Genomic DNA, 70,987 nt, shown 5'->3' with positions numbered 1-70,987 from the left:
TTGTTTCCAAACAGGTTCCTAAGATGCTTTTCCCAAACAGGGCAGGTGCTTCTTACAGGAGTGTCGTGCCAGCTCTGCTGCAGCCCTCAGAGGCTAGGAAGGGATGGGGACTCAATGCGGATCACCTGTGTCCTTGCACTCTTCCTGGGGGACAGGAAGATGGGTGAAGTGTAGCTCTCTTATTTTTGCCTCTGTAGAGAATGAACAAGGTAAGTTTTCTCTGCTCTCCAGTACGTGTGGGCAGGCTGAGCCTTTGGATTTTGAATTCTGGTGTCTCTTGTTATAGGGGGTAAACAAGTACTTTATATGCTGTTGGACAGAATATGCACTTGTGCAAATAAATGAAAACTACCCACGTGAGAAAAGCGAAGACTATTTATGCAGATCTGGTGAGAGCGAGGGAGTCAACCATCATCGTTCGTGTTTTGACAGAGACTCAAAGGCAAGCGGAGGAGTGGGAAAGCTTGATAGTGGAAGAGGAAAGGTTTCAGGGGTGCCCTGATTGGAGGTGCTTGACGTGAGGAAGCTGTGGGGAGGCTCACTAGAAGCCGGGTGTCATATGAGATTGGCTAGGGGTGTGTATTTGGCTTTCTCTGGCTGGTCCTAAGTTAGAAGTGCTCAGGAGATGGGGACAAATATTAAGGCAACTGTCAGTTACTAACCAAGTCCCGGCCATTTGGGGCCAATTGTTACAGGGATTATCGTTTGGCTTCCCCGGTTGCCCGGCAGGCTAGAGCAATACTCTGATTTCCTGGGCTGGTTACTATAGAAAATGGGTGGGCTTCCTGGCCTGGTTGCTGCAGATCGCGGGTCAGAATTCTGTTTGTGTATATGGTCTGGCCATTGTCTGTCTGTCTATTCAGCCTCTCAGCCCTTCCCCCTCCAGCAGATCTGAGCCCATTAAGCCGATATGCCTGGGTTGACCCGGGCGAGCGAGGAATGGAATAGCAAGGGTGGAGTTTGGTGAGATTTGGTTGAAGAAAAACAAGTCGTGATTCAATGGAAAACTATGCATCATCTATAGTACAGCCTTTGGGGTTGGGTTATCAGAGTCTAGCCCTGTTCATTACCTGGAGCTATTCTGTCACTCTTTGTAAGTTGTAAGAAACTGAGAGGCATGGAAATTGGGTCCTGTCCTGTAGAGATGTGACTGGTTTCCCCCCACCCTCTTGGAGAAAAACAGTTTTGTCTCCATTTGTAATTCATCCCAACATTGCTTTTTCCACACAAATTGTGCTGTTTTGGCTTTTCCTTTGATCCCGTTATAACATCTGCATGTATCCCTCATGCCTTTTAAATACATGTTTATTTGTATATTTGTATGAGAGTCATGGTTTTACCTTTTTCTCCAAAGTATCTTTTAATGCTGTGTGTATGTGTGTGTGTGTGTGTGTGTGTGTGTGTGGATGGATGGCCACAGGTGTCCCTGGGTACCAGGTGTGAAGCAGCGTGACCTTGAGAGTGATGAAGTGCTTTGGGGCTGGGCTCGTCTGTCCGGAGAGGGTTTTTCGTGTGGCCCCTGGGCAGAGGGAAGATATTGGTGGTGAGGTCCTTCCTGTGGATTCTTGTATGACCCTGGACTTGACTGAGATTGAATTTCTCACCAGCTCTGACTAAGGTATGTGTGTCTGTGTTTGGAAAGGGGCAGGCTCAGGGCCACATTTAATTTGGTTTGGAAAAATTAAGAAGTTTGATGTTTCCTGCATCTAAGATGGATGGGGCCAGTGTCTTGGCTGCTGGATCTTGGAGGTTGGTCTGGGCTTGCTAAGAACTTTTGTGTAGCCATGTGTCTGCATAACAGACTCACTGCAACTCCGGTGGGTTTGGAGACGTGGTGTGCAGATGACTGGTACGGAGGTTCCTTAGAAAACAAAAATAGAGCTACCATATGACCCTGCAATCCCACTCCTGGGCATATAGCCAGAGGAAAACATGGTCCAAAAGGATACATGCACCCCAGTGTTCACTGCAGCTCTATTTACAATAGCCAGGACATGGGAGCAACCTAAGTGCCCATCAACAGAGGAGTGGATAAAGAAGATGTGGTGCACATATACAGTGGAATATTACTCAGCCATAAAAAGAATGAAATAACGCCATTTGCAGCAACGTGGGTGGACCTAGAGATTGTCATGCTAAATGAAGTAAGTCATACAAAGATAAATATCATATGGTAGCGCTTATATGCAAAATCTAAAAAAATGATACAAATGAACTTATTTACAAAACAGAAACAGACTCATAGACTTAGAGAATGAATTTATGGTTACCGGGATGGGGGAAGGGTTGGGGGGAGGGATATAGATTAGGAGTTTGGGATTGACATGTACACACGGCTATATTTAAAATGGATAACCAGCAAGGACCTACTGTATAGCCCAGGGAACTCTGCTCAGTATTCTGTAACAACCTAAATGGGAAAAGAATTTGAAAAAAGAATAGATACACGTATATGTATAACTGAATTCCTTTGCTGTACACCTGAAACTAACACAACATTGTTACTCACTTATACTCCAATATAAAATAAAAAGTTCTAAAAGATAAACAGTGAAAAATCAAAAAAACAAAAGAAAGGGAGGGGCCTGGAAGGGGAGTATGACGATAGCATTTCATACTCTGAATGACTAAAAGCAGCAGCCATGACCATCACAACACAGAAACTTTCCCCAATAAGACAGAATCGAGCTCTGCATACCTGAAACACTTCCTGGAGAAAGAGCGCACGGCACTGTCATGAGTGAGCATTTGGTCATCCTTCCTGCCCAAGCCTGGGCCTGACTCCCGAGGCCTGGGCCAAGGCGGTGGGGGCGGGGAGTGGCCAGCTGGGCTTACAATGATGACAATGGTGAGCTACCAGGAAGTGAGGGCGTTTTGGGGGGAAAACGTGCCGCCTTGGGGAGGAGGCCTGGAACCTTGGCTCGACGGCTCAGCTGAGATGCTGGGGCTATGGCAGCTCTCAGAGGCCGAGAAATCATGTTGCTGAGGAAATGCCTGGGGCTCCCGGGGCTCATGCTCCAGTGTCTTTGGCTGGGTGACCTATCTGTGGGCACCTTTCAGGGACCTGGTTGTTCTAGCTCCTTTTAAAAACCTTCCTGGTGGGGGTTGAAGTTTGGGATTTGAGATCACTGGGTACTGGTAGAGGTTTTTGGTCTTGGAAATGGAGAGACTGAATACACAAATGGACAACAGCCAGAATATATATAAAAGCAGACCTCTGACCTGCAGCAGCTTGCCCAGGAAGCCAGCCTGTTGTCTGTAGGTTAGGCTTGTCAAAAGTCAGAGTACTGCTCTAGCGGCCAGCCCAGGAAGCCAAACTCTAACCCCTGCAACGATTGGTCCCAAATGGCCAGGACTTGATTCATAACTGACAACTGTTCTAGTTTTTTTTGTTTTTTTTAAGTTAAAAAAAAATTTTTTTTAATTTATTTTTGGCTGCGTTGGGTCTTCGTTGCTGCGCGCGGGCTTTCTCTAGTTGCGGCGAGCGGGGGCTACTCTTCGTTGTGGTGCACGGGCTTCTCATTGCGGTGGCTTCTCTTGTTGCAGAGCACGGGCTCTAGGCGCGCGGGCTTCAGTAGTTGTGGCTCGTGGGCTCTAGAGTGTTGGCTCAGTAGTTGTGGCTCACGTTGTGGCTCAGTTGCCCCGCGGCATGTGGGATCTTCCCGGACCAGAGCTCGAACCCGTGTCCTCAGCATTGGCAGGTGGATTCTTTTTTTTTTTTTTTTTTTAAAGAAGATGTTGGGGGTAGGAGTTTATTAATTAATTAATTTATTTTTGCTGTGTTGGATCTTCGTTTCTGTGCGAGGGCTTTCTCTAGTTGTGGCAAGCGGGGGCCACTCTTCATCGCGGGGCGCTGGCCTCTCACTGTCGTGGCCTCTCTTGTTGCGGAGCACAGGCTCCAGACGCGCAGGCTCAGTAGTTGTGGCTCACGGGCCTAGTTGCTCTGCGGCATATGGGATCTTCCCAGACCAGGGCTCAAACCCGTGTCCCCTGCATTAGCAGGCAGGTTCTTAACCACTGCACCACCAGGGAAGTCCCAAGTGCCCTAGTTTTTGTCCCTACTTCCAACTTAGGACCAACCAGAGAAAGCCAAACACGTATCCCTGACCAATCACATAGGATGCCCGGCTTCTCGTGAGCTGGCAACAGCCTCCAATCAGAGCACCCCTGGAGCCTTCCCTTTTTTCCATTATAGAGCTTTCCCACCCCTCCACCTGCCTTTGTGTCTCTGCCGAAACCAAGTGACAGTGGGTAACTCCCTCGCTATTGCCAGTTCTGAGTAAAGAGCTGTGACTGGTTCTCATCTGAGTGGTCTTTGTTTATGGAAACAAAAGCTTGGATCTGACCCATGGTGAAACCTATCACAAAGTGGGCAGGGCCAGCTCAGAAGGCTCCTGACTCAGAGCCCCTCCCGGTTCCTGGAGTTGGAGCGAGATTGGGGTGGGGGGTGACACAAGGCTTGGGCAACAGTTTCAGTGGGTCCTTACTGGGCCCCGAGGGCAGGGAGACAGGAGGAGGTTTCACAAGAGTGGAGGTCCTGACTGCTGCTTTAGGCTCCTGGGAACTTCAGAGATCTGGGAGCCCCTGAAGGCCCGCTGCTGAGTCAAGGGGTCCCCAGAACCCAGCACAGGCCTTCGTGGCTGCCTGCAGTGGGGTGGCCCCCGGTATGTGCAGAAGGTCCGGGACTGTAGGAGGAGAGCCAGGCCCACGAGCAGGTTTGAAGACCAGCCAGGTGTGGACGGGGTTACAGGTGTTAAGTTTTTTGTTTTGTTTTTTTTTCTGCGGTACGCGGGCCTCTCACTGCTGTGGCCTCTCCCGTTGCAGAGCACAGGCTCCGGACGCGCAGGCTCAGCGGCCATGGCTCACGGGCCCAGCCGCTCTGTGGCATGTGGGATCCTCCCGGACCGGGGCACGAACCCGCGTCCCCTGCATCGGCAGGCGGACTCTCAACCACTGCGCCACCAGGGAAGCCCTCAGGTGTTAAGTTTTAACTTAAAAAATTATTTGACATAATTTTACATTTAGAGAAAAGTTGCAAAAATAGTAAAAAGAATTCCCACAACATTCACCTAGTTTGCCAAATGTTAACATTTTAGTGTTTATTTTGTTCTTCTCCACTGCCTCCCCTACCCTGTGTGTGTGTGTGTGTGTGTGTGTGTGTGTGTGTGTGTGTGTGTTTATTTTTTCCTGAACCATTTAAGAGTAAGTTGTAGGCGTATCTTTTTATTCCTAAATACCTTAGGGTGTATTTCCTGAAAGCAAGGAATGCTTTTATATAACTGCAGCACAGTGATCAAAATCAGGTCCTTTGCCCGGTATCCTTATCCAATTACAGACCTTGTACCAATTCTCCTGTTTGTCCCAATGATGCCCATTAGAGCCGAAGGTCATTCGTAGCATCTGGGTGTCCTCTCTCTTCAGCCTCCTTCCTCGGGACCAGGTCACTCTCTTTTTTGTGTTTCACAATGTTGACCCTTTAGAAGAGCGTGGGTGAGGCACTCTGTGGAAGGTCCCTGCTCTCTGTCCGGTGTTTGCTTGTGGTTGGATTCAGGTTTGCACCTTTGCTGGGAACCCTGGGGTCAGGCCGACCTCCTCTCATGCCTTAGGTAACTGACTTTGAAACCACGTGCACGTCTGGGACTCCATGTGTGGTTCTGAGATGCAGCTGTGCCCCAGGGGCTACAAGAATTCCAGTCAGGAGACCCCAGGTGAAAGATCATCTGGCCTTCTGGTAAAAAGCCCTTACCCCAGAGAAGGCTTCCTGCCATCTCTGTGGCAATCAACAACCAACAGAATGTCAGGATGGATTTTCCTGGCTGATAACAGTGACCTATTGACGTGTGTGATGTGATCGAGTCCCGCGCCCTCCTTGCTGAGATGAAAGGCCCATGTTGTAGAGAACATTCTCCACTCCTGCGTGAACAGGACGTCAGGACTCTCCACAGGGACGATGCCCCACTCATCCTGAATCCAGCCCAGGTCACAGGTGGGTTCCAGCCGCCTGATGCCGGCTTGGCTTTGGCTTGACTGGATGTTCTATGCCAGGTGTAGTCTGGAGCACAGTGGCACTTTCTTGAGCCTACCTGATAGGATGTACGAACATCTTTGGTCCTTGCTGGCTAATAAACGAGATTAGTTCAACAACGCCTGTGTATGTATGAGGCAAAAGTTGGTCTTAGACTTGCTTTCATTGTAACCTGGTGGCCAGCTGTGGTGGGAGCTGCCGGTGTCACTGGCGACCTGGGAGTCGTCCCTGGCTGACGTCACCTTCTAGGAAGTTCCTTCAGTCCTGCCACAGAACGGCCTTCGTATACATCAGCTCCTTTCCCATGTCTCCTTTCACGGGAACCGGGGTGTGCAGTGGAGCGGATGGCAGGTCGTCAGGGTCAGGGATCTGTGGGGAGGGACTGCTTCCTCAGGGCCCCGTCCCCCAAGGCCGGGCCAGGCACCAGGGTCACTCTGGCAGGTGTGGGAGGTTATCTGTGGCAGGGCCAGTGGGGCTCGTCGCACCAGCTCTGACTTAACCCCGTCCCTCACCCTGCACCCCGTCTTCCGCCGAGGCCACTGCCTTCCAAGCACCCGGCCCCGTCTCCTGGCCTCTGGCCTCTTTTCCCCACAGATGCCAGGAAGCAGGGCCTGCAGGTCCCGGCCTGACATGGGAGAGGGTTCTGGAAGGAACCGGGTCAGAGGCCTGGCAAGGCTGACTCGACACTGAGCCAGGCGCCCAGGGCTCCCTAAATTCCCTCCGATGGCAGGAGGTAGGTCCCAGCCCCTGGGGTGGGGCTGTGCACGTCTGTGAGGCCAGGAGCCCTGGCAGCCAAGGCTGGGAGCGGGCAGGCCATTCCTCGACCCCCAGACACACACAGCGTTGTTTCCGGGGGGATTTCACCTCCCACCAGCTGTCTCTCTGGGTGCCTTGAGCCGCTGCACTTCAGGCTGGTTTCTCGTGCCCAGGGCGTTAGTGAGCTGGCCTCAGTTTTGCTGCAATTACCAGCATTTACTGGTGCTCGGCACTTTGCTGCATGCTGGTTTAGTCCTACAACAACCCTGGATTGACACTGTTATTGTCCTGATGTGCAGAGGGGGAAACAGGTCCAGAGAGATTAGGAATTGTGCCCAGGCCACTAATGAGCAGAGAATCGTGGTCACCTTTGTCTCAGCTCCTTGAACTCATAGTAAATGTGCGTTAGACTCGGTGGGATTAGTGACTGCTGCTGCTCCGGGGTTCCCCATCCTTGAGCATCCTCACCTTTATCTCTAAGGGCTGTTGAAGATCAGGGTGCAGACTCTACCCCCGGGGCAGGGCGGGGGCTGAGCTTCTGTCTGGCACCCACCACTCTGCTGTGCCGAGCCTGGGACCCGGCGTCGACCCTGGAGGGCGACCGGGCGACCAGGCATGAGGGAGTGGGTTTGGAGAGAGCCTCTCACCTACCTGTCCTTGGAAGGCATTTTGCCTTTGGCCTCATTCCACCTTGGCAAGAGTAACAAAGCAATTCGCTTCTTGATGGAATGTGATAGGCTCAACCATCAGTGTGAAATACGGGTTAGCAAAAGAAGATGGTAAACAAACACGTCCCATTTCTTCAGGGACATGACATTCTGGAGTGAAGCGTTCTGTTGCTACATGCTGGGAACTTAGAGGATGGTTTCAGTCTTGTTGGAGATGTCTGCCATCTTTCTTGGTGTATTTTAATCTTCTGAGGATGTGGGTGGCCATCGGACCCGCGTTGCCGATCCCCTCCCGGTGGAGTGCTCAGCTACCTCCTCCAGCCCCAGGCACGAGGGCTATGCCGTGTCCCTCCTGGCGCTGAACCGGCAGCTGCCCTTCCAGCCTCCCTGGACGGTGGGGATGGGATCATGGGCTCCGGAACCACAGGGCCCAAGGTGGAGGCTCAGCTCCAGCGTGAGCTGCTACTCTCGGGTGGTTCAGAGCAACAGCATTGAGTGGCGTCACAATTCCGGTGGCTGGAAGTCGCAGGTCAAGGTGTCCACAGGCTCAGGCTCCCTCTGGTGACTCCAGGGGAGCATCTGTCTTTGCCTCTTCTGGCTCCTGGTGTCACCGGCCATCCTTGGCATCCCTCAGCTTGTAGGTGTGTCATTGCACTCACACAGCTGTCTCCTACTTGTGTGTCTTCACATTGTCATCCCTCTTGTGTGTCCATCTCTGTGTCCAAATTTCTCCTTTTTATACGGACGCCAATCATATTGGATTAGGGCCCACCCTAAGGACCTCGTTTTAACTTGGTTGCCTTGGTAAAGATGCAGTTTTCGGCTCAGGTCACATTCTGAGGTGTTGGCGGAGGGAGTTGGGACTCCAACGTGTCTTTTTGGAAAAAGAGAATTCGACCCCTAACCTGCGCTCTTTTGACAAGCTACTTGACGTCTGCATACCTCAGTTTCTTTATCTGCAGAACAGGGCGGCTAATACATCATCACACTTACCTCATAGGACTGTTGGGATGACTAAGTAAGTGAATATGTAAATAAAGTGCTTGGAATAGAGTCAGGCGCTTAGTAGGTGCTCTGGGAGAGAGAGTGGGTCTTATCATGACCCCTCTTCACACTCGCAGAGATGCAGGTGGTGTAGACGCTTACCAAGGGTGTGGTAAGTTGGATTAGGAACCGAAGTCGGTCTGGACCCAGAGATGGCTCCGGGGGAGGCCGGCGGGGAGACCAGCGTCACCCTGTGTGGCTGATTGCACCCGGAGAGCACAGAGCCTGGTCTGGAAAATGACTTTCTCCTGCTGCTTTTTCAAAGAATTGTTGTCTAAGCTGGCGAGGCTTGGATACTCATCGGGGAGCAGGGGAGGGCTTCAGCCCTTAGTCTTTAACCGCGTGAAATCCGACCACCAGGGCTTTCTCATCTACAAAGGGAGGGGGTGCCCTGGGGGGCCCCGAGCGTCTTCCCACTCCAACAACCTGTGGGTCCATGGATACCCAAGAACAAGGGCAAAACCCACGGTGTTCTGACCAGACAAGCCCCAATGCATAGTTTGCTTGGTTCTACTAGAATTTGGCCCAAGATGGCCCCAAAGCTTGGGCAGCTCCTCGGGCCTTGTTAGAATGGTCCAGCTGCCTCCTGTCTTTCAGGGTCTGGAGGAGACAGAACTTGTGACTGTGGAGCCCCTGGGGTTCTAAGATTCCCAGAGGATGAAAAGCGGATTGATTGAACCCTACAGAACCCGGCGGATTCCTCTCCCCCCTCACCCGGGGCTGTCATAAAGTCTGGAGGTGGAATTCCTCTGCACCCCTTCCTGGGCTGACTCCTCTGGGTGTAGGCCCAGGAGGGCAGGTCAGGGGGGCATGTCTGCCCGTGTGTGACTCTAACATTGTCTTCTTAGTCACTGGGACAGTGGTCAGGACAACTGTGGGTCACCATCCTCTTGAGCCATTGGTGGGGTGAGGGGCGCTTCCTTGGAGCATTTGGGAAGGGGGTCTTGCTTCTCCATTCAGACGCTGGAAAGAAAGGCATGAACCCGTGATTCAGGTAGGAGACCATTTACTGCCCTATTTGATTCTCAGTCATTGTTTTGAGAAAGACATGAGCTTGAAGTTGTGGGAGAAGGCATGTATTTAAAGCCGTTGCAAGTCTGTCAAGTACACTCCGGAAATGGATCCAGGCTAACAGAGTTCCGAATAGAGAAATAATTATGATTTGTTATCAATGCATCATCACTTTATGGTACGTGACTAGTTTTCCTAAGTTAGTAACATGTATTTGCGGTAATTTTGTTTGTTTTTTACTTAGCAAGCCTTTTGGATACAGATGGGATCAGAACAAACTTCACCCTAGTCCTGTTTCAATTACCAGCACTATTGACGCCCCTACTTTTACTGCCTTAATGTAGCCGGATCAAGCCTGAGACATCGCAAGGTGAGGTGCCGCAGACTCTGTGGGCGGGGACTGAATCCAGCAAGAATTGACCTTTGACTCTACCTCGTGGAGGGAATTCTCCTGTGCGGAGGACCTTAGCATCGGTCATTGGTTCCTCAGCATCTCGCTTGTTGTAAATTGACACTCCTTTGTTTACTTCTTCATTTTTGTCATTTTCCTCCACTAGAATGTGAGTTCTTGGGGCAGGTTTTCAAAAATACATTAGAGACATGAATATGAATGAATGGGGTGCCGACCCAGACCTTGGTCTTTTCTGAGCTTGGTTGCTGTGAACTGAAGTCAGCTTCCCCTGGTTGACCTGAGTAGATGCTGGCCATTAGATCTGGAAGCTCAGTTGTCTGCGAGGCCCCTTTGATGAAGCCTGGCAACCCCAGGCCTCACCTGTGTCTTCCTTAGGGCCTGTCCTCTGTGAGTGAGCCTTGGAATTTTCTTACTTGTTTGTGTTTTCTCCCTGCGGCAGCCAAAGACAGGGCCCTGGAGGAGGTGAGCGGCCCGAGGCCTCAGGCAGTGGCTCTCAGTGCTGGCAGGCGGCCCAGAGACCACAGGGGAACTTGGGAGTATCGCCTGACCCAGCCCCATGGCTCCCACCTGCACTCCCCAGGTCTCATTGGTGAGAGAGTGGCCTGGCGTGGGTATTTGTCAGACGCCTCTCATGGGCACTCAGAGGTGGAGCCACTGGAATAGCCCTTCCCACATTTTGTCCACATCAGAGTCATCTGGGGGTGGGGGGCTCATCAGACCCGAGTTGTTTGCTTCCTCCTCTAGTTTCTGACTCAGTGCTCTGAGGTAGGAACTTAGAATCTCCGTTTCTTCTTTTGGGGGGGAGATGTGCTGCGCGGCTTGCAGGATCTTAGTTCCCCGACCAGGGATCGAACCCGTGCCCCCTGCGCTGGAAGCTTGGAGTCCTAACCACTGGACCGCCAGGGAAGTCCCAGAATCTGCATTTCTAACGAGCTGCCAGGAAGCGCTGCTTTTGTCCGGGCCACACTTTGAGAACTGCTGCCCCAGGGCTCCGTCACAGCCACCCTGATTCTCGCTGACCCAGGGCTTTCTGCTTCCTGCCCCTGCTGCCCCGCCTCCCCCCTTTCTCCAGCTGGGGGGCTCTTGCTTTGCCTTCTTTACTGGTCTGCCCTTTGCTGAGCTCTGGGTTCGCCCCGAAAGGATGTAGAAAAAATTGTTTTTATCCACTTTTGTCAAGCCAAAGGAGATGGGAATGCTTCTAAAGGCGTTCTAAGTGGGGGGGAAATGGACTCCCCAAATGGGGCAATGTACGCATGGAAGTGGACGCAGTTGAGGGAGGCTGGGGTGTGGGCTCCGGGCTGGTTGGTTTGTGTTTGAGAGGCACACTTACGGGTGAGTTGTTTGGTATCTCTAGGAACGGGCTAGTCTTTGGAGGGGTCAGCGAGGCCCCAGATGTCAAAGCTAGAACACAGACGTGCTTAATAAAAGACTTGGTTAATCCAGGGCGGTTTGCGGAGTAAAGGGGAGGTCTTGGCTCTGAACTTCAGATCCGTTTTAAAGTGTCTTTCCTAAGAGCACTGTCCAGTCCATAAACTATGGATTGGTGTGTCACTGCCCCTTGTCCTCCGGATTCAGCCGGTCTCTCCCATGCCACGTTAGGGGTGACCGTCCCCTTCCTTTTCCTCTCTGGTGGGGGGGTCCCTTGCTCACGGTTCATGAACTGAGGCCAGCTACAGCCGTGTGAGGTCACTGATCCCACACAGGCTCCCTGGGGCAAGTGTAATAGCTCCGGGAGTGCTGGGTGAGGTGGGGTGACCGGGAACCGCACGGAATGGCACCTCCTGTGAAAGCTGGAGTGCCAGACCCTAAAGGGACATTGAGGAACCCGCATCCTCTTTGTGATTCGCTTCACCCGAGGTCCTCAGCCCAGCAGCCAAATCCTGTGGAGCCTGCCCTTGACCTCCTGACCTGGGGGCCTGGAGTGTTTTGAAGATGACAAATCAGAGTTGGCTCAGCCTGAAGTCTGCATGCCTGTCGGGAGGGTTGGCAGGTGCCCGTGCCCAGGTGCGGTTTTTTACATTACATGACACACGGATGAGAAGGCCGTGGGTGCATCTGGGGCCTGGCGGAGTGATTCAGGAACCATCACTGCTTCCCAGAAGCATGGCGCTTGGGTGTCAGCTGAGCAAATGTTCTGTGTGTCACTGAGATTATTAGAAAGCAGAGAACCATCCCATGACTTAGTGGAAGCTGGGGGCAGGGGCTCTATAGAAGCTGGAGGGGTATCAGGGCCGGAGGAGGTGGGAGGTGTGGGGAGGGCGGCCAGATCTGGAAACTTCGCTTCCCGTCTGGATAGACGGGAAGCCGCGGGCACTGTTGGCAGGCATGTCTTCCTGGCCACCCTCGGTGATGGGACACGCGGCTGGTTCTCTGCAGCAGAGTGATATCAGCATGAATAATCCTTGCGTTGCTTCTCATAGAAATCAAATCTCTAGGACAAGGAAACGTTGCTGTTTCTCGTTCTAAAGGAATGGAATGTCTCTACACCCCTTCCACCCATGGATAGCATGGTCCCACCTCCACGCGTGGCCTGGCAGTGCCCTGGGAGGTCGGCTTCTAGGTTTGTTCTTCTGGATGGGCCATGTTCCCAGCGCCAGCCCCATGTCCCCAGCCCAGAGGTGGAGGGTAAGGCAGAGGGAAGCAGGGGCACAGAGAGGGACAGTGGACCTCGAATCAGAGCAGCCTTCTGGAGTCTCTGGAGCCCACGGCAGAGGGAGGGCTTGGTTTGTGGATGCAGGATGCAACGGTGCGTGTGTGTGTGTGGGGGGAATGGGGAGCTCTGCGGCCTTTGGTGGGGAGGCAGTCGGGGCTGGGTGCCCTGGGGACAGGGTGTAGGCATGACACGGGCCCAGCGTCCAGCTGGCCTCTGTCCATGCCCTGGGCCCCGTGGGCAGGATGGGGGGAGAGTGGGCAGTGGCCGTTAGAGTTCTCATCCCTTCGGGTGTCTCTCACTGGAACCAAGGTTAGGAGGAGGAAAGCCAAGGAGGAGCTGGAAATAACTGAATACTAAACAAAATCTCTCCTGCAGCTCTCGAATGCTCTGTGCATGCTCTCTACGCCACGCCGTCTAGACAGCCTTGACCTTTAGGTGTGACGGGCACTGCGCTCTTCCAATCCACACTTATGCAGACCCATTCCCTACACTCTGTAGCATCGTTAGGCACAGACTCTGAGGACGGGAAAGGAATCTTCGAGCTTGTCAAGGCTGAATATAATAGTCCCCTAAGCGCACCAAACTCCTCCCTGGAACCTGTGGTTTTGGTACCTTATACGGCAAAAGGGGTTTTACAGGCGTGATTAAGTTGTGGATTTTCAGGTGGGAAGACTATCCTGGATTATTCGGGTGGGCCCCACATAGAGTCACGAGAGTCTTCCTAGGAGGGAGGCAAGAAGGTCAAAGAAAAAAGGCCACGTGCTGATGGAAGCCCGGGGGAAAAAAGGGCAATGTGCTGGGAGCCGCAGTCAAGGAATTGAGGACAAACTCTAGGACATGGAAAAGGTAAGAGAAGGATTGTCCCCTGGAGCCTTCAGAAGGACCTCAGCACTGCCAACACCTTGACTGTAGCCCCTTGAGACCATGTCAGACCTCTGACCTCCAGAACTGTAAGAGGATCAGGTGGTATTGTTTTAAGCCATTGTTGGTGGTAATTTGTTACAGCAGCAAAAGGAAACTAATACAGAACTCATTGACCTCAGCCCTCTCTTTTTACAGCTGAGGAGACTGAAGCCCATTTGTGGTAGATATTTTCCTTTTATGTTTGCTAATTTGTAAGTCGTTTATGAGAAGGGAATGATTTTTCTCCTGCCTCCGTGAATAAGACCAAGTTTTTTTCTGTATTGTCCTGTTGACGAGAGCAGGCCTTAGAATTTTCAGTTTTATGGGGTCTGATTGCTGTATTGATTCTATAGGTTCGATGACCATATTTTCTTGAATCAAAATGAAAGAACTCTGATCTGATAAGTATGAGTGGGCTTATGGGGATAATAAGACAGAGGCTATTCCATAAAACCAGGGACAAATAGCCCGCGCTGTAATACATGGCGTAGTGGCCAACCCATGCCGTCCTGGCCGCCAGCTCCCGTCTCACCTCCCACACCCTCTGCCTCCACAGCACAAGGAAGGAAAGGGGGTGGAAATCTTGACAGGGTTTTCAGAGGACGCTGCTGCTGATTTCTGAACCAGAACAGACTTTGAAAAGTCCTCCTGAGTCTAAAAAATGAAGACTCATTGCTTCAACACTTGCAATAGACATCCTGGGCGACCTTCACCTCAAACCTCAGAGGATTTCGAGATACTACGGAACATTCTGTGCTTTGTTTATTTCCCATCAGTTGGTGGAGAAATTGAACCAATGCACTGGTGACAGTGGGAACAGGTCAGTGTAGGCCCTGGAGGGGAAGGAGGGTGCAGAAAATGTAGCCCTGGAGATACTGCAGGATCGGTTCCAGGCCACCACAATAATGCGAATATTGCAATAAAGTGAGCCACATGGATTTTTTGGTTTCCCCACGTATATAAAAGTAATGTTTACACTCTACTGTAACCTGTTAAGCATGCAATAGCATTATGTGTAAAAAAGTACATACCTTAGTTAAAAAATACTTGATTGCTAAAAAATGCTAACCATCACCTGAGCCTTCAGTGTGTCATAACCTTTTTGCAATCATGTCAAAGATCACAGATCATCATCACAAATACAGTAATAATGAAAATGTTTGAATTATTTGGAGAATTACCAAAATGTGAAACAGACACGAAGTGAGCAAACGCTAATGGAAAAATGATGCCAATAGGCTTGCAAAGAGTTCGGTTGCCACAAACCTTCAATGTGTAATAAATGCAGTATCTGCAAATTGCAATAAAGCAAAGCCCAGTAAACCGAGGTCAGCCTGCCCTGCTGCAGGCCGGGGGACTTGTGCTTGGGTGGCTGTGAGTCTAAGGCGTTAGTTATTGAAAGGACGATTCAAAGATTCGAACAATTCTTGTGGCTTGAGGATCAATGTTTCCCACAGAAAAAGCTGAGGTTATGTAAATTCCTCTTTATGGATCACAAGATCAGCAGTTACCCTTCAGCAGGGCCAAAGGCACATTGCACGATTGCACTTCCTTTCTTTGGCTAGTCTATTAATGTGGGCTGTCCTATGCTATTTAGTGACTAGGATCTCAACCAAGGCAGGTCAGCTGGATTAATGTGTTTGGTGGACTACAGAGACGGTGTGGAGAGGACTCAGTTATTGACATGCCCTTCATCCTGGAATGACGATGGTATTTGGTGAGATTTACCTGCTCGGGTGAATTCACACCCTTGAAACTTCCTTGGCTTGACCCCAAATGTATAGCTCACTCTTCAGTTTTACCATGTCAAAATTATGGAACAGAAACAAATATTCCCCCTTCAACTGGTCCTTGGAAAAAGAATAAACACAGTTACAAGGTAAGATTTACTCTTTGCCCAATAAACTCCTTTTGGGGGTATTACCAGCTTCCATAAGAACCCCATCATGAAGTTATACACACACTCAGTTAATCCAGTGAACTCACCTGTGGTCCCCCTATGTGCCTGGACCTCAGTTTCATCTCCTTGAAACTGGAGAATGGATTTGACCATCTCTAAGTTTCCATCTTGCTTCAGCATTGTTTTTCTCAGATATTATTTATCCATCTGAGTTGTGACCCTTGAAAGTTACCTTCCTTGTTAGCAAAAGGATAAAACTCATGCCGGCGGGCCCTTCTGACTGTGAGCCATTTGCTCTGGGTATGAAATTCCTAAGATTTCTCTAAAAGAGTTTCTGTATCTGCCTTTTCACCTGTAAGAGCCTCAGTATCTGAATAAATCAGACAGCAGATGTCATTAAGGTTAGTAACAGGGATTTTTAAGGACATTTGGAAAAGTCCTTCCTTTCCAACAGCAGGGGTCCAGGCTCACCCCCTGGGGCTCCGTCCTCTCTAGCTCCACGGGGAGCTCCCTGAGGGGGAGAGGCACATTCAGTATCACCTTTGGGGCTGCTGGGTGGTTAGGAGACACTGGTTTTGTACAGACATGAATTTCCATCTCTAAACTATTCAGTTAGCCAAATCCCACACACTATAATAAATACTTAAGAGAATCACCCCCTTCCTTTGCTAACAACTAAACATCACGTAAGACTGGCAGTGGGGGTCTCCTAACCCTAGAAGGACTTCATGGGGTGGGGGGAAACGGCACATACCTCGCTGGTTAAAGCCCCAGAGTCCTCCTTTTCTCTTTAATGGGGCCGTGGTTGGGCAAAATACACATCACTTTAAAACCACCTCACAGCTGGAAGTATATAACTTTTAGCGAGTCACAAAAAATAGGGAAACTTACACAGAGTTTCTTTGGTCACTTCCCCATCTGAGTGATCACGCACCCAGTGCTACAGCTGAGACGGCGCTCCCAGTGAGGAGGGAAAAGGTGTGTTCACAGCCACCCGGTTGGAGGAGTGACACAAGCCCGATTGGGAAATCCCTGGACGTATAAATTCCTGCCAGACCGCTGAGCTCCCACTGAAGGTGAAAGGCCTGGCAGCCATCCCAGGAGACAGCACCAGGCAAACGATGCAGAGCTGCAGGTAAGAGGGGGCAAGGGCAGGGAGGGCGATTGACCTGGGAGTCAGGACACCTGGGCTCCATCACTTCTGGAGGGCACCTCAGGAGGCTTTCCTGATGTCTCCAGATCCCCGGTGCCTCCTCCATGTGACTTTCCTCATCTCTGTGACCTTCTTCACCTGTGTGAAAGTGACCTTGACCTTTTGGGGCTTCAGTTTCTCTATCTGTCAAAAAAGGGGCTGGATTGGAGGATTTCTAGGGACCTTCTCTGATTGGAAGTGACCGGCAAAAGTGCTGTGGAATCAGTAAGAGGAAAGGAGTTGCTGAGAGGGTTTGTGTCCAGCTCAGGGGAGGCTGTGCCTCTGAGACTTACACTGAGTTTAGAAGCTTTCCTCTTTGGAAGGATCGTGGGATGCTTTCTAAAGTATGAGAAACTTTTCCAGTGCCTGAGCTCTCCGTGTTGGCTGATGACCAACCCTCACGGCCGTCTTGGAGGAGTAGCAGGTAGAGTGTGGCTAAGTGTGAGTCCCAGAGGCTAAAGCGTCCGGGTTCCAGTCCAGCTGTGCCTGTTACTGGCTGTGTGACGTCACGCACCTGTTCTTATAGTAACTGTCTTTTAAAAATCCTGTTCTCCAGTGAAAAAGTATCACTGAATAGAGATGGTCCACCAGTAGTCAACAGCCAGGAAGTGTTAAGCTTATCTTTATCCCTTGCTTCATTCCTGTGAAGTAATAAGAAAACTGGGTGCGATTCTTTAAAAAAATCATTTTTACCCTCGATTATAATTAAGTAACCCACGCAGTTTATTTTCACCCTCCCGGCGCCCCGGTCTCCCCATCTGTAAACCGTGATGCTGGCGGTGAGGCTCACAGGTGGAGGGAAGGGCGTATGAATCCGAATCACACGGAGCTTTAGCACAATGCTGGGCTCACGGGGTTGCTACCTAAATGGTCCAGCGGTTAAGACTCTGCGCTTCCAACGCAGGGGGTGTGGGTTCGATCCCTGGTCGGGGAACTAAGATCCCACACGCCGCACGGCACGACCGAGAAAAAAAAAGCTTGCTCTCTGTATTAGATGCCCTCCCTCTCGATTCCCACTCCCCTTTGGAGGCCTTGCCTCTTCCTGGCGCCCAGCTCCCTCGGGAGCCCCTGGTCCCATTCTGCCCTAATGCCGTGTGATGCTATTCGGGGCTTGTCATCCTTCTGAATTTCCTCTCCTGTAAACTGAGGCAGTTGAGTGACTTGACCTTCTGAGTCCCTCCGGCAGCTCGATGTCAGCGGTGGGATGCTGGGGCATCCCTCCCGGCAGCCCATCCTGCACCTCTACCCCCACCCCGCTCACCCTTCCCTGAGCTCCCCCTCCCCAAGAGAGTGGGGGTCCCTCTTCACCAGCTCAAAAAGGGGGACTCCTCCTACATGCACGGTAGAAGGGGCACTTCCCCTCAAACCTCATTACAGTTTGCCCATGTTTTAATTGTATGTTCCACTTTCTAGCCTGTTTGGTTATCGTAACAGGCAAGAAAGGGAGCTTGGCCGGGGTCGTGGGGCTGTGAGGATGGTCCCCGCACCATTTGTTGCCAGCTGGCCCGGGACGCCGCCCCACCTTTCCACACCTGCCACAGCCCTTCCCCTCAATATCCCCACTCCTACCGCACCCTCAAAGCCCAATTGTTTGACAATCGACACCTGAGTGATCAGGACGCACAGACCCTAGGATAGCAGTCTAGTGACAACACAGCTGAAGCAGTGCAAGTGTATAGTTTCGGGTGGTCTTTTTATGTCACCATCACCTGCTCTCTATACGGGGACACTTGATCATGACTGTCTCCAATCAGTGGGTCTCAGACTTCAGCCTGCTTCAGCATCACCTGAAGGATTTATTAAAATGGATTGCTGACCCCACTCGGAATTTTGGATTCAGTAGATGTAGGGCAAGAGGGGCTGAAGACTTGCCCTTCGAATGAGTTCCCAGGTGATGCTGAGGCTACTGGTCTGGGAGAAACACTCCCTTAGGAGATGAGAGGAGGTTTCATGTCCAGAAGCAAATCAGCAGGAATAAGTGAGTACCTCAGAGTCTGAAACTAGACCTCAGCTTCCCACCAATTTTGTTCTCTACCCATGAAGGACTGCTGCTTAAAGAAGGAAGGGAGAAGGCAGCAAAAAGATGAAAGGGACGTGGAAGCGTCTGTGATCAGCAGATAAGCCAGACCCGGTGGGGTCACAGGAAAAATAGTGATGGGGGTGATGTTGGTCTTCCAGAATCTTAGAGTCCCTGCTCCAGTGTTCTTAACCTGGTTGAGCATTAAAATCACCTGGAAAGCTTTAAAACAAATCTCCGTACCTGGGACCAATTACGTCAGGAACTTGGGGGTGTGGGGCCCAGGCAGCAGGAGTTTTGAAAGCTTCCCAGGCAATTCTGATGTGCAGCTAAGGCTGGGATCCACTGCTCTATTCTACTCTTATACTCCTCCCCGTTCCACTTATATAAACTACTTAGGGACTTCTTTCTCCCTGCAGAGCCTGTGTTCTAAACCTGTCATGTATCTGATGATTCTCATTAGATAAATGGGCATTTGACTTAACCAGTAGCATGAGAATCTGTATGAAACTCCATCTGAGCGTTTCTGGAGCGTACGTTAGTTAAGAACCTCTGTTGCATTTTGAGCACAAATAATTCCCTGAACACACGAGGTAAGTTGTTGTGGCACTTGATTGTGGGCCAAAGGAGGCCAGTTTAAAACCAGGATGTCATCTTGCTATGTGACTTGGACATAGAAGTTTGTTTCTGGACGTTAGTTTCATTCATCTGATGAAATGGATGGATTAGAGAGCAGGGGTTCTTTGCTATTTTAAAGAATTTCTGGGAAGTATTCCACTCAAATTTTATTTATTTATTTATTTATTTTTTATATTTATTTTTGGCTGTGTTGGGTCTTCGTTTCTGTGCGAGGGCTTTCTCTAGTTGCGGGGCGCGGGCCTCTCACTATCATGGCCTCTTTTGTTTCGGAGCACAGGCTCCAGACGCACAGGCTCAGTAGTTGTGGCTCACGGGCCCAGCCGCTCCGCGGCATGTGGGATCTTCCCGGACCGGGGCACGAACCCGTGTCCCCTGCATTGGCAGGCGGACTTTCAACCACTGTGCCACCAGGGAAACCCTCAAATTTTTCATGAAATGTCAAGAGGAAATTTAAGCATGCTTGGACTTAATTGGGGATTGCTAACCTGAGAGTATTCAGGGGCCAGGCAGTAAGTCAAATCCGTGAGGCTGAGTGACAGGGCCTATGACCCACTGGAATGAGTTTGTCCCTCGGAAAAGACATTCAGTGAAAAATAACACCACCACCCAAGCTGAAAAAATGCATATCCACAAGTTGAACAGGGCTGTGACCCCCGGTTTGTGATTCCCAGATTAGCTTTGACTATTTGTGACAATCTGATCCCATCACCCCTAAGTGAAAGGGATGAGGGCCAAGCCCTGGCCCCATCACTTCTATTTGTATTTCCTTGGAGGAGTTATTTAACTTCTGTGAGCCTCAGTGTCTTTATCTCTAAAACAAAAATAATAATATCTAGTTTGTAAAGTATTGGGAAAAGTAAAAGAAATCATACATGTCAAGACTTTGCCCAGTGCCTGGCACATGGTGGATGTTCAATAAGTGTTAGTTATCCTCACCATCACCACCACCATCCTCACCATCACCACCACCATCCTCACCATCACCACCATCACCACCATCACCACCATCATCAGATTATGAGGTTCTGACCTCAAAATTTCAGGAACCACCCTGAGAGGGCTGGGGTGATCTGGGTACAGGGATTTAATAGCGCCCCCGCTTTTAGTCCCCGTGGGTATCTGCCTACTTTATTTAAGAATGAGCCAGTCCTTACGATCAATGCTTCTCAAATCACCTGCGGGTCTTGTTAAAAAGCAGATGGTTCTCATTCCCTAGTTCTGGGGTGGGGCCTGAGATTTTGCATTTCTCACAAGTGATGTCCATGGTTCTGGTCCAGGGACCACACTTTGAGTAGGAAGGCTTTAGAATATTCGAGATGAGGTTTTCTTATTGGGGAGCAAGGAAGTCAATGTATGGCTTTGGATGTGTCCTAAATTTTCTAGAGCTAGTATTTATCAGCATGTTTTCTTAACTGTCTGTGGTTGGCAGAATTCTAAGGTGCCCCCCACTGAGCATGCCTTGTGCAGCTCCCTCCCCTTGAATGAGGGTGGGTAATATAAACAGGATGGGATGGCATTCCCATGATTAGGTTACCTTATACAGCAAAGGCGAGGGAAGTTTGCAGATGTATTTTAGGTCCCCGGTCAGTTGATGTGAAGTTAATCAAAAGGAAGACCATCCTGGGTGTTCCCGGCACAACCAGCTGGGCTCTTTAAAAGAGGGTCCAGGGGTCAGAGTCAGGAGGTCAGAGAGATGTGAAGTAGGTGGTCCATTGGCCCTGAGGAAACAAACTGTCCCGTTTTATGGAGGGGGCCCCAGGGCAGGAAACAGTGGTGGCCTCTAGTTGCTGAGAGTGGCCTTGGCTGACAGCCAGCAAGAAAGTGGGCACCTCAGTTGTATAACCCCTAAGAGATGAATTCTACCATAGCCCCAGGGACGTGGGACAGGACCCCAAGCTTTGATGTCCACCCGTGGGACCCGGAGCAGAGTCCATCCAAGCAGAGGCCGACCCTGGGCCCACAGTGATGTGAGCTAATAACGGGGCTTGGTTTCAAGTCACTGAGTTTGTGGTCCTTTGCTCCAGGGCAGTAGAAAACGAACACAGTGTCCTTATTCTTCTCTTTGATTGCTGTGCATATACCCTCCGGGTTACACTGCAACGATAACCTACAACATCTCAGTAGCTTGTTCCATCACCTTGCTCACGTCACGTCACTGTCTCGGGGCAGCTGTGTCAGACCGTGACGGCCCCTCACAGCTACCTGAGGCCATTTTCAAAAGAGAATTTTGTAGACTACCTGTCTGCCTCAGATTGTTTTGACACAAGTGCTGGTGTGGAAAATCTGTGTTTCTCCTGTTTAACAGAAGGAAAAACAGACGTTCAGGAACAAGGGAGTGGCTTCATGGATGGAAGTAAACCTCAGTCTCCTATCAGGGTGGCCACCATCCATCAACAGAGGCACCATCCTTGAACAAGGGTGGCAGAAGAGAGGGCTGGAGGGTGGGGTATCGGAAATGAAACACCTGGAGGTGACCTATGTCCTTTCCGTGTCCTTCCCACGATAACCAGTCATGTGGCTGTGCCTAATTCAAGGGTGCAGAGAAGTGAAATCCTTTGTGCACCCCAAAGTATCACAGGTCCAGATGTTGGGAACCTGAGTCTATCATATGCTGGGGAGGAAGCAGGATTTCAGATCGGCCAGCTTCAGGATGCTCTCCTGGAACCAGGGATGAAGCTGGCTGCCCCGGCATCATCCTGGGAGAAGCCAGAGGGAACACGTGTGAGAGGGAAGTGCTCCCCCCCAGCTCCAGAGAAGAGCAAAGCGTTTCTTAATGGGACTTTCTGGGTCTGTGGAAAACCCAGTCAGTCTGGGATGTCTTCAGGCTAATGACTGGGGTTTCTTGTGCCCAGGGATTTCCCCACACCCTATGACTCAAAATCGCTTGGGCTTCCTATCGTGGTTGGCTTTCTTGGTTTTTTATCTGCTCTTGTGGCCATGCTGGGCCCAGGGCTGGGGAAAATTGTGCCTTCTCTGACCCTCAGAGGACAAGACGTTCTAGGTGGACATATTTTCCAGGGAGTGAAAGATGATCTTTCAAAGCATTAAAAGAAAATCTCATCTGTTCTGACAACTTAATTTTGGGAGGAAATATTTCTAAAATATATGTATCGTGGTGCAAATTTGTAGTCACTGCAACTCGAAGTCACAAAAATGTGCGTTTAATAACTTTTCTAATAAGAATCTCGTTTGGCTCCTGAGGCCTCTTTCCAGGAGGAAAGGGGGATTTAAGCTGCCGGTCCATGTTGTTCCAGTCTAGGCTGGTCCAGCTCTGCCTCTCTTGGATTTATTTGGTCTCTTTTGGGTAGATGCTCAGTCTCTTAGAGTTTCTGACTTTGCCACCTACTTCTAGCAAGGAGTCTGAGAACTGGGGAAGCCATGTCCCCAGGGCATGGTGGGGAGGGCGGCTGGTCCACACTTGCTGGCCTGGGGGGGGTCTTCACTGGTTTCCATGGAGGTGTTCCTGGACCTGGCTGGTCACGCAGTGTCCTGCTACATCGGCTGCTGAGGTTCCTGGCTGGGAAAGCCGGGGTCTGGTCTTTCAGGGGAGGCAGAGCCAGTGCAATGGCTGATGTGGCCCCACTGTGCCCCTTGCTGGCTCCATGGTCCTCTGCATCCCTTGGCCATGGCCTCACTTCTCCCCTGGCTTAGACTGGCCACCTGTGCAGGTGGTAGCCCAAATATTTACCAACCCGCACGGCAGGAGTACCAACCAGTCAGAACAGGTGCTACCCTATGTTGCTAGGCCATGAGGATCTCAGGGGAGCCCCTGGAAAGGTAGAGGGTGGAGAGTTCAGGGCTTAAGTGGGTGGTTATTTGCCAACTGGTAAAGACATGTTTCCACAGTTGGCCACACTGCTCCTTAGGGACTGGATGTCCTGCATCCTCTAGGTCACCTGTCCAACATGGCAGCCCCATATCAGCTCAGATCTCAGTTTAGCCCCCCATTCTCCACTGGAAGCACAGGGGAGATCTGAATCTCCTCCCAGTCAGCAAAGAACTGAGGCCAGCAGGGAGCTAAACCTAGCATCCCTCTACCTAAATAGGCCATGCCATTATCTCCATCCTTCCCCAGAGCCCCCATCTTGGTAATGGCTCCTTACTTTACCCTGGTGGGATTCCTCTAGGGACCCAATTTGAAAGCGGAGAAAAAGCCCCTCAGCTTTCAGCTTCCCCCTCTCTTCTACCCTCTGTCTCTTTGCACTCAGGTTTTCAGCCCAGAAGTGGGGGCAGAACGCGTTTTCCCTACTTAGACATCCCCTATGTCACATCCACTTCCTTCTCTCCTTTCCAAGGAGGCCTTTGCTCTTCCCCTTTCTTGGGGCCATAGAGGCAACGAGCAGGGAAATACACTGGAAGGTAATTAGCATGTTAGCCTCATCACATACGTTATGCACTGTCGCATCCTCGAGAAAGAAGGTCCTGTACAAAATTTCAACTGTTCTTCATGATTCGGGGAAATCATTACGGACATCAACTGTTTTGTGCTGGAACACCTGGATACCCCAGGAGGACACAGAGAGGTGGAGGGGCCCGTTTTTGTCTGCTCTTAAAGGCCTCTGATTGCTGTGCTCTTTGGTTCTTGCATCTGTCTCAGTAGTTTTTCTTCTCTGTTATTGGGTAATTGGCTGCCACGTCTTTGTGGGTGTGTTTTCCCACATCAGCTCTCTCCCTCTTTCTGATTTGCTACCTCTTCTCTGCTTCTGATAGAACATTCTGGTCACCTATCACTGCATAACAAACTGTCCCGGAATTGAGTGGCTTACGACAAACATTTTATTGTAACTCACATACTCCACAGGTCATGAATTTGAGAGGGGCTTAGCTAGGCGGTTCCTTTGATCCATGTGTTTCACTTGAGATCAATCAGTGGTACTCAGCCGGTGAGTGGACTTGTCTGGGGAGCCTAAGATGCTTCACTCATATGGCTGGGGCTGGGCTGGGACAGTCGGCCTGACCCCCTACATGTAGCCTCCCTCCCAGCAGGTCTCAGGGCAGTTGGACAATTCACACGGTGACTGGCGTCCCCCAGAGCCAGCATCCCAAGGAAGCCAGGTGGAAGCTGCATGGCCTTTTCTGACTTAGCTTCAGTGTTCACTCAGCACCATTCTGTTGGTTAGACTTAAGTCACAGTTGGCCCACATTCAAGGGACCCCTTGACAAGTTGGACTCCACCTTTTTAAAAAAATATTTATTTATTTAGGCTGCGTCAGGTCTTAGTTGTGGCACGTGGGATCTTTCATTGCGGTGCACAGGCTCTTCCTTGCAGCGCACGGGCTTCTCTCTAGTTGTGGCACGCGGGTTCAGTACTTGCAGTGCGTGGGCTCTCTAGCTGTGGCACGTGGGCGCCAGAGCACGCGGGCTTAGTTGCCCCACGGTATGCGGGATCCAGTTCCCCGACCGGGGATTGAACCCGTGTCCCCTGCATTGGAAGGCAGATTCTTAACTACTGCACCACCAGGGAAGGCCCTGGACTCCACTTTTGATGGCAGAGTGGCCTGGTCACATAACAGAAAGCAATAGGGAGATGATGTTGTGGCCATCTTTACAAAATACGATCTGCCCCTCTGAGAAGCAATGGCCACATTCATACGAGTAAAGAGACAGGTTCTGAAAGAGAGCTTCACATCTCTTCTGTGAGTCAAATAGACATGACTTGGTGCCAGGATCCTATTGACTATCTTTCAGCCGTTCAGGATTTTTTTGTCCTGGTTTCTTTTATCTGTGTTATATTTTAGATGGTCATGTTTTCTGGATAACTGATAATTTCAATATCTGTGACATTTATTACTCTCAGATTACAAGGGTTGAAAGCAACATTCATTTCAAAGGGTGTGCACCTGCTCATAACCAGTCTCCTGTCCTATGCCAGCGCAGGGCGTCCAGATACTAGTTAACATTCCCCGGTGAGCAGCCCCACAGAGCTGAAACTCCAGTACCCAGGACAACTCAGGAGTCTTGAGTCCTAGTTTGGCCAGTTGCTAGCTATGGGACCTTAAGCTAGTGAGTTGATCCAATTCAGTGGTTTTCTGTCTGAGCCCCTGACTTGGTGCTTTAGAAATTAAAGGTGTGCCCAGGAATGAAGCCTAAACTCAAGTTCAGACTGACCTTGACCCTAGGATTTTACACCTGGGAGGGACCTGGGAGCTTCTGGAAGCCCAAACCTTTATTTTGGAGATGAAGAAACTGTGACCCAGGTTGGGTAAGTGGCTCAGTGGCTTGCCTACGATCACATAGCAATAGCTAATGGTCAAGTGAGGACAGGAATCCAGCTTCAATCTCCCGTTCTGTGTGTGCTTAAAAACTCTTGTGCTAAGATGTCTGAATGAAAACATTAGCATTCCATAATAGGCCTCGAATGTGTGTGTGTTTATGACTGTGTCTGCAATTTAAGCACGCTTCTATAATATGGGCGTATGCACACGGGCTCATTGATTCCTTTAGGTGAAGTTGCGCACTTCTGTAGAACAGCACCTGGTGAGCTATTAGCTGTGCTATTGACTAGGACACCAGAACATTCTCTGGCTGTGTGATGGACCTTTAGCTGTAGTGAGGCAGAATGCAGACTGTGGAAGCTCTGACTTCTCACTCAGGTCTGCCAGATGTGTGGTCCTGAGCAAATTACTTACCTCCCCAAGATTCTGGGTCTACTTCTGGAAGATACTGAAGGGAGTGCCCTGTTGTCGAGGGCTTTCTCTGCGTCAGCACTGTGCTGACCTCTTTATATAGCAGATGCCCTCCTGTGATGCACGTCACACTGCAGCCACTTTACAGACTAGCAGACCGAGCCTCACGGAGGCACTGAACCATCCCCCTAGCCCAGAAGGAAGGGAGGAGTGACACTCGCTCTGCCAGACTCTAAGGGCCGTGTTGTTCCCACAGCGCTCTCCTGTGTAGACTCCCTAACCCTCAGGACTCTTGGAAGATGCAGAAGGACTTCTTCTGAGCTGCCCCCGGGGGGAATCTGGCCAGTGAGTGGAACTTAGGGGGAGGAGAAGCTGCATCCTAAAATGACAGAAGTTTCTGATCATGAGTGGTTTCCAAGACTAAAAGCGTCCATCTTACAAGGGGCAAGCGTGGCCATCTATGGAGGATGTTGGTTTGGGTGGGCTGCTAAACTTAATGGCTCCTGGAGTCCCCTCTAGGTCCAGGTACTGATGCTCCTACAGAGCTGAGGACCAGTACCAAGAATGTGGACTGTGTAAACTCAAGCTTACATCCTACTTGATGATTCCATTAGCTCTGTGACCTTGGGTAACCTACTGAATGTGTCTGAGTTGGTTTCCGTTGCTTCATGTTTATAATGGGGTTGACACACTCTACCAGACCCACGGCCTTTGCCCTCTGGAGTTGTTCAGAGCAATGAATCCCTTTCACACAAACATCAGGCTGGGAGAATTTGAAGCTTGGTGAATTCGTACCGTGGCTGCCGAGGGTCTCATGCATCGAGCTTCCCTGTCTGTCCTGTTGAGGAAGGACGGCGACTGTTCTGAGCTAGAGGAGTGGTCTTGTTGGGGGTTGGCCTGCGGGAGGGGCTGATGCAGGAGGAAGGTGACAGAAGGGTCTTTGCTTGATGGTCCAGCCCGCCGGGGGCTCTGAATGACTTGGGCTCACTGGGAATGCAAGGTGTGACTGGAGGATCTGACGGAGAGGGAGCGTGAGCTGGGCTGGTTTGCTGAATCTCTTGGTTAATGGTTCCTGGGGCAGAAGTTGGTCAAGTTCAAAAGGTTTGACAGCGAAAGGGTGATTTTATTTATTTTTTATTTTATTTAAAAAAATTTAAAAAATTATTATTGAGATATAGTTGGTTTACAATGTTGTTTTAGTTTCAGGTGTACAGCAAAGTGAATCAGTTATACATATACATATATCCCCTCTTTTTTAGATTTTGCTCCCTGAGAGGTCATTACAGAGTACTGAGCAGAGCTCCCTGTGCTCTACAGCAGGTCCTTATTAGTTATCTATTTTATATATAGTGGTGTGTATATGTCAATCCCAATCTCCCAATTTACCCCTCCCGTCTCCTTACCCCCTGGTAACCATAAGTTTGTTTTCTACATCTGTGACTCTATTTCTGTTTTGTAGATAAGTTCATTGGGAAAGGGTGATTTTTTTTTTTAAATCTTTATTTGAGTATAATTGCTTTACAGTGGTGTGTTAGTTTCTGCTGTATAACAAAGTGAATCAGCTGTACGTATACATATATCCCCATATCCCCTCCCTCTTGCGTCTCCCTCCCACCCTCCCTATCCCACCCCTCTAGGTGGGCACAAAGCACCGAGCTGATCTCCCTGTGCTATGCGGCTGCTTCCCACTAGCTATCTAGTTTACATTTGGTAGTGTATATATGTCCATGCCACTCTCTCACTTCGTCCCAGCTTACCCTTCCCCCTCCCCGTGTCCTCAAGTCCATTCTCTACATCTGCGTCTTTATTCCTGTCCTGCCCCTAGGTTCTTCAGAACATTTTTTTTTCTTTTTTAGATTCCATATATATGTGTTAGCATGTGGTATTTGTTTTTCTCTTTCTGACTTACTTCACTCTGTATGACAGTCTCTAGGTCCATCCACCTCACTACAAATAACTCAGTTTTGTTCCTTTTTATGGCTGAGTAATATTCCATTGTGTATATGTGCCACATCTTCTTTATCCATTCATCTGTTGATGGACATTTAGGTTGCTTCCATGTCCTGGCTATTGTAAATAGAGCTGCAATGAACATTGTGGTTCATGACTCTTTTTGAATTATGGTTTTCTCAGGGTATATGCCCAGTAGTGGGATTGCTGGGTCACAAGATAATTCTATTTTTAGTTTTTTAAGGAACCTCCATACTGTTCTCCATAGTGGCTGTATCAATTTACATTCCCACCAACAGTTCAAAAGGGTTCCCTTTTCTCCACACCCTCTCCAGCATTTGTTGTTTGTAGATTTGGAAAGGGTGATTTTAAAGAGAAAGATACTTGTTGGCAGAAAGTAAAATAGAAAGAGAGTGCGTAGCCCTTGGTGGACCCAAGTCTGAACCTTACCAGGTTCTCCCTGGTCAGACATTCAGCCCAAGTGGCCCAGTGCCTGGTTCTACTAAAGATGGGTCTTCCTGTGCCATGGGTTCCAGTAAGCGACTCTGTTCCCACCCCACCCCCAAGCCCCCTGCCCCATCAGGGTCAAGGACATGCAGGTGCTGTCTTTATGACACAGCCATACAGACCAGAAACAGTCCCACCGTGCTGCTCCTAATTCCCTTAATTCTGGGGGGAAAGCGCTAGCTTCTCTCTTTTCTATAGAACAAATAGTTTGTGGACTTCTCTCAAGGCTTCTGCTTTTGCTTTGAGCCAGTACATTTTTCAACAAAATCTGCCTTTAACCTGGTCATGTGTTTCCCTGTATCTGAAGCTAGAGGATCTTCGCTACCCCTCAAATGCCTAACATCCTGTGCTTCCCAGAGACTTAGTTCCAAATACTTTTTATTTTGCTTCAGCTTTGAATTAAAAAAAAATCCAAGCTTAATTTTGATGTAAATATTTATTTCCCCATAGGTTTCAGAAGGTTTTATACCACATGCCTGAAACAACATGTTCAGTTTTTTAGGAATCTGTTTTGCAAACTGAATGTGACTCTCAGCAGTAGGTATAAGCCTGGAGAGTTATTTGTCTTTCTTAATAGTCAAGATCTGTCACCTCGTTTGTGTGTTTTGGATGACTGTACTGCCTGACTCAGAGCTGGACAGTTGCCTGAAAACTTCTGGGAACAAGGTGAAGATAGAAATAAAGAAAAGTTTCATCTTCTGGGTGAATGAAGAGAGAGACTCAAATATACTAGAGAATCAAATTTTTACTCCTTTTAAATGCCTGAAGATTTATCTCTGGAGCTATCGTTTACTTACTTATTTACTCTCAAGAAACTTTCAGGTGTTCAGGGGAAAATGTGTGTATGTGTATGTGTGTGTGTGTGTGTGTGTGTGTGTGTGTGTGTGTGTGTGGCCCAGGTGGGGCTGGGATCCAGGCAGGGGGTTGGGAGGCGCAAGCCCCACTTCTTGAACCTATGGGGAAATTACTATTTACATCAAACTTAAGCTTGGAAATTTTTTTAAATTCAAAGCTGAAGCAAAGTAAAAAGCATTTGGAACTAAGTTTCTGGGAAGCACAGGGATGGGGGATAACGAGGGGGTCCGGGGCCCAGAGAGAGAGAGAGAAACAGACAGACAGAAAGAAAGAAACAGAGAGAGAAAATGAGAATAAAGCAAAATGTTAAAAATTGGTGAACCGAGGTAAGACACATACTCGTGTTATTATACTATTCCTGCAACCTTTTAGTCTGTTGGAATTGTTCAGAATTAAACTAAAAGGTGAAGTAAACACCTACACACACTTAGGCTCCATGTGCCACCCTTAAGCAGGAGGCATACCCAGGGTCACAGGCAGGTACTGTCACCTGGGCCTTAGCGAGGGCCCAGGGGGATGCTGCTCAGGTGCCCTCCCCCTCCCCCTCCCCCCTCCCCCTGCCACTGGCGCCCCTGGCTCAGCCTGGGCCATCAGCGGTTTCCACCTTACTGCATTATTTTTCTTTTCTTCAATTCTTCACACATTTTTTGGGTCATTTTCTTATGCCTGGCCCTGCTTCGCCTCCTATTCTTCTGTGCGTTTACACTGAGTACTGGGAAACAGGGTTATATGACAAAGGAAAGAATAAAGCCAGAATTGTAACTCAAAATACTTGGAACGAGCTACCTTTAAAACTTCTTTCTTCCAGTAAGAAGGTCACCTCAGATTCAAGCAGAAATGTCAAATCGCCTGTCATTTAAAGACACGTTTAAAGAAAATAGGGCAGGAAAATAGCATTTTGCTTGCAAACTTCTGCAAAACGCACTTTTCCCTCTGGGCCTGCAAAGACCGACCGTCTCCCTCACTATGGCAGTTCTGGGTCCGGCCCGCTGCTGAGGTTTCAGTTGTTGAAAACGATCGCTGCTATGTGCTTGTGGGTCAGTCCTCTGAAGCCACTTCCTGGACAGGTCGCAGCAAAGCAGCCATTGTGCAAAGTTCCCAGAGAAGAACGGAGAAAACTGCCTTGGCCGGGGATCCGGGGGGTGGGGGTGTTGGGAAGCCCAGGCGGGGCTTGGGGGTCCAGGCGGGGGTGTTGGGAAGCCCAGGTGGGACTTGAGGGTCCAGGCGGGGCTGGGGGTCCAGGTGGGACTTGGGGGTCCAGGCCAGGGGGTTGGGAAGCCCAGGTGGGGCTTGTGGGTCCAGACCGGGGTGTTGGGAAGCCCAAGCGGGGCTGGGGGTCCAGGTGAGACTTGTGGGCGGGGGTCCAGGACGCAGCTCTGAGCCCCTGCCTTCTGATGGTTCCCCATTGATAGGGAGGGGTGTTTCTAGAGTGCAAGGGTTACTTCCTCTGTCTGCCAACCCTGCTCTGGCCAGTTAAGAGCCATCTGGTTTTACCAGGAGACATTCAGAACTGCATCTGTGCCAGGAACAGGGAAAATGTCAGACTCCTTCAAGGATATGGGGAGGAGGTACAGGTAAGGATGTTTTTTCTGGATTCACTCATCACTCCCAAGTGCCTGGTAGACTTTCAGTCGTACACGTTCCCTGGTAACTTCTGGAACTGGGCACTGTGTAGTCCACAAAGGCTGTGAATAAGACCCAGCCTCTGTCCTCAAGGCCGTCCCCACCCGTGGGAGCCAGACAAGTTACAGGTGTGCTGGATGGCCTGATTGCTCCCACTTCATTCCCCTCCTGGTGTAACTTTGCAGCTCCTCCCACTACAGGTGGGGGTATTTCCTGGTCCCACAGATGGCACTTTGGCCACATGTCTTGCTTTGGCCAACGGAATGTGGGCCAGAAAGAGTGAGCTAGTTCTGAGCAAGCACGGCCTCGAGTGCTTTCGCCCACATCGTTTGAGTTTCGCCATCACATGAGAAGATCATCTCCCAGGAAGTCACTGTTCCAAGGAGGGTGAGACATCCATGGCGCTGACTTGGGTCCCACCTGCAGCTTGGAGCCGAGACTAACCCAGCGTAATCTAGGTCAGCCAAGCTCCATCTGACACACAGACCTGTGAGCAACAACAAACGGCTGGTGTCGTATAGCATTCGGTTCGGGGCTGGCTTGTTAGCAGTATTGTTGTGACAGCAGCTGGCGATACAACAGGCGACTGCGATGAAGCGTGAGAGGGACCACGGGGAGATGCAGAGGGACCACATCTGATACTCCAGCCTTGGGGAGGTTGGTAGGGAGGAACGCTTCGTGAGCTTGTATAAATTATTCACTTTTTGGCCCTCATTTTGCTTTTTCCTCGGGGATGCTCTAGATCAGAGGGTCTGCTGAATCCCTCAGCGCACGTCAGAATTGTATGTAAAATAAGTTAATCCATAAAGACTCTAGGAAGAGTTCTCTGACCAGTAAAATATAGGGAACTTTCGACTTCTGGCGATTCGTTCACTCATCCCTTCACTCAACGAATAGGAGTTAGGGAAACAGCGGTGAATAAAATAAAGTAGGGTCCTGAGCACGTGGAGCTTACATGCTGGAGAGAAGAGACATGGTTAATGATAAACGCCATAGACAGCAACAGAGCAGGAAAGGAAATAGAGCACTGGGGCAGAAGGTGGTGCAACTTTACAGGAAGGTCAGGGAAGACCTCACCAAGGGTGATGCCTGAGCCCAGACCCTAGCAGTGGCCTTAGGTGACGAAAGAGCCTATCAGGCCAAGGGGTAGGAAGTGCTAAGGCACGCTTCAGGAGAGAGAAACATGTAAGAGACAGGCCCCTATTCCAGTGAAAGTTGCTGTAGAGGAATAAATTCAAAAATTTGAGTTTTCTTGTTAAAAAATCTGGGCAAAAGGGTTTTGGTCACCAGGGGAAACCTCCAGAACCCATCCCAGGGACCATCCTCAAGGGGTTCTCTGTTTGGGCGTCAGTGGTTCTTGGTGACCCCTCCTCTGTGTCCTCCTCTAGGCTGTGGGGTGCTGGGCCTGCGGTCTCCACTTCCTGTGTCCTCCAGAAGTTCCCGGGAGTGATGTTCACCTGGTCCATGTGGATGCTGTGTGTCTCTGTCTTCACCATCCGGCCTGAGGAACACATGGGTAAGAAGTGACTCAGCTGGAGGGGACGTGCCCTCAGCTTCTCTGGGGAAAGGAGTTGCTTCTCTAGGGAGGTTCTGTTGTCCTCAAAAAGCAAGGTGTTGGTAGGTGACGGAGTCTTCCTCTTGCCCGTCTCCTCTGGTACACGAGCTTGCCCTGGGCATCAGTCATTCCTGCCAAAGGAGCAAACCGAAGAGACCCTGCTTTTGCCCTTGACAAAAGGTGCCTTTGGATTTTAACCGTACGACCTGCTGCAGCTAAGCTGAACTCAGTCAAGATCGACTTTGAATGATAAGACGTCAGCAAGTCAAAAATAAGGCCAAACTTTTTTTTGTCATCATGTGAACCTGACTTAACTTTTCCCACAAAATGTCGATGGGACTTGATAGTAGCCCTAACCTTGTTTTTGGGGGTTTTGAGATCTCTGTGAGAGGAGGGGTTCATGGGGCCCCCACGTTGTCCGGGGCATGTGGTTCCTCGGATGGACCCAAAGCCTGACTGGGTTCTTTGTCATTCAGTGGCTGCAGGAAGCTGCCAGTTTCATGGCAGGCATCCCAAAACCAGGCTCAAGGTAGAAGGGGAGCCTGTGGCCATGAGGTGCCCCCAGGTGCCATACTGGGACTCTGCTACCACCCACGTCAGTGTGACATGGCGTCGAAACAACTCCACCACGATGGTCCCAGGGGAGGAAGAGCTGCGGGTGTGGGTCCAGGACGGCGGCCTGTGGATTGTGCCAGCCTCGCGGGGGGACTCTGGCACCTACATTTGCACTGTCAGGTCAGCCCCTCTGGGATGAGGGTGGGAAGGGGGGCCCTTGCGGAATGGATGCTTGCATGGCGTTTCCGTGACAACCTGGATTTCAAAACCCAACGCACAGGTGGGAACCCACCTTGCGTCCGCTTCACTGTCATTGAAATACCTCCTACCTGAGAGCCTGTCCACAGATGTCCTCATGGCGCCCTCTCTCCCCTCACTTGAAGTCTCTGCTCAGGTGTCACCTCTATGGAGAGGACGTCCCTGGCCACGTTATCTAAAGCAGGACTCCTGTCACTCTCCCCTTACCCTGTGCTGATGTCCCCTCATCTGTCACACACATATGTGTTTTATGTACTTACGGCTTGTCTGCCCTGTTAGAGCGTAAACTCCAGGGGACAGGGACTTGGTTTGCAGGTGGTTTGTTTTGTTCACTGCTCAACCCACAAGGACCCAAGAAATAGATGTAGAGCACTGAGTAGAACTGGAGACCCAGGTGAGACTTTAGGAAGAAGTGAATCCAACTGGGTATTGCACACCTGGGGGAACCAAGCTCGCTTACAAAGAGGTGAGGCTGGAACCCACAGCTCCTGACCTGGGGCGTAGTCCCCTTCCTCATTGCCCTGTTGCTTTTTTTTTTCCCTTTAATTGTGATAACATAAGCATAACATAAAATTTACCATTTTAACCCTTTTTAAGCATACCATTCAGTTGTGTTAAGTACATCCACATGGTTTGTGTGACCATCACCACCATCCAGCTCCAGAACTCTTTTCATCTTCCCAAGCTGAAACTGTGTCCCCACTGAGCAACTCTTCAATTTCCCCTCCCCATCAGCTCCTGGCAGCCCCCATTCTACCTTTATTCTGTCTCGATGAATTTGACTATTCCAAGTACCTCATATTCCAAGTACCACAGTATTTGTCCTTTTGTAACCGGCTTATTTCACTCAGCACAATGTCTTCAAGGTTCATCCATGTTGTAGCAGGTGTCAAAATGTCCTCCCTTTTTAAGGCTGAATAATATTCCGTTATATGTACAGTTGACCCTTGAACAACACGGGGGTGAGGGGCCCCAACCCCTAAAGTCAACAGTCTGCGTATAACTTACAGTCACGGCCTTCAGTATCCACGGCTCCTCAGGACCCTCAGTTTTGTGTCCGTGGATCCACCCAACATGGATTGTGTGATACTGTAGTATTTGCTATTGAAAAAAATGTGTGTACAAGTGGACCCACACAGTTCAAACCTGTGTTGTTCAAGGGTCAACTGTACATACCATATTTTGTTTATCCATTTATCCATCAAGGGACACTTAGGCTGCTTCTGCCTTTCGGTTGTTGTGAATAATGCTGTTTGTACATGGCTGTACAAAAATTTGAGTCCCCGATTTCAATTCTTTTGAGTATATACCCAGAAATGGAATTGGTGGATCGTATGGTAATTCTATATTTAATTTTGAGGAACTTATATTGTTTTCCACAGTGGCCAGACCATTTTACATTCCCTCCAGCAATGTACAAGGGTTCCATCCTTACCAACACTTATTATTTTCTGTTCTTTAATAGCCATTCTGATGGGGGTGAAGTGGTATATCACCGTGATTTTTTTTTAACATCTTTATTGGAGTATAATTGCTTTACAATGTTGTGTTAGCTTCTGCTGTCTAACAAAGTGAATCAGCTATATGTATACATGTATCCCCACATCCCCTCCCTCTAGGTGGTCACAAAGCACCGAGCTGATCTCCCTGTGCTATGCGGCTGCTTCCCACTAGCTAGCTATTTTACATTTGGTAGTATCACTGTGATTTTGATTTGCATTTCCCTAATGATTAGTGACCTTGAGCATCTTTCCATGTGCTTTACTGGCCATCTGTGTATCTTCTTTGGAGAAGTGTGTATTCAAGTCGTTTGCCCACTTTAAAATCAAGTCGCTTGTTTATTTGTTTTTGAGTTGTAGGAATTCCTTATGTATTCTGGATATCAATGCCTTACCAGGTATATGACGTGCAAATATTTTCTTGCATTCCATGGGCTGCCTTTTCACTCTGCTGATAATGTCCTTTGATGGACAAAAGTTTTAAATGTTGATGAAGTTCAATTTATCTAATTTTTCTTTGGTTGCCTGCGCTTTTCATGTCATAGCCAAGAAATCATGTCTAATGCCATGAAGCTTTCCCTCTGTGTTTTCTTCTAAACATTTTTATAGTTTTGGCTCTTATGTTTTGGTCTTTGATCCATTTTGAGTTAAATTTCGTATATGGGTAAGTTCATGGGCCAACTTCATTCTTTTGCATGTGGCTAACCAGTTTTCCTAAGACCTTTTATTGAAAAGACTGTCCTTTCCCCATTGAATGGTCTAGGCATACCTTGCTGCTTCTTGAAGGAGAAAGTTGTAGGCCTAGTGTTGGCAGCCTTAAACATTTCCTGAGTTAGTTCTTTTTTTTTTTTTTTTTTTTATGCGGTACGCGGGCCTCTCACTGCTGTGGCCTCTCCCGTTGAGGAGCACAGGCTCCGGACGCACAGGCTCAGTGGCCATGCCTCATGGGCCCAGCCGCTCCGCGGCATGTGGGATCTTCCCGGACTGGGGCACGAACCCGTGTCCCCTGCCTTGGCAGGCGGAATCTCAACCACTGCGCCACCAGGGAAGCCCGAATTAATTCTTCTGAAAAGATTAGGGCAGACCGTTGGTGTGACTGGGAAATACTCTTCTTGGCCTTGTTTCTTCAGCTGCTGCCTCTCTTCCACCCCAAGGCTCTAATCATCCTTACCAGCCAGCTTCAGAGTCTCCCCAGATTTCATAAATTCATTTGACTTAAGGAGAAACTGTGCCCATGAGTATTTACATTTAGAAAGACAGCCAAAGAAAGTGACATTCTCAGCACAAAGAAATTACTGGTGAATGGGAGAATTTCAGACAATATCAACCCCAGTCCTAGATGGTGTGTGTGTGTGTGTGTGTGTGTGTGTGTGTGTGTGTGTGTTTTCAGTCCTGTCAATGGAAGCAGGCAGACAATCTCATATTTTCATATCAGAGAAATGTGGATATCTGATTTTTTTTTAAAAAATATTTTATTAAATTTGATTTCATCTGTATTTTTCACTTTTTATTTTTTATTATTAAAGCAATTAATCAATATATTTATTTTTAGTTTTGGCTGTGTTGGGCCTTTGTTGCTGTGCAGGCTTTGCCTAGTTGCGGTGAGCAGGGGCTACTCTTCGTTGTGGTGCGTGGGCTTCTCATTGCAGTGGCTTCTCTTGTTGCAGAGCACGGGCTCTAGGTGCACGGGCTTCAGTAGTTGTGGCACGTGGGTCAGTAGTTGCGGCTCGTGAGCTCTAGAGCGCAGGCTCCGTAGTTTTGGCACATGGGCTTAGTTGCTCCACAACACGTGGAATCTTCCCAGACCAGGGCTTGAACCTGTGTCCCCTGCATTGGCAGGTGGACTTTTAACTACTGCGCCACCAGGGAAATCCCTGGATATCTGATTTTACAATAGCTATAAATGCATAATTTTTCTTTCTTTTTAGTGTCAAAAATTCTAACGTTTTTCTAAGGAACACTATGAGGAAAACTTAATAGCGTGGTAGAAATAGGATGGAATTTGGAGTCAGAATGATATGAATGTGAATCTTAGCCCTCATTTGCTACCTGGTAGGACCTTGGTCTTATTCTTTGATATTTATGGGCCTCAGTTTTCTCCTTTGTAAAGAGGTTTGTTGGGAGGGTTCTGTAAAATCACAGCATATGAACCATAGAGTATGGGGAGCACCATTGTAGGTGTCAATATGCACGTGGAAATGGCCTTTCTTTCCCCAAATGCAAGACTTATTTACTACTGAAGTGATAACATGCAAAAATTAGGGAGATGTGAGCTGAGTCATATTTGCCTTAAAGTTTGTTTTTATACGTGATTAAAAAATTTGTGCTTAATACCTTATTTTGTTTTGTATTCTTGTAGAAAAAAAGAGATCAGAGATTGAGAGGCCAGGGAAACCCGATGTGGGTTAATCTTTTGTAGCTCGTGGGAGAGTGCCCCTGGCTGACCTCTAAAACTCTCTTCCAGCTTCGGGATTGGGGTCTAATAGAGCAAGAATCACCAGCAGCTGCCATGATGCCCTTTGGCATTTACAGTCACAGGGCATAAAATGGCCCTGCTCCTGTGCTGTTTATAATTTTGTGACCTAGAGCCCACACAGCTGTTCTGTCCATCAGGGTGGGCAAGGTGATGCTGCTGGGCTACGCAGCCCCCCAAGTCTCAGTGCCAGGACCTGTAACCCCACCGTCTGCTCTGGATGGGGGACAGGACATATCTGGTGGATGGCACAAATGACAACCACCTCTTTGCCGTGGGGCTGCCACACTACGTGGGGAATATGATTGGTGATCGATCAGATGATTTCCCCACCCATCTTTCTTTTGAGTTATTTCCACGGGGGGTCTGTTGCCCAAGGGGGATGACCAGATCAGTCATGCGAACGGGTTTGTAACTCTCAATGTGTCCCGTAAGCTTGGTGTCTGGATGTAATGCCCTGATTTACAGGTTTTCCCACAGCTCTACTGGCTTCTAACCTTGGTTTGACCTCTTAGAGGCTCTATAGCCTTAGGAATTCACTTACTTTCTGCATACCTAATTTTCCTCATCTAAAAGTGACACAGTAGTGTCACAGGGTTGGAGAATAAATGAAATGATGTATTGCAGAGCACAGAGCCTGGCATGCTCTCCTCCCCAGGAGCTGCTGGGAGGGCTATTTTCAGGTGTGCTCGGTTCTTCAGACTTGCCCTCATTAGCATTTCTTCGATTTGCAGTGAGATTATGCATTCTTCAAGGTGATAGCTGTCTGCATTTCTTCATGCATAAAATGTTTTTCATCTTTTTCCTTTCTTCAAAAAGATATGAAGTAGAAATTTGAATTAATTTCTTTTTGCTTTCGGGTAGTAAGCATTTATCACTTACTACCTTCACATATAATTTTCACATTTTGCTCCTTCTTTGGGTATAGAATTTTTTTACATTTTGCTGTACCCCTCCCTCCCAACCCCATAAAACACACATGCTCATTGTCTGTGTTGATGTCCAGTGTTTCTTAGGTAGGCCACCAGCAGCTTAGCTGAGCTAATTATATCTTTATGTTTTTCTACTTAAAAAAATTGTTTGAATTAATATCCTCTGTCCTTCCCTCCACATTGTGTATATTTCTGTCAATGTATTGCCTCTGTCCTTTCCCCAGTTCTAGGGTCTTGATAGAACGATGATACTGCGATTATAGTTAGACCCACCAAAAAAAAAAATAAAAACCAAACAAACAAATTTACCAAGTTAATTTCCCCTGTGCAGTATTGCAAAAATCATTTCTAGATCTTATACAAAGAGCTCAGCAGTTTTCTGAAATTTGACTTCAGTTGATAAATGATTTCCAAGAGAAGTAAAGAGGATTTTCTTTATATGGAAACAGTGGCTCTTAGGAAACAGTATCTCCATCTAGATAAGGTTGCCTGGACCAGGAATTTGGAGCATACTGGGGCTGTGATCAAGAACCTCCCCCGGAACCTGGAAGGGTTTAGGCCCCTTTGAAGAGGACTTGAGGGTTTTTTACTGGCGCTCAATGGTCTTGAAATCAGGCTTGTGGAGGGTCCTTTTTGGAAACATGCAGAATATATCACCATTTTTATATGACAATTATGATTTTTTTTGTGTGTGCTCCAAAGATTCAAAAGGACAAGGGACAAAAGTATTGCAATACAAATGAGGAAAATACAGAATGCAGAATTTAATGAGATTGGGGAATTATTCTTAATCTCATTTAGTTTTATTTTCATTTTGCCTTGCCATTTATTATTCCTTTTTTTCCCTTTTAAATCAGAAATGCCTCTTACTGTGACGAAATGTCCGTTGAGCTCAGGGTTTTTGAGAAGACAGAAGCTTCCCTGCCTCTCATCTTCTACCCGCAAATTATAACCTTGTCAGCCTCTGGGTTATTAGTTTGTCCTGATCTGAGTGAATTCATCGGGAACAAAACTGACGTGAAGATTCGATGGTACAAGGTACATCTTTAAGAATTGCTGTTTAATGAAAAGGTGTTTGATGAGCCATAGGAAAGATATAAAATATTCATTTGAAGACAATATATTCACTTTTATATATCTGGTCTTTTAAACCAGTGATTTTAAAAAGGGCCATGATTAATATGCTCTATTAGTCTTGATAGGGCTTAGGTAAGTGTCCTCAGAGGGTGATTTGAAAAGACAGAGTGGAAATGAATGCAGAATAAATAACAACTGAAGAAAAGAGCTTTTCACTCTGTTGTTTGTCTATAGAAATTTTTAGAAAGAACTATTTAACAGCTTGATACACATATTGATAGGGTTTTTTTGTTTGTTTGTTTTTGTTTTTGCGGTACGCGGGCCTCTCACTGCCAGGGCCTCTCCCGTTGCGGAGCACAGGCTCCGGACGCGCAGGCCCAGCGGCCATGGCTCACGGGCCCAGCCGCTCCGTGGCACGTGGGATCTTCCCAGACCGGGACACGAACCCGCGCCCCCTGCATCGGCAGGCGGACTCTCAACCACTGCGCCACCAGGGAAGCCCTGATAGAGTTTTTTGAAAGCACATAAAAAATAACCTTTGAATTAAAGGAGTAAATATAAGCACAATTTCGTGTCCTGACTGGTTGAATAAATATCTACTATCATTGGCTCCCTTGTTTAGACCAGGTGTGGGCAAATGACAGCCAGGGCCAAAAATTGAGCTGCCACCCATTTTTGTATGTTCACCAGCTTAGTTTTCACTTGTTTAAATGGTTAAATAAAAAGAATAATATTTCATGACCCGTGAAAATGATATAAAACTCAAACCTCAGTGTCTATAAGTAATGTTTTGCTGGGACACGCTCATTTATTTCTGTGTTTTCGTGGGGCAACGGCAGAGTTGAATAGTTGAACAGAGGCCACGTGGACCGTAGGCCTAAAATATTTACTCTCTGGCCCTTTACAGAAAAAGTTGCCGATTCCTGATATACACCATAGATTGATACTGAAAAGTACAGTTATTTGTTTAAAAATGGATAGAAACTAACCCTTTAATCAAAAAATAGGTTGACCAGTTGACTGGTATTCTAACTACAAGATATCTCTAGGATGTCAATTTAATATTGGGAACTTTTAAATGATTTTCGGAGAAAGTGAACAGCCAGCTCCTAGGAGTTCACCTGCCCAATTATGGAGCTCTTGGTTTTGTAAGAGCATAAAAAGGTCAAGTGAGGGGTTTTACCGTAGAGGAAAGAGCGCAGGTTCTGGGGTTGAGCAGTCTGGATTGGAAACCCTGCTTCTCCACTAACCTTTTGTATAGCCTTGGTCAGTTATTTTACCTCTTAAACCTGTTCCCTCTGCAAGACGGCAGTTCGTCACTCCCACTGCCTGAGATTGTTTTGAGATTAAATGGAGCACAGTGTGGGAAGCACCTCGTGCAGTGCTTGATTTGTATATGGTCCTCAATAAATTCGGGTGGACAAGGGTATTATGGTGGCGCTTAATAATAATATTTTTCCCGTCCTAAGAATGCTAATCATTACTGAGCACGTTCTGTGTACAAGTCTGTTCTAAACTCCCTGACATGAACCCAGTGCAGTAGGGGTTGTTAATATCTCCATTTTACAGATTAGGAAACAGAGACCGGAAATGTAAGGAATGTGCTGACATGCAGCTGGTAGAGGGTGAAGCCAAACCTCTGACCCCGGAGGCCAGAACCCACACATCCCTGCCACACGGGGGAGACCTGGGGGCTCGTAGGCCCTGGAATAATTGTGCTACCGGGCCCTGTTTGGCTTTTTTCATATTTGATCACTCATGTTGGGAACAATGAAATCTCTTTCTTTAATTAAATACATTGTACAATTAGACTTCATGAGCTATGTGGTTGACAAACTATTCCAGTTATGCCTGGGTTCTCATTCAGAAAAGGTCTCAAGGTTATTATATATGACTATTGCAATCATTTTTTTAAAGGCATTTCTTTTTTAAAAAATTAATTTATTTATTCATTTTTTGGCTGTGTTGGGTCCTCATTGCTGTGCACGGGCTTTCTCTAGTTGCGGCGAGCAGGGGCTACTCTTCATTGCAGTGCTCGGGCTTCTCATTGTGGTGGCTTCTCTTGTTGCGGAGCATGGGAGCTAGGTGCGTGGGCCTCAGAAGTTGTGGCACACAGGCCCAGCTGCTCCGTGGCATGTGGGATCTTCCCGGACCAGGGATCGAACCTGTGTGCCCTGCATTGGCAGGCGGACTCGCAATCACTGCACCATTAGGGAAGCCTCGCAATCATCATGGTTTTGAAAGAGATGTTCCTGAGAACATTTTGTGCTCATGAGGGTGTGTTCTCTGTTACTGGAGACTTCCCTCTTGAGGGTCTGCTCTGTAGAATGCACAGTACATTTTGTCCATACGGGAAGTGTGGCCTCATGTCTCACATTTATTTTTTATTATTATTTTTTTAAAATAAATTTAGTTGTTTTTGGCTACATTGGTTCCTTGTTGCTGTGCTCAGGCTTTCTCTAGTTGCGGCGAGCAGGGGCTACTCTTCGTTGCGGTGTGTGGGCTTCTCATTGTGGTGGCTTCTCTTGTTGCGGAGCATGGGCTCTAGGCGCGTGGGCTTCAGTAGTTGTGGCACGTGGGCTCAGTAGTTGTGGCTCATGGGCTCTAGAGCACAGGCTCAGTAGTTGTGGCGCACGGGCTTAGTTGCTTCATGGCATGTGGGATCTTCCCAGACCAGGACTCAAACCTGTGTCCCCTGCATTGGCAGGTGGATTCCTAACCACTGCACCACCAGGGAAGCCCCACATTTATTTTTGTCTCACAAATTTTTCTCTGTCTCTACTGACTCCTAAAATTGAGATGATGTTTAAAGTGATTACTGCAATATCAACTCTTCTGAGCCTTGTTCTCCAAGTTGCCATGACTACGTCATAACACCCCTTCTGGATGTTTCCCAAGCAATCTTTTCTGGATGTTTCTCATAGCACTCCTTTCTGGATGTTTCTATAGGCAGCTGTTATGCCATAAATATATTTATATTTTAATCGCCTACTTTGTCAAAGAAGATAGTTTCTTTTTTTCCCATTGTGCCAAAGAAAATGTGCTTTAAACGTTCTGGTTAAACAAACCCAGCCATCCCGTGTTATATGCGAACAAACTCCCCCTCCTAAAAATACAGTTAAAAGCATGTCCCAAAGGACAATATTTGCAAAGTAAATATCAGAGCGGTTCTTGGATTGCAGATTCAACAGTGACGGATAATACCAATGCTGTCCATAGTTTTTGAGATGTCAATTAAGATATAGCGTAACTTTGAAAAACATTTTCTCTTAAGGATTCTGTCCCTTTGGATCAAGACAACGAGAAATTTCTAAGTGTGAGGGGAACTCGCTTACTGGTAAACAATGTGTCTCTGGAGGACGCGGGCTATTATCAGTGTGCCATGACGTTTGCCCACAGAGGCAGGCAATACAACATCACCAGGAATATCAAACTCCGTGTTAAGAGTGAGTACTTGCCATCAAGGTACCTCTGCACCCTGGTTCAGCAGCAAGCATGCAAGGAAAAAATTAGGGTTCCTGTAGAATTCTTTGAGTGTCTTTGGTATGAAAGGAAAACAGATATGGCAACTCTCTAAGCATCAGGCTTCTAAGATGTGTAGGACACTTGGAAAGAGAGGAAGCAGGGTGTTTTTATGAGGAATGGTGAATCCCTGGGTAGTTGACAGGGTTCCGAGTCTGAGGCTAAAACATGTACCACTAGAGGGAGCCAAACAGTGGTTCTCTTGGAAGGTCTCTTTGCAAGGTCCCCTTGGAAGGCCTGCACCTCCAGGGCCAGCTATCAGGACACGGTTGCCGTAACTTTGTGTATAATTCTAGGATACTAGGATTTTATTGGATTTTTCAGTGAGAAGGCTATGCGTTGGCATATGTGGTGAAAATTGCCCTTTTCTGGTCTTTCCCAAGCAGGTCTAGTTACCCTTGAAACCAGGATTTTAAATAGTGAGGGATCTCATTGGTTTAAATGAGCTCTACCTGAAAATAATGTCGTGAACAGCACTGATTAGCATGTCAAGTTTATCCACTGTTTCCTCCATGCCTCCTACGTGTGGGACATCAAGCTTGGTGCAAAGGGCACACAAGTGATGCAGTTCTAGCCCCTGCCCTGGAAACTATGGTGCTTTTCTTTGTTTTATACACTGAGTAACTACACAACTGGAGTCTTTTAAGGACGTTTCAGAGAGCATTGGAGCTACATTAAGGTTACGTAATTGGTCTGTGAGGGGAAAGACTTTTTTCTCCCAGAGAATCCAGAGATTCAGTTTTACTACAGGGAAAATCGTGTCTCCCATGAACGGAAATCTCTAGATTATTTTCTTTTAACGTCTTGTGAAGATTCATTCACATCAACCCCTTGCTCCCGCACAGCGGGGACCCCTGAGAATCCCGTGACTTTGAAGGGGCCCCGAATTATCCTGTTCATGTGATACCGCACAGGAACACTAGGGGGCGCCAACCTACATATAATCCTGTGTCCGGACCACACTGTGTCTCCGCCGTTCTCAAAGGGTGGTCCTCGGCCAGCGGCAGTGGCATCACCTGGGTACTCATCGGACCTGGAAAATCTCAGGCCGCACCCCAGACCTACTGAATCAGAAGCGATTAGCAGTCGGTGTTTAACACTCCCACCACCCCCGTGTCGGTGATGCTGACGCAGCCTGGAATTGGGACCCATGGATGCATTAACGTCTCGTCCTTGGGGCGTTCTTCTCCCCTCTCTGCTCCCAGCCTCTGTGCAGCAGCCCTGTGACCGTGAGGGGAGGGAAAAGCTCCCGGTCTTGGTGGAGAAGCGGCTGCTCCGCGGGCTCCCCTGGGATGCAGCATAATGCTTATTCGTGTTAGGGTTTCAAATGCTCTTTAGTGGAAGAGGTGGGGATGGAGCAGAGCTCTCTGTCCACCCCCATCAACTGTCCTTTCTGCTCCAGTTCAGATGCCCAGTTTCTTCCAGCTGCTGGGCGACCTGCCTCTCAGGGAGCTGGGTTCCAATTCCCGCCCCACCCCCCAAAGGGTCAATCACCTCAACTAAAAAGCCCTGGTGACCAAGCTGGGTTACTCAGTTTATCACTCAGTATGGGGTTAGCATCACGAACAGGTGGTTCTGGGGCCCCTGTGCCTTTTTTATTTTTTATTTCTTTGGAAGCGACTCCAGGGTTCTGTGGCAGGCGCATGGGATGGTAGCGAGGGAGTGGGGAGAGATACTTTGGGGCAAGGAGCCTCTGGAGTAAGACCTATCCTGTGGACATGGTGAACGCTCCTGTTAAGGATTCATTCAGGAAGCCGGGGAGCGGAATGGTTAATTGTTACCACAGAGCAGAGAACATCTGTTCGTGGAATGTGTGTTTAACTGTGGCTTATTCCAGTCATCTCTCTTCTGGGAAAGGCATTGGCCAAAGAGGCTCAATTTCGTGGAGAGCCGGTTTCCTTTGCCAGACAAAAGCCAAGTCTCACAATGGCTGGCCCTACTGTAAAGGATAATTTAGTTAATTAGCTAAACAATAGACCCTGACCCTCAGCTTGCAATGAAGGCTTTCCTAACTGAATCTCTTTTCCTCATATCTTTCTCAGAAAGAGAAGAGGAGACGATTCCCGTGATCATCTCCCCCCACCAGACCATCTCAGCTTCGCTGGGTAAGGACCGTGTAACCCACCTGGGTGGCTGCAGTCCCAAAGCTGGGGCCCCAGGACCCCTGTGTCACCGACTGTGCCTGCCGTGGGGTTTGCAGTTCCCCCTACCCCAGCGGGAAATAGCAAATGAGAGGGAACATTTCCCTTTACCAAATACCGTCAGTAATGGCATTATCTGAAAACATGTACACTTTGCTTCTTGAAAACCCTGCCTACAAAAATCTCAGTGCAAAAATCGGAACGTTCTAGTAGCTGTTGTTAACTGCATGAAAGGATTAAGGCATGATGCCCCAGAAAGTCAGCACCTGTAGTGTATTTAAAATAATTCACTTTACCAATACTTGGCTGACGCTCAGCATTTCCCCAAGACTCCGACTCTGCCCCTGCTGGTTCCCCCAGAGACAGTTTCTTATCACCAAAATAGCTGGTCAGCGGGTCAAGGGAGTTAATGAAAATGCATGACAGAGGTTTTCACCATTTTTCACCATCCTGGCCAGCACGCACTTTCTTATTGAGCACAGCTAAGTCTGATAAGATGCCATTCAGGGCTTCCCTGGTGGCGCAGTGGTTGAGAGTCCGCCTGCCGATGCAGGGGACGCGGGTTCGTGCCCCGGTCCGGGAAGATCCCACATGCCGCAGAGCGGCTGGGCCCGTGAGCCATGGCCGCTGAGCCTGCGCGTCCGGAGCCTGTGCTCCGCAACGGGAGAGGCCCTGGCAGTGAGAGGCCCGCGTATCACACACAAAAAAAGATGCCATTCAATGCCAACATCAACCCTGTGGGGAGGTCTTATTTCTCCAAATTTCCAGAAGGAAAAGCTGCCCAGGGGGTCACTGGCTCAGTATCTGTCAAAAAGCCATAGTCGGGTCTGGCTGGGGTTCAGACGCAGGCCTGTGTGTCTGTGAGGCCTGTACCTTTTCTGTATGTCTGTTTTTATATAGTGGTTTTGTAGGTCTTATGCTCATTTATTAAACCCTGGCTGCAGAGTCCTGTCTATCTACATATCATCTATCTATCTATCTATTATCTATCTAACCACCCATCTATCCATCTATCATCTATTATCTATCTGTTATCTACCTCCCTCCCTCCCTCTTTTGTCTGGTGTTTGGGCTTACATTTTTAACTTTTATTGGTGGTCATGGAGAAGGAGGGCTTTTGCACAGACGCCGGGATTGCTGCCTGACACCTGAGTTGCAGCTCCCAACAGCTGCCTTGGCTCTCAGAGGGGCCTCCTGGAAGCTTGGGGAAGTGGGGACCCGGGTTAGCGCTGACTAGCGCCCCAGCGCCCCTGCTCCTCTGTGCTCCCCAGCCCAGTGGAGCTGAGTCTCCAGCCCCGTTGCTTTGCATATGCACTGATGTGTCTGGCAGAGTCATATGAGGCCAGAACGAGTGGGCTGTTTTTGGCTGAGAAATCTTTAAGGTCATAAGGGATGTGAAGGAGGAAGAAAAGTGGGCTTTCTGAGCCTGAAGTGGCCAGGTGCATTAAAGCACACACCCCAGGGAGGCACATTACCCACGAGAAATTTATTCCCCCTCCTCCCCTTTGGTGACTAAAAAAAAACCCAACATAGTGATTGAGGCAGGGGACCAAGGACCATCATATTGCACAACTGTAGAAGGCACCATTCATGTAAAACACAGTGGCTTTTGAAAGGATTAATCCTAAATGAGCATGACCAGGGATGGAGAGCTCCTAGGGGAAACAGGAGAACAGAGACCAGCAGTGGGCAAAGAGACAGAATCCTCTGGATCCTGGATCTGGAGTTCTGGAGGCAAGAAGAATAAACTGTGGGAAAAGGCAGCTCTGGAATTCAGAATGCTCCGTAGGAGCCGAGTGGCCTTGGGGGAGCCATTTGCCTCCGGGTTTCCATCTGCCCTGAGGACCAGTGCAAAGAGCTGGAGACCCTTGATAAATACTGATGCGCTAGGTGAATGGAATCGCTTGAGGGAACTAAGTCTCCTTCTAAGAAAAGAATTGGTGAGGGTGTCTGAAAAAAGGGGGGAAGATCCACCGCTCAGATCTGCTGATGTGACCCCGTCCCCTGGCTGGGCTCTGACATTTGATGTGCTGCGTCTTGCCGTCACAGGGTCAAGACTGACAATCCCGTGTAAGGTGTTTCTGGGAGCTGGCATACAGGCGACCACCTTGCTGTGGTGGACTGCCAACAACACACACGTAGAGGATGCCTACAAGGGGGGCCGCGTGACCGAGGGGCAGCGCCAGTAAGTGGGGGAAGATCTTCCTCATCCCCTGGGCAGAGCTGTTGTGAACCCCCTGTAGACTCCACTTCCTTGTAGAGACAATGTCCTAGCCAACCCATCAATATGACACACACACCACATTACAAATATATATTTTTTATTCTACTCCGTTGGATTTTTAGAATCTTAAGCATTGGGTTTTGCTAAGTATCACCAACTGTTCTTGAGAATCAAGCCTTCTCTCTAAATCTATGAGCTGCAGCCTACTACTTGACATTGGTGTTGCCTCTTCTAGCTGTTTAATTAGATCTTTCTTCCTTGAGCATTGCAGAGTCAAACATTCACAGCCCTTAAAACGACTCTGAAACTTAGCCACGGGATCCGAGAGCCGCCTCTACTTCCTTCCAGTCTCTAAGGAAGGTTACTCTGAAAGAAAGCGAGGATTCTGTCCTCATAAGCCTTCATCTCCGGGAAATATTTTCTCACTCTGAAAGTAGAACAATCAGGCCTTGTAAATGGAAACCATTTTCATGTGAGGAGGCAGACCCTTCAATGTTCCAAATTATAAAGTGTTTTTAAAATCACAGTTTCAGTACTCTGAAGTTGCCTGAACTTTTGCTGGCCCCCAATTTTTGTCTTTTTGTCTTTTTGGAAAGGCCTATCAAAAAAGGTCTTTCTGGATGCAATTTAGTGGATAGAAATTATGTGTGGTTAGTGCAACTGTTTGCTTGCAAATCCTCGTTGTGAAAAGCTTGGGCAGAACCCACATGCCGCATGTCAGCTTACTCATACTACCTGTTTGCTTAAAGGAGCCTATTTTCCCCCCATAGATTAAAAAAAAAATAGTCCTAGTGGATCCACATCCATGATATTTTTATTCATACTAACAGATCGTAGTGAAGCATCTTCGGATTCCTGCAACATTGCAAATGGCAGTGCTGTTGATTAGAGACCCCTCCACTGCGGCGCATCTACAGCCCTCGGATCTGCACTTGAGCTTCTAGAGTGAGGGTTGGCAGTGAGTAGGCATGAGAGTAGACACCGTGGAGGACGGGATTCTTGGAAACTCCCTGCCCTCCAATATGCAAATGATTTCTTGGTGATACAGTCCAATTTCCCAAAACTAGACATTTCTATTCCTACTACTGGTTCTTTGTTCATCAAGGGCCTTAAAAAGTGATTTCTCCCCCATTATCCAAACTAAACTGGCTTCTGCAAGCTCCTTGTTACAAGTAACCTATCACAGTGACCAGCATCTTCAGGGTCCCGCTCACCTTCAGGAACAGGCTTAGAAATTCTCCCAAATATGTAACAAATATAATGGCAAGTGCCTCTAACTTGGTAAATCATGACATCAATTTAAGCACAGTGGGGCCTTGAGAATGTGTAGGTGTCTATGTTGAAAAGACACTTTATGTTTAACTAAGTGTTTTCTCACTTAGGGAATACTCAGAAAATAATGAGAATTACATTGAAGTGCCACTGATTTTTGATCCAGTCGTAAGAGAGGATTTGCACACGGATTTTAAATGTGTTGTCCGTAATACAATGAGTTTCCAGATGCTTCGTACCACAGTCAAAGAAGGTATGGATTTGGGGGACATTAAAGGGAAAAACTATGTGTTGGATGCTCTGTGGATGTTAAATAAAGCTCCTGACGCGCTGGGTGATTACTTAGGAGGGCCCGTGAGTTTCCCGTTAGCGGAGCACAGAAAGCAAATCTCTCATTTTTTATGACTTTTTTGGTAGGGTGGAGGCTGCCACCTCACGGGCTCCAGAGCGCAGGCTCGGAGATTGTACTCAAAGAAAAATTTAAAGAGGAAGCTGAGGGCTTCCCTAGTGGCGCAGTGGTTGAGAGTCTGCCTGCCGATGCAGGAGATGTGGGTTCGTGCCCCGGTCCGGGAGGATCCCACATGCCGTGGAGTGGCTGGGCCCGTGAGCCATGGCCGCTGAGCCTGCGCGTCCGGAGCCTGTGCTCTGCAACGGGAGAAGCCACAACAGTGAGAGGCCCGCGTACCGCAAAAAACAAAACAAAACAAAGAGGAAGCTGATTTTTTTAGAAAAAAGATAAAATGGTTCTGCGATAGATTTAAAAAAACCCCACGTCCTCTAGTGGTTCTGCCTGCATCGGCAGGACCAGCTCTGCTTTCATGACCCCTCAAGGAGGGTGGGATGCTTTCTATCCCGAGGTTGAGAGATTTCATCCTCCAAGAGCTGGGAACTGGAAGGTACGCAGGGCTCAGGCAGCTTCAGAGTTAAAGACATCAGTCATCAGGAGATAACGTATAAGGCTGTAGCCAAACCAACGCAGTGCTCACGGAAGGACATTTACAAAAGAAAAGAAAAACCTGACTTACCATTTTGACAAATGGATTTCTTCTCAGTGTTTGAGCGCTGAGCAGGAAAGGGAGACGTGGGTGATGTAGTCTGTCGACAGCCCGAAGGATAAGAAGGGAAGAGACAAAGCGATCCCTACCAGGAGCCTAACCCTGCCTCCTGGGCAGTCTGCACAATCAATAAACACAAACTGCCCCACATATTCCGTGTTTGCAGGGGAGGCAGCTGCAGACGAGCTTCTAATTGGAAAGCTGAGAATTTGTGTAAGCCTCAGGGCAGGAACGACAGCACAATATAACTTCTCTCCAACTGTGGTCCATGCATACCAGCATCCCTGACTTGAGCCACTAGTTGAAAATGCAGATTCCTAGGCTCACCCCCAGATCTACCCGGTCAGATTCTCTGGGGTGAGGCCAAAGACTGCAATTTAGCAAGCTCCTTTCATGTTAAAGTTTGAGAACCGTTGCCCTAGGACACACGCAAAGGCTGACGTCCCAGATCATTTCCATGAGCGGGTTGTTGGTGGTACAAACTTGGAAGTGGAGGATTCCACAGAAAGTGGGATCCACTGCTGGGCTTCAGAATAGTGACCCAAAGGAAGCCATGGTTTGTCTGCTCCTGATGCTGGGAACCTGCAAACATTTCTAAGACGTGAGCCCTGACCCTGCCTGTCCTTCGCTGGGTCGGCCATGACTGATCACAGAGGGCACAGGTCAAAGCCTTTCACCAGGGCTGAGAGGTGCCTCCAAATGGCTGCTCCGAAAGTGAAAGCTTCACTCGTTTCTAAGCCTTGAGGGATTTTAAGGTGTAAGAATCATCTGGAGAAATTGTCTGAGATTGTGTCGATTCCTGAACGCCTGCACAGACTAAGATAAATAGTAGCTTAAAAATGTAGAATTCTAGCCTCATCATCCATGCGCTTGTTAACTTTTTTTAATTTAATTTTTATTAGATATTAGAGTATAGTTTATTTACAACGTTCGGTTAGTTTCAAGTGTACAGCAAAGTGAATCAGTTATACATATACATATATCTGCTCCTTTTCAGATTCTTTTCCCTTATAGGTTATTACAGAATATTGAGCAGAGTTCCCTGTGCTATACAGTAGGTCCTTGTTGGTTACCTGTTTTATATATAGTAGTGTGAATATGTCAGTCCCAAACTCCTAATTTATCCCTCCTCCTCAACACTTGTTAACTTTTTATCCATACTTCCTATATTTTCTAAGATAAATTAGTTTTTAAATTTATCTTATTTTTGGCTGGGTTAGGTCTCGTTGCTGCACGCAGGCTTTCTCTAGTTGCAGTGAGCAGGGGCTAGTCTTCTTTGCGGTGCACGGGCTTCTCATTGCGGTGGCTTCTCTTGTTGCGGTGCACGGGCTCTAGGCACGTGGGCTTCAGTAGTTGTGGCGTGCGGGCTCAGTAGTTGCGGCTCACGGGCTCCACAGCGCAGGCTCAGTAGTTGTGGTGCACGGGCTTAGTTGCTTCGCGGCACGTGGGATCTTCCCGGACCAGGGATCGAACCCGTGTCCCGTGCACTGGCAGGCGGATTCTTAACCACTGCGCCACCAGGGATTGCTTCTTATATTTTCATAACACAGAGATGCCAAGGAGTAGAATATAAAATAGCTGGATCCAAGCGATAATCTTGACACCTAAAGCCCCTTTATTCAAAGTTTTTCTTTTCCTTTGTTACTTTACTGACTCCTCATGACACCCATGCTCATGGAAAGGGGCAAATTATGTGCTGGCCACGTCACAGTCAGCTAGCAGAGACCTAGACAGGCATCTTATTGCACACAGCCCAACAGGTAGAGCAAAATTAGACCATCGACACCTGCCCACCCCCCCAACTCTGCATTGCTTCTCTCCGATGGATATTTGTTCTACCTTGCTTGTTTGCCTAACGCCACAGATATCATTCTCAAGTATCCTTGATCTTAGTGTAAGACATACTTTCTGAAAATCAGTACCTGTTTATTAGAAGTGACAAACACCACTTCCTTCTCTGTACAGTGCACGGCAATGTCCTATTTGGTAGTAGGAGCGTGTTCACCCCTCACATGTCTGTTCTTCCTACAGCTGCCACGTTCTCCTGGGAGATTACACTGGCCCCCCTTTCCCTCATCTTCTTGGTTTTGGGGGGAATATGGATGCACAGACGGTGTAAACGCAGAACTGGAAAAGCCTATGATTTGATGATGGAGTTAAAGACCAGCCACCAGATTCTCAATCCTATCCGAGTAAAATAAAGGAAATAAAATATTTCAAGTCGAACGATGTCCTTTCTTCCGCAAGCAGCCCTGGTTTTTGAGGGACACTGTTCTTTTCCTCAGTTGTTTAACAGAGCTGCTGTGTTTATAGTGGGTTTGTAGTAAAAGACTGAAGTGGACATGTAAAGTTTATTCTGCAACTGAATCACGGGGGCCAATGTGCACATGGGTGGGCTTGAGGTGCTCTTTGAATAAGAGGTGAAAACACCTAAATGAGTTTTGGAATTCATTCATTCATTTCACAAAAATGTGTTAAAAGTCTACTTTAGCTATGCTCTATGGCAGGTGTTATAGATACAAAGATAAAGACATGGTTTTCCTTTCGGGAAGGTGGAATTTCATGTTGAAACTGGAAAGGATGGTTTAGAAATACTAAAGAAGAGTCAGCAAGAATTGGTAAATGCTTTTTAAAAGGACGATCCAAAAAATAGTAATTCAAATAGATGGTCAGAAAAATACGTTAGAACATACTAGCAGACTGAGAAATGGATTCGCCTTCATAATGAAACTTCTGAAAATAAAGAGAATGGAAGAGTATTGAGATAATTGCATACACATTGAGAAAAAAGTAATCAGAGCCTCTTTTATGTAATATGCCAAAACTAAATTCCAGCTAAATTAATGAGTTAAATTTAAAAAATCAAATGGCAGGAAAATTGGCATGACTCACTCCTTCACCTATTCAAGTCTTTGTTCAAATGTGACCTTCCCAGAGGCCCTTATGAGTCCCTTTCCAACCCTCTCTGTTCCCCCCAACTCTGCTTTGTGTCATTATAGCTCTTATCACCACCAGACCTTCCATTATATATTTGCTTGTTTATTTTCTGTTTTCCCCACCAGAATGGGAGCTCCTTGAGGGCAGAGATGTTATTTTGGTCACAGCCGTATCCTCAGTACCTCAAATCAAGCCTGTCATCCACTGGACATTTAATAATTATTTGTAGAATAGACGAAAACAGGATGAATTCTCTTGTGTTCACTAGCAATAAAAGTATCACCAGAGTAAAGATGGACAGGGTTCATTATGTTACAATTTCTGCACAGAAAAATAAAATAATAAAAGCAACACATCAAAGAAATTGTGTCAAGCAAGGTCAAGGCATTAATAACTATAACAAAGTTATTGAAGGTTTTTTTTTTTTTGCGGCACGCGGGCCTCTCACTGTTGTGGCCTCTCCCGTTGCGGAGCACAGGCTCCGGACGTGCAGGCTCAGTGGCCATGGCTCACGGACCCAGCTGCTCCGCGGCATGTGGGATCTTCCCAGACCGGGGCACGAACCCGCGTCCCCGGCATCGGCAGGCGGACTCTCCACCACCGCGCCACCAGGGAAGCCCTATTCAAGGTTTTAAGAAAGGCATCAGAACCAAACAGATGGAAGAACATGGGTAGGGAATTGGGAGAAGAAACACCAAGGAACCGTGGTTTCAGTAATAATCAGAGATATCAATTAAACAACATTGAGATACCTAAGCACTCACATACTCTCCAGTGTTAAAAGGTGATACCAAGGTCATTACAAAACAGTCACCCTCACTCCCTATGATCCCATGTATACACACACTGGGAGGTGACAGGCACATATGCGAAGCCGGTGGGGTGCGGGGACCAGCTGGCCCCTTAAAGAGCCGAGTGTGGCATCTCTTCCCGACTCTGTTGAGTGGTGTCATGCCGCAGCTTAAAGTCAGCTGTTGTGGGAGTATTTTACACCACCGAAATCGGCAAATGCCCAAGTCTCCCCTTTGCGGTACCCCACTACAAGCGTCGCAGCGATGCCCAGCACTGCTACTCCTGGGGATTTAGGACCTGATTCAATAAAAGGTGATGATTAGACATGTGAAAGAGTTCAGTGAAACTTATCCCCCGGTGATGAGAAATTATGATCAGCTGTAAGTGATAATTATCAAGCTTGTGAGACCAGAATATTTGTAATGTTAAGGAAAGCTTTTTATATACAAAACAACAATTGTTTTATACAATTGTTGGGCTGCACCCCACAGGCCTACAAGCCCTGTAATTGCCCAGCCTCGAGACCCAAGAAAGCCCGGAGACAGCGACAGAGACATCAGTGGTTTGTTGGACGGGGGATCTTACACATCGGAAGCAAAGGGTCCTGGAGCGACACCCACCACGGATGGCAGATGGCACATAGGACACGGCAACTGTCTTCCTTGCTCCGGGGAGAAAGAAGGAGGCTACAAGTTATAGAGAGAATTGATGTTAGGGAGGCTCATCGGTTACCAGGGAAACCAGCCTCCGGGGCATGGCCCTCCAGCCCTCAGGTTAAAGTTGTTTCCCTTTAATAAACTAGCAGGTGGAGCCATTCTGGCCTAAGGATTAGAACCATAGCTAGCTGGAGCAGAGGGCAAGCATGTTGATGTCAGTCGGGTGTAGGTGAGACAGGGCTACATGAGCAGCGGTGGAGGCAGTGCCGGGTGGTGCCTCCGTGATCCTGGACATGTCCTTTCATCTTGTGGAGGGTCAGTCTTCTCATCTGAAAAATGGGGATAATAACAGGACTGATCCTGGAGTGCCAGCTCTTTAATAATCAAAAACCATAGGAGCGGGAATTCCCTGGAGGTCCAGTGGTTAGGACTCTGTGCTCTCACTGCCGTGGGTCCGTGTTCGATCCCTGGTCGGGGAACTAAGATCTTACAAGCTGCACGGCGCCCCACCCAAGGAAAAAATAGGAGGAATAGACAGAAATAAATATAGTGGTATTGTTTAGACCAAAGGTCAACAAACTAGTTTTCTGGCAAAATCCAGCCTGGCCTCTGTTTCTATAAATTAAGTTTTATCAGGACACAGCCAGGCCTGTCTGTTTACACACCGTCCACGGCTGCTCTGGCCCTCGGCAGGCAGAGCTGAGTAGTGGGGCCATGGCTGGAGTATTAACCTCTGGCCCTTTACAGAAAAGGTGTGCTGACAGCTGGTCTAGACAAGGAAATTACGGGCGGTTTTGGCCCTTAATGTTTGTATTCCCTGTTATTATCTTCTCTCCTCTTTTTGCCTGTTTTCCAAGCAGATGAGAGAAGGAAGTAAGAAGGGGCAGACAGAGGCCTTTTAGCATCAATCAGGAACTTTAATGGGAAGGAATGGAAAGCAATGTTGGAGATGGAGGACAGCTGGGGGCTTTGTGAATAGCCGCTCCAGGTGCTTCTCCCTTGCTGGGTCTTCAGGCTCGGGTGTCACGGGGCGTTCACCTCGCGGCGTTCACCTCGCGGCGTTCACCTCGCGGCGTTCACCTCGCGGCGTTCACCTCGCTTCTTTCCTGGGACCCGTCTTCCAGGGCTCTTCGCCCCTCCTTCAGATTTGGGCGGCTTCATCCATGACCCAGAAAAGAGGTTGACTGCGGCCAGGAGAGCAGCCCCTGCCTCCAGACCCCACCTGGCTGCTGGCTTACGGATTTCCTCCCGGGGATTTGGAGCATGGGCCCCACCGTCAGAAAAAGTAGGAGACAGTCGGGGAATCTGGGGCACTGATTTGTGATACTGTCGCAGAATAAGTGTGATACCGGGATGGTTACATTTTGAAAGAAGAGTCTTTATCTTTCTAAGAGACACATGGAGATACTGATGGACAGGGTTGAGATTTGCTTCACAGTAATCCAGTGCTGGGGGGAATGTGGGTGAAATAAGATCGGCCGTGTACTGATCATTGTTGCTAACACCGGTCATGGCGCGTGGGGCGTTCCTTACACCAATCTCTATTTTTGAGTACGTTTAAAAATTTCCATGATACAAGGTAAAAACCAACACACAGAAACAACCCAAATACCCACTAGACAAGACAATGGGTACGTAAATGTCCTAGCACAGTGGAAGCTTCTACAACAGTGAAAATGAATAAACTACAGCTACATAATGTGGATGAATCTTAGAAATATATTATTGAGTAAATAGCAAGTCCCAGAAACAGTGATTTATAGCATGATGCTCTTTTATATAAAGTGAAAAACAAGTAAAACTAAACTCTCTAAACACATACATGTACATACATTAACATATACATATTTAAGAACACATACGTGATAAAACCATATTTTAACTGTATGTGGATGTATGTATCTATAATTAGAAAGCACATATGTGATTTTAAGGGTTTAAAAGCACCTATATTTTAAGAAAGGAGAATGAGAAACCGAAGTTTCAGTGAATTCATCAGGTGACAGGTGGGACCAGGGTTGAGAGGACTGAGGAAGATGTAAGTTTCCTCAGGTTCTGGATCTCATGTTGGGTGGTGGATTATTACCATTTTTATCAAACACTGAGAAACAGGGCCACTTAAGGGTATGTGTATTGAACCAAGGATTCTGATAAATCTAATTCCGTGTGCCCAAGTACAAATTAAACAACAAAAAGAAACAAGATGGTTCCTTTCCTTAATGTGGCTGGTCTCATCCATTTTATGTTGATTCTGTCGGTTTAACCCTCCGAAGGTGAATTTTTTCACCTCCTCCTACAAAATTGAGGGGTGGGGATGGGCAGTAAAGAGCACCTTTGTTGCCCATAGGAAAAGCAATCCCGATGTCATCATATACCACCTGCCCAAGAACTGACTGAGGATGGCGGTGGACACCAGGAACAGGTACCAACAATAATTTATGCATGAAAAACTAAATTTGATGTCTCAAGTATTTCATACACGATAGGAACAGATGGGTGCTTCTCGGAGAAGGTGGGCTTGTCTATCTACCGTGAGACCTTTCAGGGCAGGAGCATTCTTGCTCATGACGCGTCCCCAGCACCTGTAGGTACCTAGGAAGTGCCTGCTGAGGTGATGGATAAATTGTGTGTTACCTGGGTTTTGGGGGACTCGCCAGCCTGTGTGAACAAACGGGACGCCATTAGTGGGACCTTTCAAGTTTCCCTTTCCTGCCCCTCCTCCCAGACTCTCACTGGTCATTTCCATGACTCCAGCCAGGAGCTCACTCGGACGTGACACGGGCCTCGTGCTTTTGTGGTTGCTTTCCTGTTCTTGTCATCCCACCATCCCCATTGGCATCTGCCACCCATGCCATCTCCTCAGGGCTCCTCGATACAGCTGCTGTCACCCTACACCGTGTCCCAGGGTGTCTGGGGGACAAGCAGCCCAGCTGCCACCCTGGGCAGTAGCCGCCTTGTACACTCACAGGAACGCCCCTTCGGTGGCTCACGTGGTCAGCCAGGCATCACGGTGGTGATGGTGGTGGACCAGAGGCCTCTCTCCCTCGGGCCCAGCCGCGGAGCTGCCCTCCTCCTCCCTGGCACGCTTGTGGAAACCACTTCCTCATTCCTCTGCAGACCGAGCAAAGCAAAACAAACCCTCCTACAGAGAAACTCCCAGAGGCGCTGTCCACTGGTTCTTTAGAAATGACACAGCCTACAGCTTCCAGGTCCCAAGGGAGGCCCAGGAGTTGGGCTGTTCAGGGCCGGGAGCTGCTCAGACAGCAGCAGGGACTCCGGGAGAGAAAGGGACAGTGTCAGGGCCTTAGTTAGGGCGAGTGTCAGGGCCTGATTTAGGTGCAGTGTCAGTGCCTTAGTTAGGGACAGTGTCAGGGCCTTAGTTACGACTAGAGTCAGAGCCTTTGTTAGGTATCGTGTCAGGGCCTGAGTGAGGGCCTTTAGATGTGGGAGAGAGAGAAAAAAAAGCAAGAATGGAGAAGAAGAAACCGACTTTTAAGTATCTACGATGTGCAAGATTTTCTATGTTTTACCCAATTTAATCCTCAAAAAGAAATCTACGAGGTGAATATTGTAACCCACGTTTGAGAGATGAGGAAACCGAGGCTCACTGAGGTTAAATATTACTTCACAGAGAAGGTGGCTTCGACGTGCAGCCACAGAGGGTTTTCTAACACCGAATCCCAGAAGTAAGAGCAGCTGGAGAACAGCTGACCCAAGCTGGGAGCGAGCCCTTTGCAGGAACACAGGAGGAAGGAGCAGAGCAAATATTTGCTTTCTTGGGGGGCAGCCTGGCTACTGAGAAGAGCTGAGCTACATGTGTCCAGTTCCCCTCCAAACTCATCAGAGAAGCACCTGGAATCCGTGAGGGGACAAGAGGGACTAATGGGGATCCCTCCACACGGAAGGAAGCACCAGAAATGGTACCCAAGTGATCCTGTCGCCTACAGCATTTCCTAGGGTTTGTCCTCTTGGCCTGCGAGACTCCAGCCAGGACACTGCTTGTCCCACTAGGATGGGAGCGAGCATTCCACCAGTACAGTCCCACCCAACCTTTCTGGGGATGCTCACCCAGGAAATACAGGTGCACTTTCTGGAACTTTCTGAGCCTGCTGTTGGGCAAGGTAGATTTAGCCTCCAGAAGGCTCAGAAATGATTAAGAACAGTATGTGAATTAAATTAGCTGCAAAACTATGCTCTACTCAAGGCTGGAAGTTCACCTGGTGTATGTCCTGTCCCAGAGCACCATTTTAAAATGTAGGTTTTATTATTATTCAGGTGTGGTGAGGCCAACAGATCAGGAGATGACTGTTACTGGAAAGATGGTGTGTTGCAGATCCCAAGAGAAGGGGCGTGCTGTGCCATGTAGGGCCACACAGGGTAGCACCGGGGTGGGTCAGGAGTGCGGGGGAAAGCATAGCCTTTATTGTGGTTTCTGTGGAAGGAATGGGAGAGGCAGGGGAAGTGGGCTTAGCATTGGCTTGTTTGAATCATTTCAGTGGGCTCAGGGGCATGGGGCCTGTCCCTGGTTGTCTGGTGACTTGGCTTAGGGCAGGTGGAGAGTGGCCCAGCGTGTGGGAGCTGATAGAGGAAGTGGTTGGGGTGTGGACAGATTTGTTTGCATTTGAAAAGCGTGTTCTGGGAATTGGCTAGCCTGGGGAGGGAAATTTCCTACAGGGCCAGCAAGGCCTGTCAAAGCCTCAGAAACAAGTGGTTCCTACAGTTATGCCCAGCTTATCTGGCATAGCTCATCATACAATCGGTCACGAAATCAAATGGCCAAAAGTAAAGAGCCAACAAAATAGGCTCCCAATTTTATATTTTTTTCAAGGAGATCATCAAATATCCTTTATTTATTTTTTCAGTTTTAATTTTTTAAATTTACGTAGAGTTGATTTACACCGTTGTGTTAATTTCTGCTGTACAACAGTGATTCTCTTATACATATATATACATTCTCTTTTCAAAATATTCTTTTCCATTATGGTTTATCATAGGATATTGAATATAGTCTGTGCCATACAGTAGGACCTTGCTGCTGATCCATCCCATATATAAAATCCTACATCTGCTAACCCCAACCTCCCACTCCATTCCTTCCCCACACCCCTCCCCCTTGGCAACTGCAAGCCTGTTCTCTATGCCTGTGAACCCGTGTCTGTTTTGTAGATAAGTTCATTTGCGTCGTATTTGAGATTCTACATATAAGTGATATCATATGGTATTTGTCTCTCTCACTTCACTTAATATGGTCATCTCTAGTTGCATCCCATGTTGCTGCACGTGGCATTATTTCGTTTTCTTATGTCTGAGTAGTATTCCATTTTGTATATACACAACGTCTTCTTTATCCATTCCTCTGTTGACGGACATTTAGGTTGTTTCCATGTCTTGCCTATTGTGAATAGTGCTGCTATGAACATAGGGGTGCATGTATCTTTTTGAATTATGGTTTTGTCTGGATATATGCCCAGGAGTGGGATTGCTGGATCAGATGGTTCAAATATCCTTTATTAAGAACAGTCAAGGCAGTAAAGCACTCACCATAAACCCGGCGAACATTAGTGGGAAAGTTAGTGCTGCAGAGAAATGGAGGCTTGTGTCTGTGGTCTTGGCAGTACCCCCCTCCCCCCAAAAAGTAAAATATTATTCCCAAATTTGATTTTCAGCCCTTTCCCATTGTCAAGCTCCTAAGGAGACATTAAAGTTCAAAGATTAAATTATTTTGCCCTTTTAAGTTCAAGTACAAAGAAACCAAACTTCAAAAATGTTGAAATTGCTTCCCTGGTGGCGCAGTGGTTGAGAGTCCGCCTGCCGATGCAGGGGGCGCGTGTTCGTGCCCCGGTCCGGGAAGATCCCACAGGCCGCGGAGCGGCTGGGCCCGTGAGCCATGGCCGCTGAGCCTGCGCGTCCGGAGCCTGTGCTCCGCAACGGGAGAGGCCACAGCAGTGAGAGGCCCGCATACCGCAAAAAAAAAAAAACAAAAAAAAGTTGAAATTAAGGTGTGAGTTTCCTCCTCATCAATTCCTTCCTGCTCAGTCCCAGCAAGGAGACTGCTTTGTCCAGGGCGGTGGGGGGTACTGCAGTCCCGGCTGTCTTGTCTTCTGCAGGGAAGGGTGTGGCTTCTTGGGCCTTGAATGCCAATTGGCTTCTCACACGCCCCTTATATCTTGTTAGTACAAGATTATCACAGCCCTGACCCCACCTGCATGGAATTCCCTGGAGCTCTGGGGCAGGTTTCCCAGGCAAATGCTGCTCCCAGAACCAGGTACTGAGTGTCAGCAGAGCCTCAGGGCTGCCTGGGGGAGAAAGGGAAGAGGGGTGCCGGCACAGAGCTTGGACCCCAGCATCAGCACCCCTGGGAATTCACCAGAAATGACAGAGCTGCTGATGAGAGACAGGCTGTGCCCAGGGCCCCTGGTTCACAAGCCTTCCAGGTGGTTCTGGTATTTGCTCGAGATCTGAGCCCCACTGTGGTCTGTGTAGATTCCACAGCCCGGGAATGTAAATCCTGTTGGGCCAATTATTCCAACGGGCGTGAGTGCCAGCACCACGGTGACCATACCTGGGAAATCCCACCTGGGCATCTTAGCTCAGCATCTGGGTCCTGATGCTTTCCTGAGTAACGCAGTCATCTCCAGGGGTAGCCCCCAGCCTCCCAGGCTCCGGGCCATTTTTGGTGACTTTCTTTCCCAGCCAGCATGTTCGTAACTTCTTACCAGGTCTTTTCGCGAGTTGTGTGTTGTGGGCCCTGTCTGGTGCCAAACTGTCCCTGGTGTGTTGTCAGCAGGCACAGACAGTCCAGGGCCAGAGTGCCGAGGACCACGGCCTCCCGTGCAGGACTTTCTAGGCCTCTGTACCTTGCCCAAGGGAAGGGCTCTCTCCCAGCCCCACCTCAGCTGCAGAATCACCCTTGGCTTTGTCCCGATGAGTTATGCTAAGCACACATTAAGCGTCCACTAGATACTTGGCGAACGAATGAGTGTATGAATGAGCAAAGCACAGTGTGAGGGGTCTGGGCACATGAAGACGAGGAAAGCAAAGCCTCCATTCCCACCCCGCCTCATGTCTGTCCTGGAAGCTCACCACCGATTCCTGGAGTGTCCAGAAATCAGCTCTTCCCCAAGGGCCCATTTATCTAGCTGTCCCTGAGTGTACCTGGATGCTTCAAATGAATCCATCATCATAAATGTTACTTAGAAAGCAGATTTCCTCATGTCAAAGACATCAAATGAATGAATGAACGGACTATACTGGCTGCTTGCTGTTCATGGGAGATGGTTTATTCTGAGTGCTAACAAGGAGGTGTTTCTCTGATCCAAAGAGAAGATTGGAATCTGATTCCGGGAATCACTCCCTCCTGAACTCGGAGGTCAGAGATGCTCTTTCTGGAAGAGCTAACACTGCCAGGCTCTGTCCCTTCAGCCCGAGCTCACTGTGAAAAGAACCATCAAATCCCCCCTTTTGTTTTAGGTTTAACATATCTTCTGTGTGAGTGGGGAGGGTGACTACTTTCTGAGTCCCTGGCAGCGTTCTGAATGTTTTCTGTTCTGTGGACTTAGAGGTTCCTGTTTTAAAGTTCAAGAGAATATCGTTGTCGGACACAGGGTACTTGCTGGACTCTGACTAATAGAAGCCTATGATTAAATTATTTCAGAGTCTAATAAAAATAGTTTTAGAATAAAGTCCTTTGGGAATTATGTCAAGTGCTGAGCGCACAGTTCTCGGTAAACACTCGACACGGCCAGGTCTTTCTGAGTAGCTTTTGCTCAGCAGGGCACATCCTGAGGAAATTCAGGAGACTTATCTTCAGAGTCAAAAGCTGGGGTTGATTTCAGAAACCTCCTGGAGAGAAGGGATCCTGATGAGATATCTCAGGGGCAGTGCTTTTGGTTTCTGTACATTCTTTCTCCTCTCTTTAAATACAAATTTCCTGTAACACACTTGAAATGACAATCTTTCAGGGGAGAACACTTATCAAGATGTTGCCCTCAACTTCCTTTTCTTTTTCCCACCCTCCCCTGCACACAGAGCATCAGGTGACAGTGGGCCATGAGCCCCTTGACCTGCCCGTGCTCACTGTCAACACTGACTCCGGTGTTCCCTAAATTACAATTTTTCTCCAGTAGCCCAAAGCAGACTCTCTATTTCTTCCTGCTTAGAAGGAATTTATTTTTAAAAAGTCTATTAAACGCCCACCATGAGGGAGATGCTGTCCCAGGCGAGGGTTTGGGGGGAGGCACATCAGTGGTGAAACAGCATTTCCTCGCCCACTTGGAGCTTGTGGAACAAGTGTGGGCGTGACACTTTCATAGTTTATACCTGCTCCTGCAGGCCACACAAGCAAGCCCCAGTGCCACTGGCACACGGGGACGGATGAATGGCAACTAAAAGTCTTCTGTAGCTCTAGATCTGTGTCCGTTAGGGATGCCTTTGCTTTGCAAGTAACAGAAAACCCAATAGAGAGTGGTTTAAACAAAAACTGGTGTTTATTTTCCCCCCACGTTGCTAGAAGCATAGAGGTTTGGCAGCTCAATGATGTCAGGGTCAGTGACTCTTGAACTTTTGACCTTTCCCCATGGTCACAAAATGACTGCTGGAGTGCCAGACATAGTGCCAACCCTGATTACAGCCCAGTTTCGTAAGAAGCTTGTACAGTGTTCCTGTGGGCTGGAAGCAGAATGCTGGCGTGGCAAAACCAAAGAGGGGGTGGTATCCCTCTACTCTCAGCCCTCCGCAGGTATCCCCAGACCTGGATCCTGTGTCCAACCTTCCTTCCTTCAGGGAAACTCCTTTCCCCAGCGGGAACATTATTTTGGAGGGGCAGCTAGTCATCCCTGACTTGGGAAGGTGTGGATCTGGGGTGGACGTTAGCCTCTCCTTGCGGTGTGGTGATCCAGGGAGCTCATGCAGGCAGTTCCCGGGCTGGACTAATGTAGACATGCCTGACATTCTGGTGAGCAGTGAGTGCACAGTTTAGGCCTTGATGCTGGGACTCTCAGGAAGGAAGGGAGGGAGGGAGGGAGGGAGAAGAAAGGAAGGAAGGCTGGAAGGATGGAAGGAAGGAAAGAAAGAGAAAGGAAAGAAGGAAGAAAGAAAGAGAGAGAGAAAGAAAGAAAGAAAAAAAAAGAAAAAAGAGAGAAAGAAACGGAGGGAATCGAAGCAAAAACAACTAAACTGTACTACAGAGGAGAGCGTAGTAGCCACACATTAGGACAGCAGGCTTCGGGAACACAGAGGGGAGAAATGACCTCCAGAGTGGTGGCGTGTGTTGCTTGGTGCGAGGCTAGTAGGATGAGAACAGGGTGTGCGTCACAGAAGAAGGAATATTTAGTTCCTTCGTTTATTTATTCATTCATTCAACGGATATTAGCTTTCCCTTCCTTAGCCAGACATGTCCCCTACCCTGCAGGCATTTAAGCCTCATGAAGAAGACAGACAAAGATCGTGTGGTGAGTCGGCTAAGACGTAACCTTGTGGGAGGTGTAAGGAAGGAGCGAGATGAGGGGCTATGATCGAGGGTGTTACCCAGTCAGGGAGGTCAGAGAAGGCTGTTCAAGGGTGAGTGAGGTTTCGGCAAGGGGTGGGGGGGGGAGGGGGAGGCATCCCATCAGAGGCACAGGCTGGCCAGTGAGCGGGGATTGGGGCAGTGTACACCAGGCTCTTTGCCAGACGTTCTGAACTTGAGTTTCTGCTTAGATCAGTCCTGCAAGGTGAGAATTCCCTTAGTTCTGGTTCACCTGAAAGTAAATTCTGAGACAGAGTGTTGGTTGCTGGTAGTTTACAGGGGAGGAGATTCCAGGGAGCAGGTGTGAGGATCCCAGAGAGCGAGAGAGGAATTAAGAAACAGCCATGCAAAGGGTGGTTTATGGAGCTCACCTGCTGTGGGCAGTGTGGCTCGTGTCCACCAGGGCCTCCTGAGAGGTGCATAGAAGGTCTCCCACAACTTTTTCCTTGAAAGAATGACAGAGATCAGGAGTGAGGGCCCCTGAGACACCTGCTCCAGGTGTTATATGCATTTTAAAGATGAAGATCAGAAAATATTAGCCTCTAGCCCAAATTTTCGCTGCAAATAGTCGACAGGGCAGGGGTTTGAACAAGGTGGGCCGTGACTGCAAACCTTACATTTTACCACTGTCCTCTTCACTGTGCATTAAAACATAACTATCAAGGATGCAGTGAATTAAAATGGATGTGTTGATGCGGTATTTCCCTTTTTCATTATTTTTTCAGTTGAGGTACAGTTGATTCACAATGTGGTGTTCATTTCTCTTGTACAGCAAAGTGGTTCAGTTATACGTGCATACAAATATATATATGTACACGTTCTTTTTCAACATATTCTTCTCCATTATGGTTTATCATAGGGTAGTGACTATAGTTCTCTGTGGCTGTGATATTTTTCTAAGTGCCGTTAATCTCTCCAGGCCTAGCAGTGATGCTGAATCTCTGGTGCTGCTACGGTACCAGCAGAAGAGGTATCACCACCCTGGGTGGTAGTGAGGGATGACGTCACATAATCTACAGAGCAAACTAACTGGCCAGTGAGGATTTAACCCAAGCATAAAATAGTGAAAGGGGTGTCAATAGGGTCTCTGGTAGGTTAAAGGTGGTCGCAAGTTCTTTGCTACTTCTCCCAACAAGAGGAGGCATTGAAATCTCCTCCCCTACACCTGGTCTGGCCTTAGTGACTGGCTTGACCAGTAGAATGAGGCAGAAGTGACTTTCTGGGAGCCCCAAGTCTCGCTCAAGGGGATCCCTGCCACTAGCAGGTGGGCTGCTTGGATGGGACACTTGCTCTTGGAGCCCTGAGCTGCCACGAGAGCTGTCTAACTACTCTGGGGCCGCTTTGCTGGAGAGGCTCCAGGTGAGCGGTTCTGGTGAGATGGACAGGCTCCAGGTGAGCGGTTCTGGTGAGATGGACAGGCCCCAGGTGAGCGGTTCTGGTGAGATGGACAGGCCCCAGGTGAGCGGTTCTGGTGAGATGGACAGGCTCCAGGTGAGCGGTTCTGGTGAGATGGACAGGCTCCAGGTGAGCGGTTCTGGTGAGATGGACAGGCTCCAGGTGAGAGTTTCAGCCAAGTCCAGCTGTCCAGCGTCCCTGCCAAGGTGCCAGACGCGGTAGAGACCCACCAGCCCAGGCAACCTTCAGCTGGTACCACCGAGTAAGCTCTGCTGATGCCACATGGGGTGCCCGTACCCTGACCACAAAACTGGGATAAAATAACATACTTGGTATTTTAAGGTTTCGTTGCTCAGCCAGGGGTAACTGGAACATGACCTCTGCTTTCCATTTCCTGTAGTCACTGCAGTCTTACTCTTCTTAGAAGGATATGTAGCATCTTTAAATGGCAGGTTGAAATTCAGCTATTTGGACTAAGCTCTAATCTATACACCTGTAGAAGTCAATGGGGAATTTGGGTACCTCTGTGTCTCTCTCTCTCTCTCTTTCTGTGATTCATGTGTGGAATTTTGGATCAAGCATCTGTGAACATGCTCCAAGGGGGTGAAAGCACTTTCCATTCTCAGCTCTGAATGGTAAGTGGCGGACATGAGCCTTGGGAGCCAATATGTAAACCCAAGCATGCAAAGCAGTAGAAACCCCACACAGCGTGAGGAGACCTCCCTGAACACCTGTAAGTAAAGCAATGATTACGGATGTGCCTTCTGAGAGGAAGTAGAGTAAGTCCCCTACACACGCATGAGTTCCGTTCCAAGAGCGCGTTCGTAAGTCCAGCAAAGTTGGCCTCGGTACCCAACCAACACAATCGGCTATATAGTACTGTACTGTAATAGGTTTCTAATACTTTTCCACAAATAATACATAGAAAACAAATAAAACATGTTTAATCTCAGTACAATATCTTGAAAAGTACAGCAGTCCAGTACAGCAGCTGGCATCCAGGGGCTGGCATCGAGGGAACAGGCAAGAAGAGCCACTGACTGGAGGAGGGAGAGGAGGTAGGAGATGGTAGAGCTGAAGGATTGTCAGCAATAGGAGATGGAGGGCAAGCTGCCATTTCACTCACGCCTGACGCTGACGGCACAGGTTCTGGTTCCCTGCTGGATTCAAGTCTGTCTATCCTCTTGCTTCCGGACACCCTGGGCTTGAAATAAAGATACTGTATTCTATACAGTGCTGTACAGTAAAGCACACAAAAGCACAACCACTTGTAGAGGATGGACGCACGTGACAATGTACACCAGACACGTGAACTAACTTACGTGATTGGACATGTGAACGCCATGTTTGCATCTTCGAAAGTTTGCAACTTGAAGGTTCGTATGTAGGGGACTTACTGTAATGCAGAAAGTAGGAAAATAAAACTTGGGGAGATGCCCACAGTTTAAGAGACCAGGAGTCAGAGGAGACCTAGCTGAGAGCTGGTTTGCAGAGTTCGTGTCATGCCAGAGGAGGATGCCAGCAGAAAGCACTGGTATCCTTTGCCACAGGGAAATCTGGGAGACTGGGGTGCAGACACCGTCCTCACAGCTCCTCGTGACCTCAGCTACATATCTATTTTTGGAAAAAAGACATCTTCTTTCACTAACTGTGCAAGTAATTTAGTGAGGTGTCCCACCTCTTTGGGGGCCAGGACATGACATGGTCTTATCTATTTTTTCAGTGACCACAGCCAGCTATGTCCTGAGCAGCTCCTTTCCCACCGGGTGGGGAATCTCCCTAAAGACTCTGCAGCCATTCCATAACTTTCCAATAACGCTGGGTTATTGGGAGAGTCAGGTTCTGATTTCTAAGACTTTGTCTTGTTCACGTAAATATTTTAATCTCATGATATATTTCTACCTTTTACCCACTCTTGTGAGTCTGTGTGTGTGTCAGTATTGGTATGTATGTGTATGAGTGTGTGTTGTGGAGAGTTTGTGTTGTATGTGTGTATTTGTATGTGTATGAGTGCGTGTTGTGTATGTGTGTGGTGTGTGTATGTGTTGGGTGCGTGTGTGTCGTGTGCTTGTGTATATGGCTGAGTCTGTCATCTCACACCGGGCTGGTTTGTCTCCCTTGAACTCACCCCTCTGGGCTGGTTGGGGCTGATAGGAGGGACAGCAGAGCCCCCGAGGGGTCCAAGGGTGGCTGCCTCTGGCCAGGCTGCTGTCCTTTTTCTACTGGCTGTCACCGCTTTCCCATCTTGCTCTGAACTGGCCTGGGGTCCTTTTGGGTGCTTTCCACCAAGTGCTAGCCATCTGGAAGTGGGAGACAGAGGGCACTGGTTGGTTTCTCAAGGGTCCTGGGGAGGGTGGTCTCATTCTACATCTCCCCCCGCCCCACCGGTTTTTCTGACCACGTTAATATCCCCAACACCTTGATCTTTTCTGGTGGAAGATGCTTATCACTCTGGACCACCTTCCCGTAGGCTGCCTCCCACTAAAAGGAGAATAAGGGTCTTCCTGAGCCCTTAGTAAGTTCCAGCCATCCTGACTGTTGAGTGCTTGAAGCTCCAACCCTTTCCTGAATGTTACCTAATCAAATCCCCTCGACCGTGGAGGGAACAGAGGCTGAGAAGGGGAAGGACTGCCCAGGCCACACCCCCAGCCAGTGTCCTTGCCGGGGCTTCCCCCCCAACCCCCCCCCCCCCGTCCTCTGCCCTCTGGTCTAGTGTTTATTTGCTGTACCACATACGCGTGTCCACAGTCAATCATTTGTGTTTCTGAGAACTTCCTTGAGTCCCATCCCGTCTTTTTAAAGATGTGGTAACCCGAAGTTCACACAGTCCCCAAATACGGCTGAAATCCGGTTTTGTGTTAATGCAGGATGACAGCTCCTTTTGACACAGTGGCTTTGTTGTCCGCTGCCTCGGTGGGACAATGGGTGGGTGTCACCAAGAAGTGGTCACAGTCACATCTCTTCTTGTGGTTATAATGAATCAGTTGGGCATGTGTATCTTATAAAAATAGTATAGGTGACTTTTCTGAAGTCATTTTAGGGAAAAGTGTCATCATAAAATACTCGCAGAGAACTGCAGCTGTAACTTCTTGCCCTACGACTCACTACTTTGGTGGATCTTCTTGGAGTTTACCGGCTTGCCGTTTGATGACCTGGAAGAGTTGAGAGTCATCTGCAAAGCTGGAGATTTCTCCGTGAACTCCCTCATTTTAGACCACGTAGAAGTATTCATTTATCCTGAAAGTTGGTTTTGGCCCCCAGGTTTCCTGTCTAGACTCGCTAAATGTTGGCTCTTCTACTGACTGTATTTTGAAATCATCAGGTTAGATCTGGGGCAGGTCTGAAGTAGGACCAGAATCCAGGCAGGATGATGACTCCCAGACCAAGTAGTTTATCAAAAGCTGGGATTTCCACTCAGGCAAGTTAAGAATGGGCACGATAAGCATATAGAAGGTGATTTAAATCAGATTTACTCAACATACTTAGAACATACTGGGGGTGTCATCTGATGTTTGACAGGAACAAAGACAATGAAATGGGTATTTAAATGTCATTAAGGAAATGTCTGGGAGTCATTCAGGAAGAGGTGGCACCTACTAAAATACCAAAGTTTCAAGTAGGGTCTGAGTTAATCTTTCCACATCAGTAAGTACATATCTACAAGGTACTATTTTTTGGTGGGGTAAATTAATTTTTAATAGTTTGAGATGTATGTATACTGTAAAATTGTGGCATACTATGGTCTTAAATAGACCAAACTTTCCTGTGGGGATAAAACGTTTCAGAGTAAGCCCAAGTCCTGGGATCCCATAGTCTGTCAAGATAATTTTTAATGGTGTGAATGATACTCCTTTGTGTCACTCTACTGAAAACTATTTAACCAATCCCTATCGTAGGGTGTTAAGTTGTCTCTCATTTTTAATTATTATGAACAATGCCACGATAAACATTCTTGCCTCTTCCGACACCTATCTAATTGTTTCCTTATGGAAAATTCCCAGAAATGAAGCTGCTGAGCCCCCCTGATGTGCATTTCAAGGGCTTTAAATAAAATACCTTCAGACAGGTCCTACGTATTTACATTTCCACCAGCAGAGATGCAGGTGCCCAGTTCTCCGTATTCTTGACGTTGCTAAGAAGACACTTTTCTTCTAGGGAAATTCAAGGTCAACGAGCCACAAAGCCCAAGAAGTGGAATTCACTCAATAAGTGCTTTTCAACATGCACACCCTGAGCAGAGAAGTGGATAGCATCCTTATTTCCTCCCAGTTTCTGGTGTTTGCTTTCTCACATCAAACACAGATGGCCATAGATGAGATGTGTCCAGTGTTTGAAACCAGTTATCGAGCGGCTGTGGCTACGATGCCGTTTGGTGTTGCCAAGCCTCAGGGAACCCTCAGCCTCTGGGTTTAGAAGTGGGATCCACTCGGGCGACGGGGGCCTTGGGACAGGCTCCGAGGGAATGCTGCTCCAGGAGCCTGTGAACCTTACCTGCCCAGGGCAGTCAGGGTTTGGGAAGACAGATCATTCCTGAGTCAACTTTGTAGGTTCTCAGCAGCAAAGTGTCAGCAGAGCAACGCATTTGTACCTGAATAGGGACCTCCTTCAAATTCTGGAAGAACTTGAGTGCAGATTATTGATTTTAATTAAAATAGTAATTAATTAAAATGGTAATGTAAAACAGTAATTTAATATTTATATTAATTTAATATATTTAAAATATTAATATTAATAAAATATTAATTTCTTCTCGGTAGCAATTTCTGTATGAAACATTGACCAAGAGTGGTTGACCAGAGCACGTCTGAGCAGGAGTGTTAGGGAAACTAAGGGTGAGATTTTATTTACTTTCCACAACACCTTTTGCTCTAAGATGTGTTCTCTCTGCCTCCTCCCGCTGCCTTAATTCATGTTATATTAAAAAAAATCTGGCAACAATTTTAGCCTCAAAAGTGTCCTTCACCTCCAGCCATCCCACTTCCTTCCTGGCTTTCTCCCAAATGCACCAGACCAGGGAGATGGTGGAGTCCTGTGGTGGCTGTTTAAGTACCAGGCTAGCCTGGGTTCAAATCCCAGCTCAACCGTTACCTCTTTGTGACAGTGGTTCCTTAAAATTTCTGTAAACTGGCAGCATAATGCCTCTTTCATAAGGTTGCTTTGGAGATTAAATTAAATGAGGTACTATATGGCGAGTATCTCCAGAATAATGCTCCTTAGATGACGATTTCCAATTGTGTGTCTCTATGAGCCTAGGGTGTGGGAATTTTCAGATTACAATGATCTCTTGGTTTGCTGGTTGATTTCCCAGACTTCTGGGGAATTATCATTTCTCTTGTCTCCCCCAATATCCTGCCTAGCCTGAAGCCCCCCTTCCAGGCATGGTACCCCTCACAGTAGATGTTGATGTGTGCTACCCAGACCCAAGCCCTGCTTGCAATAACCTCAGTTACTCGTTGCAAACCAGTGGTGGTTTTATGTGATGAGCAGATCAGAGAGGGTGTAATGAGAGCAGGTCAGTGGTTAGAACTCTATGGCCTGGAGAATACAAATCTGTAAAACTACTATAAAAGATATTTTTAAAGTGCAGATGGACTTTGCCCACCTGTTTCTGAAGCAGGAGAAGCAGCACACCACCTTATGGCACGTGAAAGATTTTAAGAGGATGTATGTCCCCACAGAGCAGGGAGCAAGCTCATAGAATAGCTTGTCTCCACACATGGTACAAATGGAAGAGGGGCGTTTGCTAAGGATCTAGAAGTCAGGGAGAGAGCATCACAGCAGCGTGTGCTAAGCAATTATTGGGAACATCTTGAAACTTCGGGTTGCCCTCTGGGAGAACATTCAGCACGGTGTCTCACAGCTGGGTCCTGAAGCCGCCGCAGACAAGTCCGTTCCTGGGTATCTCACCTTGTCTCTGAGCATCTCCTTCCTTTTGGAACCTTGGTCCAGCTGGTAAGCCCCCCGCAGTTCTTGGTCTTCCCTTCTCTTCTTTCCTATAGTCTGGCTGTAGGCAAGAAAACAGTGAGCTCATACTTTTATATAGTTTATACTGAACTCAGTTCATCCTCGCCACAACCTGTGAGAATGGCAGGTGACCCTTAACTGCTCCCGTGTAACTGAGGTTTAAGTAGCTCAGGGGACTCAGATCCTCAACTCTTGCCATTTCTTCTCATTTTACTGTAAGCTCCATCTTGAGGTGTGCTGACGTTTTACTAGCTGATAAAGCTATGGATTGCCATTGGAGAGAGCATTTACCTTTAAACAGGTGTCTTTAGTGATGGTGCTGGTAGAGTTTTAGACAACATGGCATGGGCATGAGAGAGAGATTTGGGAGAATTTCCCCGGGTCCTCAGATCAC

At 48.2% G+C, this 70,987-nt stretch overlaps 1 protein-coding gene across 8 annotated transcripts; it reads left to right on the top strand.

Moving 5' to 3' along the window:
- Window positions 1-15,696: 15,696 nt before the first annotated feature.
- Window positions 15,697-64,586, top strand: IL1R2 (interleukin 1 receptor type 2). Of its 8 annotated transcripts, XM_022599229.3 has the most exons (9): window positions 15,703-16,507; window positions 32,170-32,297; window positions 32,813-33,071; window positions 38,911-39,091; window positions 42,405-42,576; window positions 44,695-44,757; window positions 46,843-46,978; window positions 48,400-48,542; window positions 51,376-64,586. In XM_022599229.3, the coding sequence occupies exons 1-9, from the start codon at window positions 16,494-16,496 to the stop codon at window positions 51,543-51,545; spliced, it is 1,266 nt and encodes a 421-aa protein (XP_022454937.1). In that variant the 5' UTR covers window positions 15,703-16,493; the 3' UTR covers window positions 51,546-64,586. The 8 variants fall into 8 exon arrangements, 7 of the variants coding, with proteins under 7 accessions (XP_089778699.1, XP_022454937.1, XP_089778702.1 ...); XR_016395327.1 differs by lacking the exons at window positions 46,843-46,978; window positions 51,376-64,586 and adding an exon at window positions 47,848-47,975 and having other exon boundaries at window positions 15,706-16,507; window positions 48,400-48,497; XM_089922574.1 differs by lacking the exon at window positions 51,376-64,586 and having other exon boundaries at window positions 15,711-16,507; window positions 47,848-48,491.
- The last annotated feature ends 6,401 nt before the right edge of the window (window positions 64,587-70,987 follow it).

Source organism: Delphinapterus leucas, chromosome 13 (genome assembly GCF_059928025.1).
Source record: "Delphinapterus leucas isolate spDelLeu-1000000601 "Yukka" chromosome 13, BTC_Dleu_Yukka2, whole genome shotgun sequence".
NCBI classification, from domain to species: domain Eukaryota; kingdom Metazoa; phylum Chordata; class Mammalia; order Artiodactyla; family Monodontidae; genus Delphinapterus; species Delphinapterus leucas.
Note: the sequence above shows the minus strand (reverse complement) of the source record. Positions and strands in the feature narration are given on the sequence as shown.

Bases quoted from the DNA above. Each gene is read 5' to 3' on its own strand.
- IL1R2 (XM_022599229.3), top strand. The intron at 32,298-32,812 runs GTAAGAAGTGAC...TTTGTCATTCAG, and splicing joins CCGGCCTGAGGAACACATGG to TGGCTGCAGGAAGCTGCCAG. The intron at 48,543-51,375 runs GTATGGATTTGG...TTCTTCCTACAG, and splicing joins TCGTACCACAGTCAAAGAAG to CTGCCACGTTCTCCTGGGAG.